Below are 72089 nucleotides of genomic sequence, written 5' to 3' on the forward strand. Positions count from 1 at the left end.
CTGGCTGGCTTTAGTTTTTATGGCATCCTTGCAACACACCTTTCTTGACCAAGACAACACAGGTTCATAGATAAATACTGGGCTAGCTGCTCTTGTGGGCCATTTTAATCCTAGCCAATTTCCCTTCCAAAGGAGAGAATCAAACCCTGTATCCTGTGTCTGTGAGGCAAACACCTTAACTATTATACCAACACCAAACCCTAGAAAATAAAACCAGTAAAAGAAATTTAAGAAATAACTTGATTAAGCTGGTGCCTTCTGAAACCATAGCGGTTATAAGTGCTTTGGGATGCATTTTAGAGATTTTCCCCAACCTTTTAATCCAATGGTGGTGTAAACAAAAATCATGAGTAAGAAAAGAATTTCAGTCTTTTTTTTTTTCTTTCAAGGAAGACCTAAATTTTGCCCAAGGCTTACTGTCCAAAGCTGACAAATTAGTAGCTCACAATAAACTAACAAGACAGTTGTTGTGAGGATACATAGTTCCTGTCTGGGAATACTGCCTGCCTGTCTAACCTTACAAAATAGAGACTCACTGGCTATGTATTCCTCTGGTGTTAGAGTGGGATGAAAGCAGAGGTTCAAGTTGCTGCAGTCATGTATTATAAGTGACTGCTGATGTACATATACATACCATGCCTCCTCACCTCTGACCCCAAAGGCATCCAGCTATATACATGCCTGATGTGTGATTGTGAGAAAAGTGAAAAAAAATAATGGTTACAGTAATGAATTCTACTTTGTTGCTCCTAGGCAGTACAGTGGTCCTACACAAGCTGTACTAGCCTTCTTTGTATGCCTCTGAGGTCTGTGAGAAAAGTAAAAGAAACAATGACCACACTGTCCTCAGCCCAAACACAAGCGATAATGACCTTCTGTGCACAGCTCTAAGGTTTGACTGTGATGAAAGTTAAAGGAACAATAACCACACACTCCCCAGCCCCCCATAATCTGCAATAACTTTCGGTAGACAGAGACACACATATCTCAGTAGGGATGTTTTTAGAATGGGCACAGTTTAGAGCAGATACCATTATTAGCTTTGTCCTAACATGGTTATATCACAGCCCTGTTCAGGTTAAAGATTGTAATCAGAAAATTCATGTTTTTTCTTCTAATTTTTTCCCCAACCAACAACGGCTTTTGTGGGGCCTTCACACTGTCAAGGATGATTAAAGGGGCCTCGCTGTATCCATTTATCCAGTCTGGGAGTGAGGGCCACTAGACTCCTAGAAGATCTACATGTCTGAATGTTCTGTGATATATTTTATACCTTACTTTTGAAATGTAATTACTTTTTAGTGGCATTTTTTTATTGATACCCAAAAGAATAACATATGCATCCTGGCATTATTTGGTGTTTGCACAGATAAAAATCTTTGCTATTTTTTCTTGCACACACACACAAGCATAAGCCATAGCAATACTAGTTATTTTTTTTATTTCAGCAAATAGCAGTATATTATGCAACACTGGTGCTGCCATACAGCAGTGGGGACAAGTTATTTTTATTTACCTCATTGAGTATAATGCATACCTGCCACTGTCCCTGATTTCAGAGACATTCCCTGATTTTGCCTAATAATTTTGCTTTGTCCTTTGTAAAAAGTTTGATTTGCTGGTAAATCATTCAGGATTACAGACAATCAATAAATCCAGACATCAGATTTTTATACTTCTCATTGTCCAAAAAATGCATGTTGATGCAAAAGGTGTTATTCTACCAATGTTTAAATGAATTAGCATTAATATTTAAAACATTTTTCTGATTTTAAGCCTTTATTCTTCTATTATTTTTGGCATTGCCCAGATTTCTTCAGCCAAGAAGTTGAGATTTGTAGTATCTGGTGTTCTGCCAGTATTTTTAAAACTCCATGAAAGAGAAAATCACCCTGTACTGAGATCAGTCACTCTGGGCTGTTGCTCCCTTTAGTGCTTACCTTGCTCAAATTCATTATCAGCTTTATCCTAATAGGGCCATATCACAGTTCTGTTCAGCTTAAAGAGCGTAATCATGAAATTAATACATTTTGTTCCACATTTTTCACAACCATCAGCAGCTTTCGGTGGGGTTCCCTCACAGTCAAGAATGATTAAGGGGGCCCCTTCAGACACAGGTATTGCAGGTACCTAAAACTGGCTATTTTGTTAGTTTTATTTGAGAATGTCAATCGGTGTGTCTACTTCAGTAGATTGAATGTACACTTACCTGAATTGCCTGTTCCGGAGATGACAACACCAAACTTTCAATAAACCAAACCTGAACATCACCATTTTTTTTTCTTATATACAGGGAACAGAGAGACTTGGCTAACATGGGGAAATGTGCCATTTTCCCCACTGTGGTGTGATCCTGAAGTTGGTATATTTAGTTAGGGGGGTTGTAGGCATAGCTGGCTTTAGGCACCAATGAACCCTGTGGTCGCTGGGGGCCCCCTGTTCCGGGGGGCCCCCAACCACAGCACGTTATCTTATCTTGATATTTTGTAATATGTGAAGGTTCAGTGTATTACAATTTCGATGTTGTCATCTCGGTAACCTGCAATTCAGGTAAGTGTAATTTCGGTCTACAGATGTAGACCTAGACCAGCAGGGTTTAACTAAGACAGGGGCACTATGTCAGTGGTAAAATATATAATGGAATTATGAAGCCTGTTACTTGATAAAACACTTATTTTAACTGGAGATATTTTTGAATTTTAAAAGAGATATCAATAAGAATTATTATTACTCACTTGAATTATTAATTATAAAGGATTGCTGTACTAGCTTTTGTTGGTTTGACAAACATATTACAAAATATCAAGATAACATAACTTGCTGTGGTTGGGGCCCCCAGCGACTGCAGGGTTCGCTGGTGCCTAAAGCCGGCTATGCCTGTGAAACCTTTTCCAGTATTTCAAAGGAAAATGTTGCAGAGAAGGAAGGGAGTATGAGAGTTGACTAGAAGAATTAAAAGTAGGTTGGAAATGAAGCAGAGACAGGATTTGGGTGATGGAAAACAGAAATAAAATCAGTAACAATTTGGGATTACAATGCAATAATTATATTTGTGAAATATGACAGAGCAAGAAAATCTGGAAATATTGGATTTTTTTCAAACTTTGTTTGATGTGTGAGGGACTCTAAAGTATATGTCCTACTTCATGTCATTAATGTTTTGAAAAATGCTTTGGGCAGGGAAGAGAGGGGAGACCGCTAAGTGTAAGTAAAGAAAACACTTTTTTTCTAAAAAGTACTGTATTTATGGTGCATGGTTTTCTTAGCATGCTATTTTTAAGTGTAAAGGGGATTGTAAGCAGGTGGTGTTCTTTTCCTCCCTCCTTCTGTTTTTCTTCTTGTACAGTTTGAGCAATGTAGGCAATGCCATGATAAAAAGGGGGATAATGGTAAAAAGGCATGACAAAGTTCAAATTAATGTGCTTTTTTTATTCTTGCATGGGGGAATGACTGATTAAGGACCTTTGTTTTAAGAGAGAGAGAGAGAGCAAGTAAATGAAAAGGAATATTGAATAATATGAGGCTTTTTTTTCTAGCAATTGCATGTATATGTACTAAGTGCAGCTGGTCTTCATGTCTCCATGGAGACAAACTGATAATGAGAAACTGGAGACAGTCTGGTGGAAGGGGATTGACTGAGGGTAAAGAAGAAAAGAAAAGAGAGATTGGCTAGGACATAATGTTCTCTGAAAACAGCCAGGGGTTCTCCTAGGTGTGACAGCTTTAAAGATAATACAAAACCACTTATACTAGAAGTAAATTTTATTCTCATTTTTTAAATGCAATGAGGGTATTAATATAAACGGGTGCTTTTTTTTCTTTTTCGCCCTTCTCTCTTTTTCTTTGTTCAGTTTTAAGAAATGTAGGTACTGCAATGGAAACAAAATGAGGAGGGGAGGACATGGGGTAGAGTGTAATAGTTTGGTTAAGAGAGTAAGATTCTGGTTAGGAGAATATGACAAAAGAAAGATCAGTGTGCTTGTATAGGGAAATGACTGGGTTAAAACCCTAGGCATTATCCAATAACACGTTTATTATAAAGCATGGAAATGAAAAAGAATTTTGAATATTGTAAGGCTTTTTTTCTGATAAACAATGTACCCTTAGCAGTTTTGTGTCTGGTTTGCATGTCACTAGAAGACAATTTGATAAAGAGAAATGGCTTGGAGAAAGTGTTTACTGAAAGCATTCAAGTGTTTTCTCAACTGGGAGAACTATAGAGACATACAAAATCAAATAGCGCTTACTAGTAGCACAGGCTATACCATGCATCTTAACATGACTAACCTTTCTTTTTGGTTAACTTTAGCCTGTCTGTGTAGCTATCAACTTAGAACTTACTTATTAAGAAGCAAAAACTTCAATATTTGAAGATATACATAGTTTTGGGTGTTATCATTAAGTTAATAGGTTTTAGGAGTTTTTTTGGGGGGGGGGTTGTTTGTTTTGTTTGAGGGCTTTCAAAAAAAAAGTTATGTAAGCTGTGGCATAGGCAAAATGGCTATGACAACAAACAGCTGTATAAAAGACCAACCTGCCGAACAGTATGTACATGTAACATAAATGTTGGAATTACACATTTAACAAAAAGGCAGTTACACATAAAAGGTGGTAATAATAACTATATAAGAAAAAAGAAGTTATGTACTCACCATACCGTTCATCCATGTTGTCGATCTTCATTCATTCTTGACAGTTGGGAATAGGTTCCAATCCTTGGAACCGGCTCAGCCATTATACAGCTCTGATCAGCCAAAAACTCTTGAGCCAAGTCCCTACCCATAATGCCCCTGTGTATATTACCTCAGATCGAGTTTGCAATTACAGCAAGATGAAGTAGGTATAATAGATGAGAGGAAGATATGTCCAAGATAAATACCCTAAATCAAGCCCAGGACAAGGGTATGTGCCTCCAGGAAATCTAATGGAGGGTGAAGGAGGGTGGGATATCAAGAATGACCAAAGATCGACAACACAGATGGAACGTTATGGTGAGTACATAATGTTTTTCTCTGATGTTGTCAATCTTCTTTTATTTTGACAGTTGGGACAGAGTCCCCAGTTACCCATACCCTGATGGCCTTACGGATGGATATTCCTGAGAACCGTAGAGTCAAAGGAAGCTCTTCCCCTGGAGACTATATCTAATTCGTAATAAGAAATGAAGGTATGAGGCATTGCCCAAATTGTGGCCGCACATATTTAATCCAGAGCAGCCTTGGAATGAAAAACAGCTGAAGTGGCAATAGATCTGGTTGAGTGAGCCCTTACAGGTGCAGGTATTTTATGATTGTTCTGTTCATAAATGAAAGTAACACAATCTCTTAGCCATTTTGATAGGGTCACCTTTGAAACAGGTTTACCTACCCTTGGTCCTGAAAAGGAGACAAACAGTTGGTCTGAAGTTCTAGAAACATTAGTCCTGTCAAGATAAAATCGGGTCGATATTAGATAATCGAACTTTCAAAAGTTCGACTGTCATATGGTCGACACCATATAATCAAACTTTTAAAAGTTTGAACATCTAATAAAAAAAAATCTACACAAATACCTTAACTGAATGTTTTAAAAAGGGGGGCAAGCCCCCCTGCACCCCCCCACACCCTCGCTCTTTAAATATACTAACTCTGAGATCGCACTACAGTGCAGAAAAGGGAAATCTTCCCATTCTGTGTTGTACGGAGATCTCCATTAAAACATTCAAACTTTGTCTGCTGGACAAACATGTTTAGAAGGCTGAGGTCTAGGATTGGCCTCCAGTCCCCCGTTGTTTTGTCACTAAAAAGAATCCTGAGTAAAACCTGAATCCTAACTGGTCTGGTGGGACTGCTTGGAGAACTCTTTTTTGCAGCAGCCTTTGTATTTCTTTGGCAGCTTGAGTCCTCTGATGCGGTGAAACATTGAAGATATTTATTCAAGAACATGGGGTTATGTTGAAGGGGGTACTGTATCTTCTGGCAATGATTTTCTGCACCCAAGAATCGGATGTTATTAGTCGCCAGGCGGACAGGTCCAGAGAAAGTCTTCCCCCGACTGCTTCCAGAGGTAAGCAATCGGGCCTCCTTTCAGGAGCGCTGGTAGGGCTGTCCAGAGAAGGAATCCTTGGACCCCTGGTTTCACAGGCCACCACTGCCTCGGGGTCAGCGTCTTCCATCTGAGATTCCCCTCTGCCTTGAGGGGAGCCAGTGCCACGTGTCTCATAGAAAGGTCCCTGGGACTTCTTGAACCACATTTACCCACTCCTTTGATTCCTGGAGAAGGATCATTGAGGGGTGGAAAAATGAATGCCCATGGCAGACAGGGTCTTAGCATCCTTTTCACAGCTGGCTAGTGTGTCCTTCACTTTAGGGCTGAACATGGAAGATCCATCAAATGGAGTCTTGATGAAAGAAGACTTGGAGCCCTTCAAGTCTTCCTTCATCAAATGGAGTGTTGACGAAGGAAGACTTGAAGGCCTCCGCGAAATCACACAAGCGCATCCAGGCATGACACCTAATGGCTGGAACCTGCTGCTCTGGACCTCCTTTCAACTAAACTGAGCTATGAGTCACATGGATGAGTTTGATATAGACTCCAGGGTGGCTAGCTGCAAGGTGACCTTATCTTGTACCTCACTGGACACAGCCCCAGCGAGAGTTTCTGATAATTCCTTAATCAGGTCTCTCGGGAGTCTAGTAAAATGTGCCATAAAGTTCAAGGACCTGAGTGCAAAGGTCGATGAAGCATAGACCCACTGTCCAAGCCTATCTATCATCCTAGACTCCCTGTTAGGAAGATGAAAAGAAAGACTCTCATCAGCTAGTTCTTTTTTGTTGGTAACCGTCACCAACATGTCATCTACCGGGTAACCTTTTGCCCAATACTGGTGGTCTTCTGATGGAGATAATATTTTGTCAGGTCTCTGGGGAATGGGCTCTATGGTATCAGGATCCTTTCAAGGCCACTATGCATTAGCTTATCAAGGTCATCAGCAGGTGGGGACACCAAGGAAGTAGATGGTCAAGCACTGAAAGCTTGAAAGTACATGGTTTCCTCCAAGGATGGGTCTTAGGACTTTCAGTCATCCCTCTGTTTCAGAATTTCTAGGATGTCTCAGAAGGAAACATCCTCAGGGGGGACCATGGGGAACCATACCCTTCATCGAAATCCGTATCCTCCATGACAGATTCTTCAGGAAAATCCAAATGCTTCCTCTTGCATGTTTTCTTTCAGGGTGGCTCCTGAGTAGGAATCTCTGGAGAGGACTCCGAAGATGAGGGACCCTGTAACTGGGCAACATGACGTTTTGGTGGTCGCTGTCCTGTAGTAGAGATTGGTGTCAACTCTGGACCAGAGGAAATGGAAATATGGCACTCCGATGTGGGTGGGGCCAGCTGACAGCTGGTGGAGGCTAAAGCCCTCTTCATGACCCAAAAGGCAGTAACCCCCTGAAGAGGACTGGGAGTCTGGAACTGAGAAGGACCGCCTAAGAACCAAGGTCACACTCCACTCTGAGGGACCACCCTCCAAGGTTGGAGCCAGGGAAGGACCCGAAACTGTCAAAGTTCCTAGAGCTGAGATCAGCACCACACCCAAACTAGGTGCTGACTCAGCAACCACGGCACTGATGGAGGGATTTTGGCCCTGTGACTCAGTTGGTTCTGCGGCAGGAACCGACGATGATGGAGCAACCTCGAGTGCTGAGGTGGACACACCTAATGGCACCACAGCTGGCACAGGGGACATCGAAGTGCTGGTCTCCAAAACTGCAGTGGAAGTCGAAGGAGGATAAGTAGGAGTCCCGTGACAAAAGGTCTCCAATCCAGGTGGGAGAGGGACCTGAGAAAGGGCAGGAATACCTCTGGCTAGCAACAGCTGATCCATCAACCTTATGATATCCAACTCTGATAGACTCCTGGAGGACTGTATTGAAAGTGCCAAGGAGACTCTGGTCTTTCAATGAATGGACTTGGTAGTTGTCCCATGTAGGGGTCTATGGTAGGGGAATATCTTGTCCTGGGTATTTCCAATATAGGCTTTGGCGTCAAGAGAGCGGGCTGTGTGTGCATCGGTGCAGATGTGAATGTCTGTTGAGCAGTAGGCGAAATCAGTGTCAAGCCAGAATGTACAGAGGCTGGCACTGACAAGGGTGTTGACGGCACCACTGAAGTTGATGGTGCTGAAGAGGCACTGGGTTGAAGGTTTGGAATCTTAGACATTGGTTCCGAAGGATGTGGAGCTGAGGATTAACATTTAGGAGCCTCTGGAACCGAGGGTGAAGTCCACCTTGACAAGGGTTCGCTAAAAGGGGATTTAAGTTAACTTTTTAGTAAGAGCTTATTCCTGCTCTCTGCTAAGGTTCTCTGACTGAACCCCTTACATAAGTTGCAGTCCAAATCCAGATGAGGTGCGTCTAAGCAGTAGATGCAAGAAAGATGCCCATCAGAATTGGTAATCTTTCTAGCACAGTCTTGGCAATGTTTGAATCCTAACATGCCTTCAGGCAGCTTATCAGAAATGGCCTGTTTTGTTTAAGCTAGTCAAAAGGCAAAAAACATGCCCAATGATACAGTTGCTCGCACGCACATACGTACACACACACACACACACACACACACACACACACACACACACACACACACACACACACACACACGAGTGAAGGGGAAGGTTGAGAAGGAGACAAGCTCAACCAACAATGGTAGATAAGATTACCTGAGGTAAAAAGAGGCAAGTACCAATGATGGTACTAAAGGAAAACTCAAAAAGGTTTAGAAGAAAAAGGGTAGAGGAGTATATAACTATATAGATATATGTATATAAAGATAGTGAGAGAAAGAGAACAGTTAAGGAGTAGCAGTTTTTAAAGTCCTCTCAATAAAAATAGAAATTAGAAAAACACTTAGCTGAGAGAAGGCTGACGCATCTTGCTGACAGAGTGGCAAATGAGATCTGAGGTAATATACCCATTATGGGTAGGGCCTTGGCTCAAGAGTTTTTGGCTTATGTGAGCTGTATAGTGGCTGAGCTGGTTCCAAGGATCGGAACTGATTCCTAACTGTCAAGAATAAAAGAAGATTGACAACATCAGATTGATGCATTCTGTAATGTCTTTCAACCTGAATGGTTTTACAGATAAATATAAAAAAGAAAGAGTAGTGAACTATATTAAAAATGTAGAGTCCAAGTAGCTATAGTACAGGAGACACACCTGGAAAGAACTGAACATGTAAATTTGATAAAGAAAGGTTTTCAAGATGGTTATTAAGCAGAATATGTGGGGCAAAGGAAAACAGGGGTACTTATATTAATAGCAAGAGAAGCTCCAATAGTGATAGAAAATGAAAAAAGGTAATGATGGAAGATACATAGTATTAAGAGGCTACTGGCTAGGGAGGAGGATTACACTGGCACACATTTAGATCCCCCCTAAAACTGCTATACTGGAGTTTAAGAAAATTATGGGAGAAATAATCAGATTTCAGCAAGGAATATTACTTATAGGTGGAGACTGGAATTTGGTTTGTAACAGTGAAGATGTGTCTGGGGGGCTTAGAAGACAAAGGAGAGTAGATTTTTGAAGAAATTTATGAAAATGTTTTGCATGGAAGAGGTGAATTCAGTACTAGGAGTTCAGACTGAATTTACATATTACTCACCGAGATACAAGAACTGGGCTAGGCTAGACAGATTTTTACATCTCACAGGAACATGTGCATTAAATTGAAATTCTTGAAACACACCGAATAGCTACTTCAGATCATCTGCCAATAATAACTAAAATAAAAATGCAAGGTAATGAAATAAAAATGAGACACTGGCACTTTCCCACCTATTGGTTGAAAAGAGAGGAATTCAAGAAATGGGATTTGGAATTAATATAGCAGCTACTAGAGAAGATGGATTTTTTTTCTGAAAACATAGCTAGGGAGTGAGATAAAATTAAAGTGGAGTTTAAAACTTGGGTAGAAATAAAAGAAAGGGAGATATGGTTAAACAGTAACAAGGATTATTTAGAGGGATTGACAAATATTAAAGTACTGCAAAATTAGGGGAATCTCTCAGAACCCCCCCTCCCTCCCAAAGGATAAGTCACAATACCAGTAGATTGCCAGGCGCCCAGTATTACTACTGCACAGGTTAAAACAGCACTGTCCAAGACCAAGAATACAGCCTCTATGGGACCTGACAATATCTATAGCTGTGTTCTACATGAACTACAGAGTGAAGTGGCACCTCACCTGTGTGCCCTGTTCAATCACAGCCTCACCTCAGGCTTTGTCCCTACTGAATTGCCCACTGCTACCGTCATCCCTCTCCACACAGAAGGAACGACTACAGACCCTGGGAACTATCGCCCCATTAGCCTGACAAGTCTGATGTGCAAAGCTATGGAACACATCATCATGGACCTAATAAACAAGGATATAGGTAATCTCCAAACTCTGGATCCTACACAGTTTGGTTTTGTGAAGGGTAGATCATGCCTGTTCAACTTGGTCAACTTTTTTGAGTCAGTCACCAGAGCTGTGGATGAAGGCAAGGTGGTTCATACAGCCTACCTTGATCTGGCCAAGGCCTTTGATACCATTCCCCATTCAGAAATCATAGAAAAACTCACTAAGCTAGGCATCAAACCCTGTATCACTAGGTGGGTTGCAAACTGGCTCACAGGTGGAACCTGCAGTGTGAAAGTAGCTGACTCCAAGTTAGACTGCCGACCAATCACTAGTGGAGTCCCACAGGGTTCAGTCCTGGGTCCTCTTCTGTTTGATATCTACTTCTCTGAAGTCCAGGCCAACACGAAGGGACTCTGGCTGACAAAGTTCACAGACAATTGCAAGTTGGGAGCTATTATTAACTCCCCAAGTGATGTTGACATCCTACAGAAAGGCCTCACTGAGACCAATGACTGGTGTCAGAACAATGGCCTTAAGCTCAATGCCAAAACATGTGTCGTCATCCCCTTTGGGAAAAACTTGGTTCCCATGAATTACATAGTTGGTAGTCCACTGAACACAGAAAGCGTTATAAGAGATCTGGGAACACAAGTTGACAGCAACCTCTCTTTTGATCACCACATTGCCACTGTGGTCAGAAAGTCCTTCTATGTGGCACATCACATTACTAAGGGTTTTGCATCCAGGAAGAAAGAGGTCATTGTCTCCCTCTACTCTTCCCCCATTAGGCCAATCATAGAGTACAATGTCCCATTTGGCATGTACCTCATTAAACACCTGCAACAACTGGAGAGGCTGCAAAAGTACCTCACAAAGAGGATCCTAGGCCTTAAACATTTGTCCTATATGGACAGACTCAAAAAAACTCCAACTATTCTCTGTCTCATATTACCTACTTAGAGGTGATCTCTTCTTGACTTACAAAGCCATGTCTGACCCAGCACTGTTAGAAATGCTACATCTAAAGAAATCCCAATCCCTCTGCACCACACGCTCTAGAGATCTCAACCTCATTACCACAATTAACAGAATATGCTGGAGGGACAGGTTTATAACCCAGAGACTGCCCCTGCTATGGAATAGACTTCCCATACATGTCAAGCAGAGCACCTCACTGGCCCTCTTCAAAAGAAATCTTGATGAGTGGATGGGAAATAGAAAATTCACCCCAGGGATCACTCCAGTGGCTTTACTCAACAGAGGCACTGGGAACTAAGGTCAGGTGGCATGATGCCAGGGTAATCCTATGGGCTAGGCTTGTAAAGGCTCCAGGGCCATTCGCCTAGTACACAACTATGAACCTATGAACAACTGCAGAATGCTAAACAGAAAATAAGGGATTACTTCGATAACATGTACAAGTTTAGAAAGACTGCTGTTAAGCAACTGTTTTTGATAATAATTCTATTGCACAAAAACTTTTAGCACAACAACTCAGGCAACAGAAAGTAGAAAGGGCTGTCACCAAGCTTAGGGAGCCTACAACAATGAAGATAACAAGAGACCCTGTAGAAGTATTACAAATATTTTGGAAATTTTATAAAAGTTTGCATAAAGCAGAGAAATATGGAAATCAAGAAAAGATACAAATAGAAATCTTTATGGAAGAATTAAATATGGCCAGGTTAGAGGTAGATGAGGCTCAATTACTAACAGTTAAGATAGGACGGCATGAGATAAAAATGGCTATGTATGACCAATCTACAGGAAAGTCCCCAGGAATAGATGGTATTCCTGTGGAAGTTTGCAATTTAGGAGGGAAAAAACTGATAAAGATCTGTAAGGTTTTGTGTAACAGTATTTTAAGAGGAGGAGAAGTACCAGCATCCTGGAAGAAGGTAATAGTAATACCTAAACTGGGTAAAGATCCATTGGATCCAGCTTTATAAAGGCCTAGTTCAATACTAAATCATGATTATAAAGTGTTTATGTCCATAATGGCTAAAAGAATGACAAAAGTGATACCAAAATTGATAGATATGCATGAGTGTGGTTTTGTGGAGAGGAGCAAACATTTGACAACATTAACAAAACATTGATGATCCACAGGGAAGTAGAATATAAGAAAATACCTTCTTGCGATACAAAATTAATGAAGCACAAACAAAGGCAATAGCAGTAAATTATGTACCAACACATAAATTGGTCCAACAATATCCATATTTACAGGGACATGATAAAATGAAGTATTTAGGAGTATGGATTAGAAATGACTCTGTTGTGGAAGCTAAGGATATGTGGGAAGAGACTAAGCAGAAGATAATACAAACATTGAGAAACTGAAGCTTTGTTATATAGATATGGATACTAAGATAAAAGTCATTAAAATGTTTTTGTCTCTTTAGTCTTATACACAGGTCAGGCATATTTTTATCAACCAGAAGAGAAGTTGTGGATAGCAATTAAAAAAAGAGTTGAATGATTTTATCTGGGAAGGGAAGACAGCAATGGTCAAGTGGGATAAGATGATTTTTCCAACAGATCAAGGCGGACTAGGATTACCCAATTTGAAGGGGATTTTAGAGCAACACAGTTAAGGCTCTTATACATAGCACAAGCAAAAAACTATAATTCAAAGTGGAAAGGTATGATGCTGATACAGGGAGAAGCTCAAAATAAGGTGAGACTGGGATTTTGGATGCAGATTTTTAAGAAGAGCAACAAAAATCATACAGAATATGATATACATAAAATAGCAGGTAGTATTCTAAGAACCAAACTAGCATAAGACTGGAGAAAAGAGATTTTGCCGATAGGGATGACTATGGTCGGGGCTACAGATAATAGACAAGAGAGGGCTGGAATTTGTTGGAGAAAACTGGCAAAGGAACCAAGGAGCAAATAACTAGAAAGAGAAAGGTAGCAGAATAGGAAGAGGCCAAGAATGTATTTGGACTGGAGGTTAGAGACTGCCTTCCCTAGCAAGGATTTATATCAGAATATAAGCAAAAAAGAAAAAAAATAGGTGGATCCTGAATGAAAGACGAGCACTGGTACAGTTTTTAATAGAATCAAAAACAGAAGCTGCTGTTAGAAAAGGAATAATTAATAAAGCATATAAAATATTGCATGATAATTATAAGAATTAATCAGAGGAGCTCAGAAAGGATTGGAGAGAGAGACTGGATAAAGCAATTCACAAAAACAATGGGAGGATATATGTATATCTCCCAAATATGCAATGAAGTCTAGAAGATTTAGGATCTTTGCCTGGAAGTGTTTACATAGGTATTTTTATACGCCAAGTAGACTCCAAATAATTTTTTCCTCAGGTGGATAGCAAATGTTGGAGGTGTGATGGGCAAGAAAGAGGTGGGTGTGAACATATTTTCTGGGAGTGTAATGAGCTGGCAGACTTTAGGGATTCTCTGCAGACTGTTCTGTCAGAGATGCTGGGTGATCAGATTTGATTGACCGAGGAGGTGATTTTTTGAGTTATGATACAGAATCAGAATTGCCTAGACATACTAAACCTTGCTGAGTCTAATTACGGTGGTTGCCAAAAAATTACTAGAAAATGGAAATCAAAGTCTAGACTAACTTTACCAGAAGTAGTGAATATAGTAACAGAAATAAAACAACTGCAACTGGGATCTTTAGAAAAGGGAGGGAGCAAACTACATAGGAAAAAAATGGGAATTGTGGGAACAATAATAGGTTTAAGTGCCAGGATTTGAATGAGCCATATAATGCTTAACTGACAATGACTGGATAAATTATAAGTGATGTATAATGTTTGCAACTACAGTTGTTTCAATGGTGTCTGTGATGTATACTGTTTGCAACTAAAATGGTGTTGTGTTTATTTTTCATTTATATAACTGTAAGATTGCCTATGACATATGTGAAAATGTAATAAAGATGTTTGTTGGCAAAAAAAGAAGCTATGTACTCACCATAACGTTCCATGTTCATCTCGTCAAACATCATTACGTGTGGGTTCGGAGCCGATCCTCGAATCTGACTCGGCCGCTTAGAAAGCCTGAAAACTTCTGATTGGCTCGTGGCTAATAGGTATCCCATGGTGCATGCGCACATTCCCCGGATCTTGTTTGCTACTAGTCTATCAGGATAAGACAGGAAAAAGGACAAAGGTCCAGAAGAATAAACTGTAATAAAGGCGCCCTTGTGTAAACCACTGTAGAAAAGAAAAAACTGTTTCCAGATCCCCCAGGAAGGGGGCTGGTGGGTGGGGTCGTAATAATGTTCAGTGAGATGGACTACATACATGGAACGTTATGGTGAGTACATAACTTCTTTATGTTATGTAGTCCTTTCTCGCCTCCATTATTATGTGTGGGACAGCGTCCCTAGCATCTTGTATGGGTGGCTCACTGGAAGATACTCCTGACTACCGTGGAACCAAACGAGGCTCTACCCCTGGAAGTTAAATCCAATTTATAATGGGAAATGAAGGTATGAGGGGTAGCCCATGTTGCTGCTGCACATACATTATCAATAGGTGTCCTGGCTTGGAAAGCAGCAGAAGTAGAGAAGGACCTGGTGGAATGCACTTCAACTTTAAAGGGTAACTCCTTTCCTTGAGAACCGTAAATAAAGGAAATACAACTAGAGATTCAGTTCAAAAGTGTAACCTTGGAAACTGGCAAGCCCATTCTCGCCTCAGCAAAGGAAATAAACAGCTGTTCTGATTTTCTAAATCATTTGGTCCAGTGGATATAGAAACGTAGTTGCCTATGCACATCCAATTGGTGGAATGTATAATCTGCTTTATTGGAGTGATTAGGGAAGAAAACTGGCAATTCAATAGTTTAAGTGAAATTGAAAAGGAATAAAGGAAGGACTGGTCCGGAGAGAGACCCTATCTTTGTGAAAAATTAAATATGGAGGTTTAACTGACAGGGCCTGTAATTCACAAACTCATCTGGCTGAAGTTATCGCTACCAGAAAAAGAGTCTTTCAAGACAGGAATTTCAACTGACAACTATGGGCTGGTTCAAAATGTGGCAGAGTAAGTTTAGAAAGGACTAGATTCAGATCCGAAGGAGGAATGGGTTCTTGCACAGGAGGTCTTAACATCATGGAACCCCTAAGAAAATATTTGCACAGTTTGTGAGACATAAGACTGGAATCATTAATCCCCGCATGAAAATTAGATATTGCTGCTAGCTGAACTCAGAGTGTAGCAGCTGCTGAACCCTGGTGGAAGAGTTCTGAAAGGAACTCTAGAACAATAGTAATGGGAGCTGTAAATGGATCAACTTCTCTGTTGTGTGCCCATATAGAAAATCTCTTCCATTTACTGTGATACAATTTTCTAGTCGAAGGCTTGTGAGATGAGGTAACAATATGAGTTACAGCTGGAGACAGATCATGAAGCCTGACTAGTGATGGAACTGGAGCAGCCATGCTGTCAGTTTGAGACTGTGGAGACTGGGGTGAAGAGAACCTGACGTGTGTCAGGAGGTTTGGCACTGGGCCCAGAGTCCATGGATAGTCCAACAGGTGAGGCCCGAGGAAAGGGAACCAAATCTGACGAGGCCAGTAAGGAGTGATGAGGATCATCTTGCTTCCCAACAACATTGCTTTCTGTATGACCTTGGGGATGAGTGGAAAAGGAGGAAAAGCATAAAGGAGTCCCGGGGGCCAATCGTGGACGAGTGCACCTCTTGGAGACTCTCCCAGAGGGGGGATGAGAGAGAAAAAGGTGCTGCATTTGGTGTTGATGGGGCTGACAAAGAGGTCGCAGCAGGGTTGTCCCCACTTGTGGAAGATCATACTGGCTATTTTCTGGTTTAAGTATCATTCATGCGGTAACAATATTGCCCTGCTTAGCTTGTCTGCTATCACGTTGGAAGTCTCTGGGATGTGTGTTGCAATGAGAAAACGTTGGGAAGAAATCGCCCAATTCCAAACTCGCAGGGCCTCTCGACCTAAGTTGTATGATCTGGTCCCCCCTTGTTTGTTTAGATACCAGACCACTAACATGTTGTCAGTCTGGATAGCTATTGTCCCTAGAGGGAGAAAGTCATGAAGTGCTTGCAACGCTAGAAGCACTACTCTCATTTCTAGGACACTGATATGCAGATGGGCCTCCTGCTCTTGCCATGTGCCTTGGACAGTCCTGCCAAGATAATGTCCCCCCACCCTATCTGAGAGGCATCCGTGGTCACAGTGGCAATGGGTTGGTGCGGTACAAAGGGAGTCCCTGTGGTAAGATGACCTGGTTGAATCCACCAGCGTAGATCCTTTTTGCAAGAATCTGTAATCAGAATCTGATGATGTAGAGGCAACTGCTGAAAAGACCACTGGGATGACAGGAGCCATTGGAGTATTCTCATATGTAGTCTTGCTAAAGGTACCAAGGTTATGGTTGACGCCATAGTTCCGAGAAGCTGCAACACCACCTTCACTTTGACTCTTCGAAGGGGAAGTATCCTGTAAATTTGTTGCACAAGATTCTGTATTCTGTCTGTAGGAAGTCTGACTGTCATAGCGACCGTGTCTATGTTTGCTCCTATAAAAGTTATAGACTGAGTGGGCAAAGTAGAGGATACTTCCCAGTTTATCAAGATTCCCAACTGGGAACAGAGCTTGACTGTGGAATCTCTCAACTGAACTAGGCGATGCCTGGTGGTGGCGGTCAGGAGCCAATCGTCCAGGTATGGAAAGACCTGGATTACCTGACATCTCAAATGAGCTGTGACTACTGCCATGCATTTGGTGAACACCCAGAGGGCTGTGGTGAGTCCAAAGGGCAGCGCCCGAAACTGGTAATGATTGACTCCCAGCTGGAAGCATAGGTAGCTCCTTGATGCTTTGTCCATCATTATGTGGTAGTAGGCATCCTGGAGATCTACTGAGCACATCCAGCTGTCTCTCCCTAACAGAGGGAGTATGGATTGTAGAGTGACCATTCGGAACTTGGACTTCTTTACATACTCGTTTAACCTGCTGAGGTCTAGAATGGGTCTCCAGTCCACTGTTCTTTTTGGAACTAAAAAGAACCTGGAGTATGTTCCGAATCCTGTCTGGTCTGCTGGGACCTTTTGGATGACTCTTTTTAATAGCAGCTTTTTTATCTCTATAGCCGCTTGATCCCTGTGATTGGGTGGTACATCTGGGATCCTTTTGGGGGGGGCGTGGTGGAAGGGAAAAGGCTATAGAGTAACCTCTGGTGATAATGTCTTGTACCCACTTGTCTCGGGTGAGATTTAGCCAGGCTTCTGGGTACAAGGACAGGTGACCCCCAACTGGCTCCAGAGATGCACAGTCGGGTTCCACATCAGGAACGCTAATAGGGACGGTCATGAAAGGAATCGCTACCTCCCTGATTTTGTGGACCTCCCCTGCCTCTAGGGTGATGTATACCATTATTTCCTCCTCCCCTGCCTCTGAAGGAGGAATCACCCTGTGTGTCCTGAAAAGGTCTCTGTGATTTCTTGAACCACATTTTACCACTCTTCTGACCTTTAGGGTAAGGTCTAGAAGGAACGGTAAAACGGACTCCCATGGTAGAGAGAGAGTCTTTCCTTCCTGTTCACACCTGGTGAGGGTATCTTTCACCTTGGGCCCAAAAAGAGAGGAACCGTCCACGGGAGCATTGGTGAATGTAGACTTGAAAGGCTCAGCAAAGTTGCATAGATGCATCCAGGAATGTCTCCTTAAGGAGACTCCTGAACCCACCACCCTACTCGCACCATCAGCTGCATACGAAATCAGCCGCATGGAGGAGTTAACAATAGATGTGAGAGTAGCCAATTGAGCCGACAATGTAGATGGGACTGCTTCAGTAGAGGTACCCTGAAGAGTATCTCCTAACTCCTTTAGGAGATCTCTCTGAAGTCTCGTAAAATCTGATAGATAGTTCAGTGATTGGAGTGTAAAAACCGCTGAAGAGAAGATATGCTTCCCGTACCTATTCATCGTGTGGGATTCCTTATTAGGTGGATGGATAGAAGAAGAAGTCTCTGCTAGCTCCTTCTTCGTGGCCACCGCCACCTCCATGGCATCAACAGGTAAACCCTTGGATAAAAATTCTTTGCCGTTAGGGGCAGAAAGAAATTTATTCGGCCTCCTTGGGACCGGTTCCACGGCATCAGCAGTCTGCCATGCTTTCTGACTCACCAGATCCAGTAATTCATCGAATGGGGGAGATACTCATGAAGCTGAGGGCTGAGACCCAAAAGCCTTCAGGTACACTGACTCCTCATCGGACAGGGTAATGGTGGGCCAGCCGCCTCTCTGCCTGAGGATCTCCAAGATCTCTGCAAAGGAGACATCTTCAGAGGATGACTTAGGGGACCCCTCCGACTCATCGAGGTCAGTGTTAGATGTGACAGACTCATCAGGGGAGTCTACATGCTTCCTCTTACATGATCTCTTCTGAGGTGGCTCCCCAGCGGGGTTCTCTGGGGAAGTCTCGGAAGATCGGGGGCCACTCAAATGGGGGTCCTGAGGCTGTCGGTCTCTACTATCCCAGGGGAGAAAGGATGCTGAGACCATAGTTGGCACTTGAGGGAGTACAGCATCGGTACTCCTACATAGTACAGATGAACTATCCAACAAGCTCCTCATCCTCATGAAGACCAATTCCTCCGGCTCCGAACGATGTACCGGCTCCGAAGAGAGCATAGGTGCCGATGGCTCCAAAGAAATCGGCTCTGAGAACAATGTAGGGTCTGAGCTCACTCGGGCCAACACACCAGGAGGAAGACTCAGCACCAAAGAGGTTCGGTTCCAAGTGTCCCCCTCGGTGCCGACTGAAGAGTTTCAGACTCTAGACACTTCGGACGGCGCTGATAGTGTCGGAGTGGAGCTCGGCTCCGAGACAACCACACGGGGTGCTGAAGCCGAGGGCACCATTATAGTCGGTACCAACAACATTGGCTCCAAAGGCCCAATCTGGGTTGGAGGAGGAAAAAGAGCAGGATCGGTAGCAGGAGTCGGCTCCGAGACTGAAATGGTCGGTGCCAATAAAAATTTTGGCAAGGCCGATGACTTAAGGAGACCGAGCACCACTCTCTCGATGTCTTCTTCAGATAAGCTCCTGGAGGATCTGGAGGACAATGTGGGAGACCTCGCTCTCTGCAATATAGGTAATTTTAGAGTAGGGGAGACTGGTGGAATGTCTGTAGACTGGCTCCAAAGAGGACTGCTAGTGATCGGCACAGAAGCATGACAAAAGAGACAAGTTTCTTGAAGATGTATGGCCCCTAAACAGTACACACAGATGCTATGTCCATCAGAGATGGACATTTTTTGCGAACATTTAGTACACTTTTTAAACCCTGACTGTTTATGCTCTTTATGTTCTTTTGACATGATGTCAGTAGGAAAAACCAACACATGCACAACAAGAGAGGAACTAGATCCTCTAACTTAAACAGATCTAGCCCTACACTCGCAACAAAAATAAAAGTGGTTTTACTAGGTTCTCTAACTTAAACAAACCTAGTGCAAAAAAGAAAAAAGGGAACAAACTAGCACCTCTAAGTTAAACGGTCTAGTCTAAAAATACACACTCACGGGAACCACACACAAAAACGGCCAAAAGGCCCAAGAATTTTCTCAAACAGTTATAAGTCAAATCCGGTTAAAGACACAAATCGGTTATCACAATAAAGCTGTCAGCAATCAGAATAACACTTCACACGAAGGAAAAAACTCCTAATAAGTAGTAATAATAAAGAACTGCATCACTTAGCCATGGCCAACCAAAAGAAGCTTCCGACTGAAGACGTGGCAAACGAGATCTGGGGAATGTGCGCATGCACCATGGGATACCTATTAGCCATGAGCCAATCAGAAGTTTTCGGGCTTTCTAAGCGGCTGAGTCAGAGCTGAGGATCAGCTCCGAACCCACACGTAATAATGGAGGTGAGATAGGACTATATAACATCAAATGGCAACAGTGAACCGTAAAACATAGCACATACCTATAAATAAATTGCAACTAAGAAACTATATACAGAGATGCCATTTGCCTAACACATAAAATAAACATTTGAACATACAAGTGTTGATCAATCAAAAGTGTTTTACAGAAGATACAGGCAGGCCCTTATAAATGAAAGTAAAAAAAAATTGCTTGCACAAGTTCTAATATATAAGTGGACACAGAATAAAAAAATAAGACTTTAATATGAAAGGTGGTTAAATTATAAGCTCCAGTATTTCAGGAATTGCGGCTTTAATTTTTGAGACCTGTCCTTCTAGGTCAATGTAATATAAAATTTAATCAAGGAAAAAAGAGGAACAAGTATACATATTTGTAACTTTGTCAAGCCTGAAGGAGGGATATGCAGCATTGCAAATCTCAAAAAATGGTGTTTTTTTCATAACCCATTTTTTGTAATTTAATTTTAAGTGAATACCAAAGTTTGTAGGAGCATTTACAGCTCCAAAAAATGTGAAAAGATTCACCTTTTGAGAATTACAAAAAGGGCAAAATGGGGGAGGTTTTGGGGTCAAACTTATTTAAGACAGTTGGAGTAAGATAAATGTTATTCAAAATCATTAGTTATGTATAATTAAGTTTTTTAAATGGGATTGAACTAGTGGATATCCGAATAGATTACATTTTTTGGCTAAGTGTGATTGATGAGTCTAAACTGGTCCAATAATTGGACAAAAGAACTTCACTTTGATATCTAATTGATATAATGCATTTATACGTATTTATAATCATTTTTTTCTTCATTGATAAGAGGTTCCAAAGAATTTTACATGAGTTTATGTCATTATCATTAATAAGAGAATTATTTAGAATCTTGGTGGTCAACTCTCTAATTTGTCTCAGAAAGGTGGAATAGCTTTTAGGAAGGTTAAGTGCTAGTCTCATTTCTGTTAAAGAATGGTTTTTGAAGGGGTAAAGGTCTAATATACATTTCTGTTTCAGAAGAGGGAAATTGTTAAGGTTGAGTAATTTACTATTGAGCTTGAGATTTGGATTAAGGTGTAATGGTTGTAGGATAGTAAAAGCATTAGATAAATTTAAGGTATTAATGAGTTTTTGATATATGTAACTTCAAGTTTTTAAGGGTCTCCTTGTTAAGAAAAGGAACAGTCTTGGCACTGAAGCCAAGACTTTTAACATAATTATAATAAAGCTCTATGCAACCTGGTGTCCAAAGCTTCATATTTGGGTTATGATCACAACTAATATAATTTGAAGTCCGGGAAGTTCAGACCCCTTGTTCTTAGGATATATACGTTTTTTACAGGCAATTCTGTCCAATTTAGGAGACAATAAGAATTTGGATAAAGAAGAATCAAGTATCTTGAAAACTGTGTTGTGTGTTATTATAGTTGAAGCATTAAATATGTATAAGAGTCTTGGTAGAATGTTTATCTTAACTATAGCTACTTTTCAGAGAAATGGCAGTTGAGTTTTATTCCATTTAAGGAGATCCTGTTGTATTGTTAGCCAAAGTTTGGTAATATTACTTTGGTAAGATAAGTTTCATTCTTGATGAAAGGATATTCCTAAATATTTCAGAGAATGACTTAACTTGGTATCCATAGGAAGGGGATAAGCGAAGAATTGGAAAGAAGGATTAATTGGGAAGATTAAGGATTTCTCTAAATTCAATTTATAGTTAGAGTATTTAGAAAAGATATCTATGGAGTTCAGTATTTTCAATATTCAATATTCAATATTTTTGACAAGTCTGAATTAGGAAGTGTATTTAAGTCATCAACAAATGCTGAGAAAGCTATCTTAGAATTGTATAAGAATGAAATCTGGTGAAAAGTTTTCTGTGTAATAAATAAAAGTAAAGGTTCAATATACAGGTTAAATAGGTAAGGGGATAGTGGACAACCTTGTCTTGTTCCGCTCTTAATTGGGATCTGGGGTGAGGTAATCTTATTGATATATAATGTCGTAAAAGCACTGGAGTACAATGTATTAATATACTGGATGAAGGTAGAAGGTATACTAAAGTGGGGTAGAACCGAAAGTAGAAATATTACGTTTAGTCTGTCAAAGGCTTTGGAGGCATCAATTACAAGGGCAAATAGACATTTGACTTTGGTTAGAAAAATGAATCATTGCTTCAAGTATGAGTGTATTATCATAGGTCTGCCTATATTGTAAAAAAACCTGACTGATAGGGGGATATAATACTAGAGATAATAGGTTTTAGTCTGTTAGCCATTATCAATGCAAACATTTTAATATCCAGGTTAATCAAAGATATAGGTATACAATTCCAGGGATTTTTATGATCAGTGTGTTCTTTATGGATAAAAATTTTCGAAGTGTTAAGGTGCCTATCTGTAATATTATCTTTTATATAAATAAATAAAACAAGTAAAATTTGTGAAACCCTCTGATGGAAAGTTTGGTAAAATTCTGCAATGAACCCATCTGGGCCCAGAGCCTTATTTAGTTTAAGTGATTTATGGCTGATATTATTTCTTGTTGGGTAATAGGAGATGAGAGGGAATTCTTGTTGAGTTTGATTGATTTTCGGGAATGTACGTTGATTTAGAAAATTCTCTATCTCTTGTCCTGTTGATGTAGGTGTTTGATCACCATAGGATTGGGAATATAAATAAGCAAATGACTGATCTATCTCTTGACTAAAACAGTATGTATTCACTTGAAATAAAATTTCTGTTACACTAGTGTATGATTTTGTTTGATTTATCAATTCTGCTAGAAACTTCGAAGGCATTTGAGACCATTGCGAGTAGTAGGCTATGGCTTTTATTTCTTGAAATGTTAGGCAGTTTGCGTTTAGTAAATATAATTATTTTCAGAGATGGGCTAGTTGTTTTTCATCTTCCTGATTATAATTAGTTTGCAGCTCCAATTCTAGCTTACTGATTGTTTAATTGAGGCTTCTTTACCACTATATATATTTTTTTATAATAAGTAGCTTTACTGATAAGGATATCTCTAATTTGAGCTTTAGTAGAGGCCCAAAGGATATCAAATGGTAGGTAAGGGTTCTGCTGTCCAGATAAAAGTACATCTAATAGATTATTAATTTCTTGTACAATATCTTCCTTTAACAATAGGTTAGGGTTTAGTGTCCATTTGTATCCCCTATTCTTAAATTTATCAATAATGAAATTGTTAATATTAAGTGTGATTTCTGAATGATCAGAAAAGAATCTAGGTTCTGTGTGAAAATGAACACCCATACTTAGGAACACCTCAGAAATCAAGAAAAAATCTGATCTTGACCACGCTTTATGGCAATGAGAGTAAAACGTGAATTTATCCTTTGGTAAATTTCCATTTTGAAAGTTATATGGATCAAATAAACTGAAATCATGTTTTAGCTCTGAAATAGCTATAGTGGCCTGGATATTGTATGACCCCCTGATGTTTGTCCTGTCAGATGTGGGATCTTGAATAGAATTCCAATCTCCTCCTATAATAAAGTAGCAATTAGGATACAGGGTTAGAACTTTATATAGGGACATAAAGAATTCTTAATTATCCCTATTATATCTTTTTTTTAATAATAAATGTAATTCTTAGAATAAAAATACTACACGGGTAGATTAAGAATAGCACACCTATCCCAGAAACCTCTATAATTTATCACTCTGCCCCGCAATATAAATAGGTAAGGTATAAAGGGTATAGAGCTATACACATAAGTGAAGTGAAAGGAGATAAATCTATAATCTAAATGAATGACCTAAAAAGAATAACCATTTCTCAGTTCTAGGGCTTAATCTGCTTTCATTAATCACCTTGAATATAAGATAATTTTGAGATACAGTTTATATTTGTTTCTAAATCTAATATTCCAAAACGTTAACCCCAACAGCAATATGCAAATCAACATATTTAACATATCTACCTAGTAGTCCTGGTAGCAAACCATAACCTCACAGATAATGACTTGTGTTGTATACTCATTCGAAAAGACTGAAGCAGTCCAGCCAAAAAGACTTGCTACTATAAAAACATTTAAACCAACATTATAGGTTATAAGGTAGTTAGAAATAGCGCCATTGTGTCACAGTACTTATTTATAAGATTAAATACAAAGCTGACATGTGGTGTCTGGATATGATTAAACTCCAGTATTTAGTTAACAAATACAATCTTTAACCTACCCTGTTAGAATGTAATAAGAACCAATATGTGTCTCGTACGTCAGACCCAGTGATACAGACAAATCTGTGTTATGAATATTAGACTGTAGCATTTTTTTTTTAAATCAGGTAATTTAGTTCACTTATATTACAGTAATCTAGCACCTTACCTCTATTTAAGGTTAGAACCGTAAAATAACTACTTAAAATACAACACTAAGGTTTCTACCCTTACAATGTAAATACATAGCCTACGGTAGAAACACCACCAATGTATTCTGCCTCAAGAACAAACAAATGATATGTCATGAAAAGAAAAAAAAGAAAAGTTGCAAAAATATTTCCAAGTAGTTGTCCAATAAAATCCCAGCCTATAGATCATTTCCAAACTGTATAAATAATAAGATATTATAATTCTGTTTAGCACAAACCACAAGTCTGGTGGCCGACTCAAAATAGACTTTTAACAGTCATGTATAACAGCAAATCTAACCTTTATCCCAAAAGGTAAACATTTTAGATAATGGGTATGACGCTTTTTCCATCTGATTGCAACTGAAGTAAAAAAGTTATGTACTCACCATAATGTTCCATCTGAGTAGTTCTACTTCATTTGTCTTCAACCTGTGGGTCCTCGGATCCATATCGGATCTGACACGGCCACATTTTCCAGCTACGGCTCCGAGCTCCATGCTCCTCCCCTTACCCATAATGCCCCCATCTCCCTTCTCCCTTCAGATCGAGTTTGCTGCCTAACAGGTAACAGACACCCAACCAAATAACACCTTATCCTCCAACACAAATATCACAAATGAACTTTAGCCCTGACAGAACCAAAGATCCCAGCAATAATTGTCTAGTACAAAGGATGTGTCATATCCCAAAAGATAAGGTTAGGGGGAAGGAGGGGGGAACGGTTGAAGACAAATGAAGTAGAACTACTCAGATGGAACATTATGTTGAGTACATAACTTCTTTATCTGAAGTAGTTTACTTCATTTGCTCTTTAACCTGTGGGGAAGAGTCCCCAGCTACCTAACTCTTGGGAGGCCCTCATGGAAGGATATTCCAGAGCACTGCAGAACCAAAGGATGCTCTACTCCTAGAGACCAAATCCAGTTTATAATGAGAAATAAAGGTGTGAGATGAAGCCCAAGTAGCAGCTAAACAAATTTCATCCAAAGAGACCCTAGACCAAAAAGCTACTGACGTAGCCATAGATTGGGTCGAATGAGCCTTCACTCTTCCTGGAAGAGACAAACCTCTATCTGAATAAGCTTTGCCAATGCATTGTGAATCCAGTGAGCAATAGTCACTTTTGAGACAGGTTTACCTAAGAAGAGCTTAGCATAGGACACAAAAACCTGATCAGACTTGCCGAAAGGCTTAGTCCTGTGCTGATAAAACCTCAACTGCCTGTGAACATCCAGTAAGTGTAATTTGTAGTCTCCTTTGTTCTGGTAGTTCAGAAAAAATACTGGTAAATTAATAATCTGATTAATATTGGTCTCTGAGGCTACCTTGGGAAGGAAGGATGAGTTAGTGCGTTGTGACAATTTATCCTTGTGAAAGATCATGTAAGCGACTTTGACAGAAAGAGCTTGAAGCTCCAACACCCTTCTAGCGGATGTAATGGCAAACAAGAAGGCAGTTTTCCAGCTTAAAAATTGTAGATCCACAGATGCCGCAGGCTCAAAGGGAGGAGAAACCAATGCATGCAACAACAAAGTGAGGTCGCATGGAGGAATGGGGTCCCTAACCGGGGGTCTGAGAAGAAAGGCACCTTTGAGAAAGGTTTTACAAAGTTTAGAAGAAGCCAACGAAGACGTCCACCCCAACATGAAAATTAGAAAAGGCGGCTAGTTGAACTTTCACCGTTGAGGAGCTAGTGCCTTGATGAAAAATGCTAGCTAGAAAATCTAAAACCAAGCCAAGCAGTGAGCTTCAGATTGTCCAGATCTGGATGAGGAATCCCCGAGGGATGTGAAAGCAGATCTGGGACCGGATCCAAGGTCCATGGTGGAACAACTATGTGATACTTGAGTAAGGGAAAGCAAACTTGTCGAGGCCAGAATGGGGCGATGAGGATCACAGTGCTCCCCAGCCTTCAGGCTTTCTGCAGAAACTTCGACATGAGGATATGCATAAAGAAGCCTGGGAGGCCAAGCATGAATCAGAATGTCTCTGGGGGCTTCACCCGGCGAGGGTTCAGAGCAAAAAACTCGCTGCATTTTGCACTGGAATGAGATGAGAAGAGATCGCAGCAAGGACGACCCCACTCTAGGAAGATCTGTTCCATTACTGAAGGCTTCAGAGACCACTCGTAAGGAATCAGGATAGATCTGCTGAGCTTGTCCGCTAAGATGTTGGACCATCCCTGGATGTGCGTTGCCACCAGAAAATGGCAGGTGGAGATCACCCATTCCCATACTCTCATGGCCTCTCGACATAACGGATAAGATCTGGTTCCCCCTGATTGTTGATATACCAGACCACTGACATGTCCATCTGAATTGCAATTGTTACCAGAGGAAGATGAGCAAGGAGGGCCTGCAACGCAAGAAGAACCACTCTCATCTCTGGAGCACTGATGTGCAGATAGGTCTCAGAAGGGGACCATGTGTTTTGGACTGTCCTTACCGAGCAATGCCCCCCCCCACACCCAAGTAGGGAGGCGTCCATGGTCACCATAGTTTGGGGTAATGGAGGTTGAAAAGGACATCTCTTGAGGAGAACTGGGGACTGAATCCACCACCAAAGGGAGTCCCTGCATGCTTTTGAAATTCTCATTGGAAAGGACAAAGGAAGATCTAACAGTAACCACTGAACTGCAAGAGTCCACTGCAGTGCCTTCATATGAAGGCATGCCATGGGGAGATTTATTGTGGCCACCATAGAACCTAAAGCTCTTAACACTTCTTCGGCTGTTGGTAAATGGGTCTGAAAAATGTGTAAGATGTGTAGCCTCAAGCTGCATATCCTGTCTGAGGTGAGGAACACCTTCGACTGTATTGTGTCCAGTCATGCTCCAATGAAATCTAGAATCTGAACCAGGTGAAAAGCAGACTTGTTCATCTTGATCGTGATGCCCAACTTGTTGGATAACTGAAAAAAGGAGTCTCTGGCCTGACATAGTAGATGCTCTGACGGGGTGGTAAATAGCCAATCGTCTGGGTACAGAAAGACCTGAATGCCATGAAGCCTCAGGTGAGCCACTACCACTGCCATTACCTTGGTCGATTGAGCACATCCAGTCTCTGTCCTGCAGATAAGGCAAAATAGATTGAATCGTGACAATCCGGAATTTTGTCTTGGGTACTGACAGGTTCAATTGGGACAGATCCAATATTGGTCTGAGGTCCCCCATCTTTTTTGGCACTAAAAAGGACCTGGAATAAACTCCAGATCTGGACTGGTCTGGAGGGACCGGTTGGATGACTCGTTTTCTCTGCAGTGAATCTACCTGCACTGCTGCTTCCTCCTGCTGCGTGGGTGGGACATCTGGAAGGGTTTTGTTGGAAGGGTGTAGATCCTTAAAGGGGGATGAAATATCCTCGGGATATTACTCGCAGCACCCACTGATCTGTAGTGATGGACTCCCATGCTAGTGGGTGAAGCGAAGGACGACCCTGACTGCCTCCAGAGATGGACAGCCGGGCAACCCCTCAGGGTTGCTGTCCGGGTTTACCAGAGAAAGGTTCTCGGGATCTGAAATTCCTACCCCTTCTGCCTCTAGGGCGGCGTCTATCTGGTTATCCCCCTCTGCCTCTGGGGGAAGGTGAGTCTTGAGCGTCCCGAGAAAATGCCTGAAATTTGCGGAACCACATCTTCTTCTGGTCTCGCTGGTTCCTGGAAAAGGACCTTTGAGATGGTGAGAAGCAAACCCTGATGGCAGAGAGTGTCTTCCTGTCCTTCTCTCTCTCTGACTGTCTTCCCAAAAAGGGAAGAACCATCAAAAGGGGCGTTGGTAAAAGACACCTTGAAGGGCTCCGAGAACTGACATAAGTGGAGCCAGGTGTGGCGCCGGATGGCAACTCCTGACCCTGCTACCCGTGCGCCTCCCTCTGTGGCATGGGAAAGCAAACACATGGACGTGTTGGATACAGCTTTTAGGGTGGCCATTCGTGCATTGAATGTCTTCCTGTCCTCTGCTGACATGGACCCTGGGGTCGACTCCATGACTTCCTTGACCAGATCTCTCTGGAGTTGAATAACGTGAGCCATGTAGTTCAGCACCCTCACGCAGAAGGTCGCCAAAGCATAGATTCACTTCCCAAAATAATCCAACGTCCTCGACTCTCGGTCAGGCAGATGGACCGTGGAACTCTCCTGCGTGAGTACATTCTTGGTGGCCACCACCATCAGCATAGCATCTACAGGGGACCCCTTGTGCCAGTGTAATTTGTCTGCAGGAGGGCTTAAGACCTTGTCCAGGCACTTGGGTATTGGCTCTATGGTGTCTGGCTCCCTCCATGCCCTAGATGTTATCAAATCCACGAGTGGATTGACAGGAGGGGACACCCAATAGGTAGATGGGCCCAAGCCAAATGCCTCCGGAAACACGGACTCATCAGAGGTTGGTTTTGGGGCAGACCACCCCCTATTTGGCGGAGGATCTCCATGAAGTCTCCAAAGGAGACATCCTCAGGGGAGTTGATCTTGAGGAATCTTCCCCTTCATCCAGGTCTGTTCCCCTTCATCCAGGTCTGTGTCTTCTGTGAGGGACTCTGGAGGAGAGTCAAAGTGCCTCCTTTTACACGTATGCTTGCAGGGGGCTCCTCAGGGGGACTCTCTGGGGAGGTTTCACAAGCGGGTTGCTCCAAGGCCAGAACATCCTGGGGCATTATGGTTACGGGCTATCCCTGAGAGGGAAAGATGGTCAGACCTGCACTCAAGACCAGGGGGGGTCTGGATGGACTCAGAAGATAAAACAGTCAGAGGTCTCAACCTTGCAAGAACCCTCTCCACCACGTTGAATGCAGAGGGGGAATGGACCTCCTGGGCTGAACTAGTGGAAGCTGCTCCCCCCTGATCTGACCGGGGAGTCAGAGCCGAGCTTCTAGGAGTTGAGACGCAGAGGGAGATGCTTCTCTCTGACAAACAAGGAGCAGAGAGCACCCCCTCGGATCCGACCCTGAGGCTACAGCTCCAAGAGCTAGGATCCAATCTGGATGGATCCGACACACTCAGGGCACTGTCTGGTGTCGAGGTACATGGTACCATCGGTGCCAGTCCCTCAAATCTGACCATCCTCAGATCCAACAGCTCCAAAACCACGAGTTGGATCAGAGAAGGAGTGATAGGTCTAACTACTGGTTGGAAGGTGCCAGCTCCTGTGGGAGAAGGCCCTAGCAAGACCCCCATCTGGATTTGAGTGCGGATATATCTCCACATCATCTGGTCCATCTCCACTTCAGATAGGCTCTGGGTACAGTGAGAGGATGCCACCGAAGTGGGCCGGGAGAGCCGGTGGGGAGAAGACCTAGGGGGCGACTGGCTAACTAGAACCTCAGGCTCAGGGGAGAAACTTGGGGACCTGAGGTGAGGTGAAACAGGCCTGGACACAGGCTTAGTGTTCGGCGGGGGCTGGCCTCTGACGAGCAGTTAGGGGAGCGCTTGCAAGGCCAGTCCTTCCTGAACTTATCCCCTTCCCCAGGCCTCTTGGTGGGAGGTTAGTCCCAGAGGCCTAGGAAGGGGAAGACAAAGAAGCAGCCACTGCTTTCTTAGAAGGGGAAGGTGGGACATCCGTCCCAGCAGTGGAGGGCAACAGGCCCTTGACAGTTTGTCCTGCCTGTCCTTAAGAGCTCCGGGGTTAAACCCAGCGCAAATAGGACAGGGAGACTGGAGGTGAGCTACCCCCAAACAAACCACTCACAAAAATGTGGCCATCCATCGGGAAAGCTTATGGCCACACTTATGTGCATCTTTTGAAACCAGACTTCGGGGCGTCTGCCATGCCTTAGCTGATACAAAGTAAACACACACACACTACCACGAGGAAAGAGAAGAGGGGAGGAAGATAGAAAAGCCTACAAGAAACAAGCTATGAAGAACCCTGTGAAAGTATAGAAAAGGTTAGGAGTGAAAAGGATAGTTAGAAAAGTATCAAAGTTAAATTTTACTCTTTAAGCTGCAACACTACTACAATGGAGCGCAGATCATGCTGCTTCCTCTCAGGTGGCAGACGAAATCTGAAGGGAGAAGGGAGACAGGGACATTATGGGTAAGGGGAGGAGCATGGAGCTCGGAGCCATAGCTAGAAAATGCGGTTGTGTCGGATCCAATATGGATCTGAGGACTTACAGGTTGAAGAGCAAATGAAGTAAGCTACTTAAGATCTATTACACTACAAATCCTTCAAAAAGGGTAGGTAAATCAAGTCTGGGTTTCTGTTTAGAATCTGTAATTACCATTAAATGTTAAGCCGAGCCATAATGTTAAACAGGTACATGACAAACCTTCGGCTGAGCATACATCGGGATGTGGACTTTCCAATAGTAATCAAACTCTTTTTTCCAAAATTGTCAATGATAATTCTGCAATAACAGATTAGAATGATAGGACCAATTGAATTAATTCAATCAATTCTGGAAGGGTGTCTCTTCATATTCTTTCCATGGCTATAATGACTCCGTTAACATTCAAGGTGTCGGCACCTCATTCTGGTCTTTAGATTATCATATAGAGGGGAATGCCTTAGCATGAATAGCAAAAATGATCATTCCCCTTTAACAGAGAGAGTGAATTCAGCCGTAGGAAGGTTAAAATGTGAGTGGAAGCAATAACTTGCCCCTGCAGCTACATTGAAAGGGTTCCGAGTCGTGAATCAAGCCTGAAGACAATCTGACTCAATTGGAAAGCCAAAAGCAACTGAAAACCAAACTGCAATCTGGCTGTTAACCTCAAACACTGAGAAAAGAAGAAAGGATCTGAATTTGAGACATCAAAATGCAGGCTCTGATGACTTCTTTCAGTGCTTAGTGGACTCATCAGCAGGTATTTCTTTGAAAGAGTTTAAGAAGGCATGTCTAGCTTCTCTGTCGAGGCTGTATATTTCCTGTTGTTATGCTGTAAAGAGAGCATTAGGATATTTCATTTGAAATTAAATTTTTTTCTGCATTAAATATGCACAGAAGGGAGAATGTTTTTGTCTTTTCTGCTTTACTTGCAAGGGTAGATCCTATGAAAATAAGATTTTACTGTCGTTCCACATTGTTTCTTTTTTTGGCTGCTGTTAGGATTTTAAAGACATCTTGATAATTTAGTACTTTGACATAAACCTGTTGAGGGTTTTGAGTATTTTGAAATGGTCAGAGCATGCAATGAGCTCTTTCAATGGTCATTTGTTTTGCTTCAGTTGGATTTTCTTAGCAGGGAGGTAAGTAATTGTTGAATCATTTCTATAAGATTAGGTTGTTGAATCTGTTTAGGGATACCTCTTATGATTATATTATTATGTCTGGGTCTGGCTTCAAGGTCAATGATTTTTTGCTGCATCTCCCGTACAAGTTTATCATCGAGTTTGATTCTTTCTGCAGTTGATCAAGTTTAATTTCATTTATTAGAACTCTTGCTTTTGTCTTTTCCATTCTGGTAGCGATTTGATTAATGATATCCCCAAAAGATTATAGCTGATTGGAGAGTTTTTGTATAGCAGCCTGAATTGGTTGTAGAGCTATTTTTAAGAGTTTGAGACTTGTGAGTTGTTCTGGTTTAGATTTGGTAGCCATTTTACTTACTTCTTGTTTCCCAGTTCTAGGTCTTTTAGTAGAAAAAAGAAGTTATGTACACACCATAACGTTCCATGTTTGTAGTCCATCTCACCCTTCATTCGTACATATGGGTTCGGAGCTGATCCTCGGCTCCGACTCGGCCTATTACAAAGCTCAAAGTCTCTTAGTTGGCTCGTGGCTAGGTAGGTATCCCATAGTGTACTAGTGAAATTCCCAGATCTTGTTTGCTGCTAAACTACAGAAAAACAGAACTGTTATCCAGAAAACAATAATGAAAGGTCTCCACCCTACCAAGGTAAGGCTATCCTGTCTCCAAATCCTTCCAGGATGGGGGTAGGTGGGTGGGTTCGTAAGAATGAAGGGCGAGATGGACTACAAACATGGAACATTATGGTGAGTACATAACTTTATGTTCTGTAGTCCTATCTCGCCTTCATTCTTGCATATGGGACAGCGTCCCTAGCACCTTATTCTTGGGTGGCTCACAGGAAAATACTCCTGAGTACCGTGGAACCAAAGGAGGCTCTACCCCTTAGGTCAGGTCCAATTTGTAATGAGTAATAAAGGTATGAGGGGTAGCCCAAGTTGCTGCCGCACAGATACTATCAATTGGAACCCTGGCTTGGAAGGCAGCAGATGTAGATTGGGATTGTGTAGAATGAGCCTTAATCTTGAACGGTAGAGTTTTCCCATTGGAGGAGTAAATTAAGGATATACAGCTCAAAATCCAGTTAGATAGGGTCACTTTAGAGACTGGCAGACCTATTCTGGATTCAGATGATACAAATAACTGGTCTGACTTTCTAAGTTCCTTAGTCCTGTGAAGGTAAAACCGTAACTGTCGGTGAACATTCAGCTGGTGAAATTTGTATTCTGCAGCGTTAGAATGATTAGGGAAAAACACAGGTAATTCTATGGTTTGGTTCAAATTAGTTTGAGATCAAACTTTAGGGATAAAGGAAGGATTTGTATGAAGGGAAACTCTGTCTTTGTGGAAAATCAAATAAGGAGGCTTAATAGACAGTGCTTGTAACTCTGATACTTGTCTAGCTGATGTGATGGCTACTAGAAACAAGGTCTTCCAGGACAGAAACTTTAATAGGCATGAATGTGCGGGTTCAAAGGGTGGTGTAGTTAGTTTGGACAGAACAAAGTTTAGATCTCAGGGGGATATTGGTTCGTGAAAGAGGGGTCTCAGCAAAGTAGTGTCTTTAAGGAAGGTTTTACACAATCGGTGGGACATCAGGTTAGATTCATGTTGTCACAAATGAGAGTTAGATATCGCTGCCAACTGGACCCTAATTGTGGCAGCAGCAGATCCCTGATGGAAAAGTTCAGACAAAAATTCTAAAACCATAGGGATGGATGCAGTGTAAGGATCCACCTTCCTTTCTTTAGCCCAGATAGAAAACCTTCTCCATTTGCTAGTGTATAGTTTTCTAGTGGAAAGTTTATACGAAGATGTAAGGATGTGGGTCACAGCAGGTGAAAAATCATGAAGCCTGACTAGGGATGGAATAGGAGCAGCCACGCTGTCAAATTGAGGGTGTGGATGCAGGGGTGAAGGGAGCCTGATGTGTGTCAAGAGGTCTGGCACTGGGTCCAGAATCCATGTATCGTCTAGTAGGTGAGGCCCGAGAAAGGGGAACCAAATCTGTCGAGGCCAGTAAGGAGTGATGAGGATCACTTTGCTTCCCAATAACTGCTTTCTGTATCACTTTGGATATTAGCGGAAAAGGGGGGAATGCATAAATGAGTCCCAAGGGCCAATCGTGAATGAGTGCATCTCTTGGTGACTCCCCCCCGGAGGGGGGATGAGGGAGAAATAGCTGCTGCATTTGGCATTGATCGGGCTGGCAAAGAGATCGCAGCAAGACTGTCCCCATTTGCGGAAGATCTGCTGTGCTACTTCCTGATTCAGAGACCACTCGTAAGGCATCAAGATTGCCCTGCTGAGCTTGTCAGCTATCACACTGGTTGTCCCCAGGATGTGCGTTGCTACTAGAAAGCATTGGGAAGATATCGCCCACTTCCAAACAAGAATAGCCTCTCGACAAAGGGGGTAAGATCTGGTTCCTCCTTGTTTGCTTAGATACCATACCACTGACATGTCTGACTGGATTGCTATTGTTCCTAGATGAAGAAAGTCGTGAAGTGTTCGCAACACTAGAAGCACTGTTCTCATCTCTAGGACACTGATATGCAGGCGAGCCTCATGATCTTGCCATGTGCCTTGGACAGTCCTGCCTAGATAATGCCCCCCCCCACACTATCTTTGAGGCATCTGTGGTCACAGTAGCAACGGGTTGGCAAGGAAGGAATGGAGTGCCTGTTGTCAGCTGATCGGGTTGAATCCACCAATGAAGGTCCTTTGTGCAAGACTCTGTTATGAGGATATGGTGAGAAAGAGGCAGTTGTTGTAAAGACCACTGGGAAGATAGAAGCCATTGGAGAATTTGCAAGTGCAATCTGGCTAGAGGGACTAAAGTTATGGTGGAGGCCATGGTCCCTAAGAGTTTCAGCACTGTCTTTGCCTTGACTTTCTGTAGAGGAAGTAGACTGAGAATTTGTTGCCTGAGGTTTTGAATTCTGCCTGCAGGTAGATGAGCTAGCATGGCAATGGTGTCTATTTCTGCACCTATAAAAGTCACAAACTGAGAGGGCGATAAGTCAGACTTTTCGCAATTTATTGTAATCCCCAGCTGAGAACAGAGCTGGATGGTTGAATCTCTGGCTTGTAGGAGTAGGCGCCTGGTGGTGTCCGTCAGGAGCCAGTCGTCCAGGTACGGAAACACTTGGAATCCATGATGATTCAGGTGAGCTGTCACTACTGCCATACATTTGAACACCCTGGGGGCTGTGGTGAGACCAAAGGGCAGAGCATGAAATTGGTAATGGCTGGCTCCCAGCAGGAAGCGTAAATGACTCCTCGATGCTCTGTCCATTTTTATATGGTAGTATGCATCTTGGACGTCTATGGAGCACATCCAGTTGTCTTTCCCTAACAGAGGGAGTAAAGACTGCAGTGTCACCATCCGGAACTTGGTCTTCTTTAAGGATTTGTTTAGTTTGCTGAGGTCCAATATGGGCCTCCAGTCCCCTGTTCGTTTCGGCATTAAAAAGAATCTGGAGTAAGTTCCGAATCCTATCTGGTCTGCGGGGACAGTTTGGATGACTCTCTTTGCAAGCAACTTTTGAACTTCTACAGTTGCTTGATACCTGTGATTGGGTGGAACATCTGGGATCTTCTTGGGAGTGTGGGGTGGAAGAGAAAAGGGTATGGAGTAACCACTGGTGATTAATCTTTGTACCCATTTGTCTTGGATGATGTTTAGCCAGGCTTCTGGATACAAAGATAGGCAACCCCTGACTGGCTCCAGAGAAGCATAGCTGGGACCCACATCAGGAGCACTGACAGGGACGGCCTCAAAATGAATCGTGGCCTCCCTGGTTTTGCAGACGTCCACTGCCTCTAGGGTGATGTCTACCATTAGCTCCTCCTCCTCTGCCTCTGAAGGAGGAGTCACCCTGTGCATCTGGAAATATCTCTGGGACTTCTTGAACCACATCTTACCACCTCTTTGACCTTTGGGATATGGTCTAGGGGGTGACTGTAAAATGTACTCCCACAGCAGAGAGAGTTTTTTACTTTAGGTCCAAACAATGAAGAACTGCCAAACGGGGCGTTGGTAAAGGTAGACTTGAAAGGCTCTGCAAAATTACATAAGCACATCCAGGAATGTCTCCTAAGGGAAACTCCTGAACCCGCTGTCCTATTCGCTCCAACTGCTGCATAGGAGATCAGCCTTATGGAGGAGTTCACAATGGAATTTAAGGTGGACAACTGAGCAGACACCTTCTCAGGGACTCCTTCAATAGATGTACCTTGAAAAGTATCTCCTAACTCCTTGAGGAGATCTATTTGAAGCCTAGTAAAATGTGTGAAGTAGTTCAGTGATCTGAGTAAAAGCTGGTGAAGAAAAGATATGCTTCCCGTAATCTATCCATTGTTCGAGACTCCTTATTCGGTGGCTGGACAGATGAAGAAGTCTCCGCTAGCTCCTTCTTAGTGGCCGCCGCCACCACCATGGCATCTACGGGCACATCCTTGGACAAAAAATCTTTCTCTTTCGGGACAGACAGAAATTTATTGGGTCTTCTGGGAACTGGCTCCATGGCATCAGAAGTCTCCCACACCTTCCAACTAACCAGGTCTAATAGTTCATCAAAAGGTGGAGACACCCAAGAGGCTGAAGGTTGAGACCTGAAAGCCATCAGGTACACTGACTCCTCATCAGAAGGGGTGACAGTGGGCCAGCCACCTCTCTGCTTCAGGATCTCTAAGATGTCCGTAAAGGAGACATCATCAGAGGACGACTTGGGGGACCCTTATGACTCCTCGAGGTCAGTGTCCGAAGTGATGGACTCATCCAGGGAGTCTACATGCTTCCTCTTACATGTCCTCTTCTGAGGGGGCTCCTCAGAAGGGTACTCTGGGGAGGTCTCAGAAGACTGGGGACCACCCAACAGGGGTTCCTGAGGCTGCGGGTCTCTGTTGTTGAGAGAGAGAGAGTAGGTGCTGAGATGCATGAGGGGGGAGAGCACCGGCACCCTTGTGTGGAGCTGATGAGCATGACAGCACACTCCTCATCATCTTGAAAGCAGATCTCTCTGGCTCCAAAGACAGCCCTGGTTCAGAGGAAACAGAGGTAGGCATCGGCTCCGAATGGATATAGGATCCGAGCTCACCCTAGCCGACACCGAGAGGGAGATTCGGAATCGATGAAGTTCGGGTCCAAGTATCCCTTTCAGGGCCGATGGGTGAGCTTCGGCTCCTAGACACCACAGATGGTGCCGAAGGTGTCAGTGCAGAACTCAGCTCCGCGACAGCCATGAGGGGTGTTGGAACCGAGGGTTCCACAAGAGGTGCTGAAAACTCTAGCTCCGAAGGCCCAACTTGGCTTGGAGGAGGAACCACAACAGGGAGAATGGACTCCGGTGGCTCCAGAACTGACTGGGTAGGAGCCAAGAGCAATTTGGGCAAAGCAGATGACTTCAGTAGTCTAAGCACTACTCTCTCCACATCTCCCCTGACAGGCTCTTGGAGGATCTGGATGACAGGGTAGGTGATCTAGATCTCTGTAAAACTGGAGATCTTAAGGTTGGGGAGACCGGCAAAGGATCTCTGGACCAGCTCCGATGCAATTTTTCAGTAGTCAGCTCCGAAGGTCTTGGGGCCGACACTGCAGTGCCAACATCAACAACCTCGATCGGCTCCGAGGACAGTGGAGCCAAGGAGGTAGAAGTCTTGTCAAGTTTGGATTGTTTCTGAGGAGGTTCCGATACACTAGTCAGCACCGGAGAATGCCTCTTGGCCGACTTGACCTTCTCTTTTTTGGATGAATGTGATTTGGATGAAGAAGAACTTGCTGTCTTCCTCAAAGGAAAGCTTGAGGAGACCTTTCAAAATTAACTTGTTCTTCTGCTCCTGGAGAACTCTGGAGCTAAAGGAATGGCAGAATAAACATGTTTCCTGCAAATGAATGGCTCTGAGACAATATACACAATTACTATGGCCATTCATAATTGACATCTTCTGAGAGCACTTTATACATTTTTTGAAACCCAAAGGTTTGTGGTCATTAGACATGTTGAACTAAGTATAACTTTAGCCTTAGCTATATAATACAGCAGGTACACCACAAGCACAACGAAGACTAGGTCCTCTAACTTAAACGGGCCTAGCCCTGTGGAAAAGGAAATATGGGAGAAGACTAGGTCCTCTAACTTAAACCAACCTAGCTAAATAGGTTGTCATAGGAAAGCCAGAAAATTTGTAGCAGGGAAAGTATAGAGGAAACAACACTGCACGCAAGATATAAATTTCTAGAAAATAGAGCCCTGATATAAACGCGGGCCCACACAGAAAAACTGCAACAAGGCTCAAAAAACTCTGCACACAATATATATATATATATATATATATATATATATATATATATATATATATATATATATATATATATATATATAAATCAAGCGAGAAAATGAGGTCCTTACTAAAAACGGACCAATGAAATATCAAGGTTAATATAAACTAGCACACAGGATACCAAAACGAGAACAACACGGGCCAATGGCCAACAAAGTTCTCAACCACTAACTAATTTAAAGAGCAAAAAACACTTTTAAACACTACAAACTCTACTAAACACGATCTAATAAGATAACTAGCTATATAATCAGTAAAGCGATAATAAAGAGAAAAAAATTTGAACTTAGCTACGGCCAAGCAAGAAGCACTTCTGAACTCGTAGATGTGGCAAATGAGCTCTGGGGATCCCATTAGTACACTATGGGATACCTACCTAGCCATGAGCCAACTAAGAGACTTTGAGCTTTGTAACAGGCCGAGTCGGAGCAGAGGATTGGCTCTGAACCCATATGTAAGAATGAAGGCGAGATAGGACTACAGAACATCGTCTTTTTCAGGTGATCAGACAGTTGAAAATAAGGTTTTAGTAGTTTGAATACCCATTTTATCAGCTTCAATTGACATTGAAAAGACTGATAAACACTGGTGAATAATAAATGTACAGTTTGCCAGATGATGACCCACTGAGGTTTTTGTAAGAAAATCCTCAGCTACAGGCAGTCCTCCTTCTGTATATAGGAGGACTTCTGGTTCATAGGTGTGTACTAGGCTAATGGCCCTGGAGCCTTTACAAGCCTAGCCCACAGAACTGCCTTGGCATTGTGCTGCCCAACGTTAGTTTCCACTGCCTCTATCAAGTAGAGCCATTGGAGTGATCCCCGGGGTGAACTTTCTATTTCCCATCCACTCATCAAGATTTCTCTTGAAGAGGGCCAGTGAGGTGCTCTGTCTGACATGTATGGGAAGTCTATTCCAGAGCATGTGCAGTCTCTGGGTTATGAACCTGTCCCTCCAGCATGTTCTGTTGATTGTGGTAATGAGGTTGAGGTCTCTGGAGTGTGTGGTACGGAGGGATTGGGATTTCTTTAGATGTAGCATTTCTAACAGAGCTGGGTCAAACAAGGCTTTGTAAGTCAAGCAGAGATAGCCTCTTAGTAAACGATATGAGACAGAGAATAGCTGGAGTTTTTTTGTCTGTCTGTGTAGGGCATGTGTTTAAGGCCTAGGATCCTCTTCGTGACACACTTTTGTGGCCTTTCCAGCTGTTGCATGTGTCTAATGAGGTACATGCCAAATGGGGCATTATACTTGATGATTGGCCTAATGAAGGAAGAGCAGAGAGAAATGATGACCTCTTTCTTCCTGGATGCAAAACCCTTGGTAATGAGATGTGCCACACAGAAGGACTTTCTGACTACAGTGACAATGTGGTAGTCGAAGGAGAGGTTGCTGCCAACCTGTGTCCGCAGACCTCTTATAATGCCTTCAGTGTTCAGTGGGCTCCCATTGATGTGGTAATTACTGGGAACTGAGTTTTTCCCAAAGGGGATGACGACGCATTTTTTGGCATTAAGCTTAAGGTCATGGTTTCAACACCAGTCCTTGATCTCAGTGAGGCCATTCTGTAGGATGTCTACATCACTTGGGGAGTTACTAATGGCTCTCAGCTTGCAGTCGTCTGCAAACTTGGTCAGCCAGAGTCCCTCCGTGTTGGCCTGGACTTCTGAGAAGTAGATGCCAAACAGGAGAGGACCCAGGACTGATCCCTGTGGGACTCCAATCGTGACTGGTCAGCAGTCTGACTTTGAGTCAGCTACTTTTACACTGTGGGTTCTATTTGTGAGCAAATTTGCAACCCACCTAGTGATATAGGGGTTGATGCCTAGTTCGGTGAGTTTATCAATAATTCCTGAGTGGGGAATGGTATCAAAGGCCTTGGCCAGATTGAGGTAGGATGTATGAACTGCCTTGCACTCATCCACAGCTCTGGTGACTGACTCAAAGAAGTCAACCAGGTTGAGCAGGCATGATCTCCCTTTCATAAAACTAAATTGCGTGGGATCTAGAGTTTGGAGATTCCCTATATCCTTATTAATTAGCTCCACAATGATGCACTCCATAGCCATACATATCAGACTTGTCAGGCTAATGGGGCGATAATTCCCAGGGTCTGTAATCACTCCCCTTTTATGGAGAGGGATGACTGTAGCAGTGCGCCATTCAGTAGGGACAAAGCCTGATGTGAGGCTGTGACTGAACACAGCACACAAATGTGGTGCCAGTTCACAATGTAGTTTATGTAGAACACATCCAGGGATATTGTCGTGTCCCATGGAATCTGTATTCTTGGCCTTGGACTATGCAGCTTTAACCTGTGCTGCAGTAATGCTGGGTGCCTGGCATGCCACCGGTATTGTGATTGGTCCTTTGGGGGGAGGGGAAAAGTTGGCACTGAATCTGTCGGCCAGTATGTTGACAATATCTGTTGGCTCAGTATAGGAGGTACCATTGTGCAATAACTCAAGAGCAAACCTGGGTATTGCCATGGAGATTCTTGATGTAACTACAGAAGACTTTGTAGTTGTTTTTAGTATCTGCCATAATTCTGCCTTCATAGCTGGTTTTGATGAGGGATCTCAACTTTTTGTTGAGGCTAATAAGGGAGTTTTTCAGTCTTGGGACTTCACTTTTTCTGCAACAGTTTCTTCTATTGTAGTTTATTAATGGCAGGGGACCACCAGATTGGCTTCCTTTTTTTTTGGTGGACAGCATCTTAGTTCTGTTAGGTATGGCTAGTTCCATGCATTTATGTAGGTGTTCATAAAGTGCATTGGAAAAGATAGTTTTGGGAGATTAAAAGTCTGCCTTGAAGCCTGACTTTATATGACTTAACCTGCAGAAGTGCCAAACTGTAACACTGTACTTCAGCTTAATGTGTATAAAATCCATATATATACTCACACACATATCCCTGCACACAAATGCATACATGCACACATATAATTGCCTATAATTTACCCACCACATAACCCCTTGGAAGAATTCCTAGGGCTTAGCAGCAGCAGAAGGCATTTAGAGAATTACAAGTTTTATAGCAAAGCTTTGAAGAAAATAAAATGGTAAAGCAAATCATACTGTACAATATACACAGTAAATGTACAAAGAGTAATTACAAAAGGTGTGGGTATGTGTGGCTTCTGCCCATACTAATCAGGAGGTTGCTACAAGCAGTATACTACAGGGACCTTTTAGACCACCATTACTGCAATGTTCATGCAATATCACTGGCGATACTCTTGCCATTGGTATCTAATGCAAACCACACAGTTCTACCCAAGATAAGTACTGTTCATAAGTATATTTTTATCTGACTTTTAAAATGCATGAAAAAAAAAACAAACACACAATAAGATTTAATCTTCTAAAGTTGTTTATTTGTATTTTCTTGGGTGAAGGACTTTATTTTTGAATCTTTAATTGACAGAACTATGCAAAAAAACAAATGACATCATTCCACCACAAGCATTCCAAGTGACTCATACAGTGCAGAAAGTATTATGAACAATCCAGTATTACTATCATGCCCCAGTCTGACATTTGTGCAATAAAACTGCATACATGTTAATTAAAAACAGAACAATCCTCTGTGTATGCTACACAGATAATTTAATTGACAATAAAGCTACAATGCAACTTTTTTGAAGTTCCTCGACTGATTTAAAAAAAATGTATCTACAACACTACATGCATTCTGAAGGTGTTCTAAATATTAAGAAAGGTACAGTTCAGGTCCATTTTCTTCATCTAAACCATGCTACTCTTTTTTACATTTGGTATGCAACATATATAAATATTAACTTAATTAAAATGTTAACTAAAATTATATGTACAGTAATTATTACAGCCTGATAATGTAGCCATGCTGTTCTTTTCTCATGGATTACAGTGACACACATTCACTCTACCTGAGTATGTATTATAAAGGCAATGGCTGGGATTCACAGACAAGTGCTGTGCATTTGCACAGCACTAACATTACAGGACACATATGGGTGAAATGCTACAAAGATCCAGTGGCCAGGCAGCAGGGCTTGCATACTGAGCAAAGGACTGCATCAGAAAACAAAGATGCTTCAACAACTGAACGTACAGCACTAAGTTGCCATATGGCAACAACAGCATGCATGGCAGAAATGACAATGCTACAGCTTAAGCAAACTCGTGAGGCTGTGTTGAAACATGACCATGCTGCTGTTACTCCTAGTATGGTTCCCATCAATTACACCAGCAAGTTCAGTGTTCAAAATGAGTATGTGCTACCACACAGCACTGCTGTTTTAGCCATTTCTGAATTAATATGCCTTTTTGGTTTTCTTCATCTGCATAATCATCTGGCACATTGTGCAAAAAGTTAAGGCTGTAAACTGTAGTTCCTGTGGTACATGGTTTGACTCCATCAGCTCTCATTTACCTTCTGTGTGACCTTAAGTAAGTCACTTAACCAGACATTGCTCCCAGGTCAACCCAAAAAGGGAATGTGGGTTCAGTGGGCCAACCGGTTAAAAAATGGGTACTATTGTTATGCAGCTCATTTGCATGGGACTCCTCACTTGCACATTAATATGCAGTTATGACCAAGGCCTGCATACTGTGCTGTTTTGACCACTGCACAATGGTGGTATTTTTGCCTTAAAATCACTTATGTGCATGGCCACCACCCACATTAATTTGCACTGTACAATGTGGAATCTATGAATCCCAGCCAATAGCTCTTTTCTAATTACTACAACAGTGTTCTGGGATAAAAAATAACCTACACGTCTTGAAAAGACAAAAATTCATTTATGGTGTTCTCTGACTTTCATAAAGGGGGAAATCAACAATGACACAGTATGCTTTCAAAATCCCTCACATCAATAAGATGTGATAAAGATCTTTATTATATATGTTTGACTAGGTAGTTTAACACTTTATCACCCTGTTGGCCTGTGGTATTGTATAAGACCTGAAGCTTTTAATGGAAGCCTATCTTACAAGCATACCTCTCAACCTGCAGATACTGAAAGCTCTTGACAAGTAGGAACTTTCAGCCAAAAATCAGGGCAACTTCTAGTAGGATTGTGGGATACTACTCAGAAATAGAAGTTTAAAAACTAAATATGGAATATGTAAGCATATTATCAAAGACAGACTAAACTCTGTAGCATGGGAATTACACTGCAAAGTTCTACCTCACTAAGTCATTTATTTATGGTTCTGAAAAAGGTAGATACAACAAATGGGTCCTCTTTCTTTAAATTACTGATGCCACTAGTATGCTGGACATGTAGCTTAGTTTCATATACACTAAACAACTTCAAAATCTTGTGCAGAGGTGGGGGAAAGGGCTCAGTAAATCAAGCCTGTAAACAGGAATGCACCTCCAAAAACAGTTATATTATGTGAAGGGGCAAGTTAAGCCTGGATATAGGTGTATGCCTTAAAAGTAGATACACTTGATAGGTCCACTTACATTTCAAGAGGACTGCACAAAGTGAACTCTGATGAGGCTACCTGAGCAGATATGCACTGTGGTGTGCTTATTTTTTCCTAAATGCAGAATGTTATAGAAGAGAAAGAGTAATGCTCATGTCCAAAGTTCTTAAGTAAAGGACTGTCTTTTGTTTTTCCTAAAAGATGTAATTCCGCTAGCATATTAACATGACCTTAAGCAGTTTGGAGGGAAATTAATCTTTGATTCTTACATGATCTTGTTGTTGATTTGCCGCCATCCATAATGGAAAAGAAGTTCCCCCAACCCCCCCCCCCCATTTCAACTTTAGCTGCTTCTGTATTCAAATGTCAGGTACAAATTACAACACTGTAGTGCATGTAGCATCAGGATTACTCTCCAAAATCGGGGAAAAAGGCAAACCTGTAAAGGGCTACTTATTGATTGAGATACAACCATAAAAGTGCTTTCAGAGATATGCAACAATTGTGACACAACCCCTAAGCGCCGTTATGGTCGGATCTCATGCAAGGGACACTACTTCTCTCTCGACTGTCCCTAAATATCTTACTTTTGTGAAACATTACAGTCTATAAGTACTGTATTTAACTAAATTAGAACAAAATTTAAAAATTGTCCTGACTTTTCTCCTCGGTCACCTTCTCCCGCAAGAATTCTTAAATTAAGTATGTACATGCAGTCTGTGTGACAGCTCAGAGCATCCATTAAGAGCTTTACCGGCTTTGAACATTTGGTAAAACAATTCACATTTTTTTCTGTAATTGGTAGGACATGGAGTAGATAAAACATCATGTACTGTACAGAATTATGATCGTGTCTCACTGATCCTATTTATTTTATGTTCTTGACATGGATGATAAGATTTACCTTTCAAGCTTTGGTCTCGAGGTAAATTTCTTGGCATCTATGTCTCAAAGAAATAATAACATTGAAGACCCGATCATAATCCTCTACATTACCTAAGCCATTCAAATGTCAGTGTTAATACCAGATAAACATTACATTTTAAAGCAGCTACAAAGCACTGATGTCAGGTTCATGGAAGCTAATAAAAGGGAGTTTTGTGATTATGGACACTGACATTATACGAACAAAATACCTGCTCTACCATGTAACACTTCCATTTACAGTGAGGTTTCTCTTGGTGACATTCTTGCTGCTTACAAACAAGTAGAAAAGGTTTTGTTGAATCTGTTTTCAATAATTTTATTGACTTTAAACTCACTTATTTTTGAAGTGCCACATTTTAGGTTAAACATAATGACTGGCATTCTTAAGATCCATAAAAAATATTTAGATTCCTCCTGTTTCAAGACAGGTTACAAAACAGAGCCAATGGCCTTGCACACTGACAATAAGTTAAACAAGTTAGTGCAGCTTGGTGCTTCTTATATGAGATTAGCATTTCCAGAAAAGAAAAAAAAATCCAGGATTTAATAACGCCTACAATGTGTGTGCACCGTTCTGAGTGAACAGACATAACTAACACATCTTCCTCCTAATTTTAGTTTTTCTACTAATATTATTGCAGCTTTAAATATTACAGGGATTCATAAAGGTTACCACAAAGTAAAGACTACATGTACACTTGGTGCAATCTTTCTGAGTGACTAGAAAGCGCAACAAATGTGATAAGAATGTTCTTGAATGTATATCGTTTACACTTGGTGAAGTCTTTATTGAATCTGGTTCTTAGTTTTAAATTCATGTTATACAAGGTTCTGTTGACACTTAAAAAAAACACCAAGATGCTTTCATTTTACATGTAGAATTGACAAATATTTTAGTTTCTGTTGACACTGTTCTTTTTTTAGAGCAGCATTCCTTAAGATGAAGTCTTAAGAAATGTTCACTCATTTAATCTCATCAGCAGTAACATTTGTTGTTATATTTTGCTAGACCTGATTTTAACAAATAATTTCTATTATCACTAGAAAAGCGAAGTTGCAGTGGGAGGAGCTGTAGCTCTGTCATTTACCAATCAAGTTAATAGCATTATTAAATATGGTACTGTTGACAGAAAGACACAGTATATTCCCATTCTGAACACAGGTCTACTGCAGCACTCTGGAAGTTTTACCTTTATTTTCACCTCTAGATTTTAGTCATACATTTTGCACCTTGTTCCCTATGGATTCTTCTTAAATTAGAAAAACCCTGAAGAACTAGAAATTTTAAAAGGAAACCTTGAACCTATAAAAGTAATTGGGGGAAAGCCTTTATTCTCTAGTAATATTTCATTACAGGAAAATGATGATAAAATGTCAAAGCCTTCCCCCAGCAAACCTACTGCAACATGTAGATGTTTTTTTCTTGTTGCAAATTCATTCTTCAATGTCTATATTTAGAATGACCTCACTTGGATAGACCTACTGGTATGCCACAATACTTTAATTGTAACTTCACCTGTATTATTTACATTGTACTGTGCCATAGCTGCGACATCTACGATGTAGGGAACAATCAACTAATGCCTTTGCAGCATGTTTATGAGCTCTTCTAAGCAAGTCATAACAATAAAATCATTCTGTGCATTTTATAACCCCAGTCTAAGGTGTGCTAGTTTCAAGATGTCTGCATTTTTTAATGTGGACAATTTCAAACTTGAGATATCAAACATATTTTAGAAATGAGGCCTGTACTGGCAGTTCAAGTCAAATGCAGGATACCTCTCAGCTTTTAATGATCAGCAACAGCATTCTGACGTCAAGACCTCTGAACTACATGCGATTTTTAGCTTGGAGTCATATAAAATTTTACATGCTTTATGTGTTATGGGTTCTCTAGCTTGACTTCTTTTATCAGAAATAGCAGAAAAGTGATAAAAAAGCTTATGTAGACAGTATTCCACTACCTGACTGAACCCATACTATTAAGGCTGTTTGTACTAGACAGAGAACCATCACTAGTAGTGTCCTACAAGGCTGTGCTATTCCCCTCCTCTGGTATATAATTCCCTGATATGAATGCTGATGCCAAGGAACTATGGCTAACAAAGTTTGCTTGATAAATGTAAACTGGGGGGTGATTATCAAATTCTGTTCTGATACTTAAATTCTCAAGTAAGGAATGGACCAAGCAAATAGTTGATGTCTTAATCATGGGTTTACCCTCAATGCCAAGTAATGTTGCACAGTTTTGTTTGTAAATGTATCACCTATCACCTCTGTCCCGCAGCACAGAGATAACACTGCACTTAAGTTGGACAAAGTCATCAGGGACATGGATACTTATGTTGAAAAACTGACTTGACAAACATCTTGATCATGGATGAAACATCTTTCTACCTTGCATAACTTATCATTTTTGGTATATCCTCAAGGTTCAAAGAAATTATAGCTCCATTTTAGTTCTCCCTTATTAGCCCCATTATTGAATATCTCTTCTGCACATACCTAAACCTACTTGACAGACCTCAACAATTCTTCAGCAAAAAAAAAAAAAGAGCTCAATTCTCAGTACCCTCAACTACTTTAAAAGAATAAAAGTCCTATAATTTGCTCAGTGTAGTAGAAATCCTGAGAGGTGATCTCTGTTTAGCCTTCCATGTTTTGAGTGACTCAGCAATCTTTGAATCATTCACATAAATATAACCACTGGTAAGGCATGGACCTATTTTAAAGACCTAAACCTAGATAGCCACATTGATAACAAGAGATGTTGCAGCAGGCACCTAGCCTCCCTATTTCTGGAACAGGCAGCCCTTGTATGAAAAGTGCAGTATTTTGCTGGTGACCTTTAAAACCAGTCTGGATGATTAGATAGACCGACTTCACATTTTTACCTAGGATATGTGAGGGAAGTCTGCTTAATAGGGTAATTGTTAAGTCTCCTACCAGTAGCAGGTCATGTGAATGAGCTTCTTTACGGTATCTTTAGCACTAGGTTAGTAAGAACATGTGAAGGAAAAATATATTTTACTTCTTATTCCCCTTGCTGTCCTGCTTGTGCAAGTACTGAATTACTGACTGACTGTTTAAATAAAGCAGTGGTCATTCTGGAAAAGTAGAACTTTTACAGCCTAAAGGACATACATTTCTTTTAGCTTTAAAAAGCTGAAGTGTACATCCAATTTTTGTGTGTCTCAAGAAACTCTAGCTGATGAATCAAATCAGATGAACTCCACAGCCTTCCGACGAGAAACCTGTTATGACCTGTCTTGGATTTAGCTGAGGAAAAGTGCAACATCCAAGGGACAATAAGCAAATATCTGAACCAGGCAGCAAATCTTAAAAGTTTGTGGTGACTCTACAACTACTGGCAATGGACAGTCTACTACCTAATCCTCTGGTATAGATAAACGGTTATAACTGTAAAGAAGCATGCACCCTTCTGTCCAAGTTAACAAATCCTAAATGCCATTCACAAATGTAAGTTGCGGGGGAACTAATTTAGGCAGGAAGATCAGTCAGTTCAAAAACTTGTATCCACTTCAGGAGAGACCTGCAACTCTTCAAATATGAAAGATCTCACATGAGCAGGATGGCCTACATTGCTTTAAAAACAACTTTTTCAGCTCTTAGAAACTAAAAACAAAATGAAAGATAAGACATCCAGGGAAAGAAAGAGATCTGAGAAAGGGTTGCCAGCAATCAACTGACCAGAAATGCAACCAGTAACAGTGCCAGACGTTGTGAAAGACCTTTAATGCACAAGGAAAATTAAAAGTCAATACTCTATAACTGAAGCATCGAGTCCCCTCAGCAAAACATAGGTACTAACAAACAAGTAAGCAACTTTCATTTAAGAAGGTGCTGATGTTCACAGGAACATAGGAGGTTACTAGGCTAATGACCCTAGGGCCCTTACAAACCTAGCCAAATTTTACCATTATTTCAACAATCAGCACCTATTGCCCCTGTCCAAGAGGGACACAGGTGGAACCCCTGGGGTGAATTTACAGTTACCCATCCAATCGTCCAGACTGCGTTTGAAGAGGGCCAATGAGGTGCTCTGCTTGACATGAAGTAACAGTCCATTTCAAAGGTGTTGTAACCTCTGGGAGACAAATCTGTCCCTCCAGCAGGTTCTATTAATGTCACATACCAGGTTAAAGCCTTTAGAGTGAGTAACCAGTGTACCATTTGACTTATGGATATGCAGCATTTTTTAATAAAGCAGGGTCAAAGACTGCCTTATTTGCAAAGTGGAGCTAGCCTCTGAGTAGTCTGTATGAAACAGAATAAAGTGACAGTGATTTCAGAAGATCTTCATAGGCCAGATGCTGAAGACCTTGAATTTTCCTCAGGAAAATTTGTGGTCTCTCCATTTGCTGCAGGTGCTTGGAAAGGTACATACCAAAAGCGACACTGTACTCAATTACTGGCCTGATGAGGGAAGAGTACAGGGAGGTTATAAACTTATTTTTTTCTGGAGGCATTCCCCTTACTTATGAGATGAGAAATATAGAATGCCCTTCGAACCAGTGTGGAGACATGGTGATCAAAGGTAAGGTTGTTGTCAAACTGTGTACCCAGGTCTCTCACCACTGAGTGGGTACATAGGGTGTTGTTATTATTGTTGTAGTTAGCAGGAACATTGCTTCTGAAAGGGATGAGACTTTTTTTTGCTTTGAGTTTAAGACCATGACCAATCATTTGTTTGTGTAAGACCCTTTTCGAGGATATTGACATTGTTAGGTGATTCTATTATCAGTCCCAGTTTGCAGACATCAGCAAACTTTGTCAGCCACAGACCTTTAGCTTTAGCTTGTACTTTGGAGAAACAGTTTCCAAACAGTAAGTCCCAGGACTGATCCCTGTGGAACTCCACTAGTTACAGGTCTGCTGTTGGAAGCGGATTCCCCAATTTTGACTATATGGGTTCTATCAGTGAGCCAGTTAGTGACCCATCTAACGATATAAGGGTTGATGCCTAGCTGCATGAGTTTATCAATGATGCCTGAGTGGGGGCTAGTCTAGGTAGGCTGTATGGACATATTTCCCCTCATCCAGGGCCTTGGTGACGGTCTCAAAAAAGTCCACCAGGTTTAACAGGCATGATCTCCCTTTGACGAATCCAAATTGAGTAGGGTCAAGTGCTTGGAGATTACCTACATCTTTGTTGATAAGGTCCATGATGATTCGCTCCATGGCCTTGCACATAAGGCTAGTCAGGCTAATAGGTCTATAGTTAACAGGGTCTGTGGAAGCACCACCTTTGTGCAAGGGGATAATGGTGGCCTTTTCCCCCATTCAGATGGGACAAAGCCGGTACTTAGACTATGAATGAAAAGAGTACCCAATGGTGTTGCTAATTACTGTTTGAGCCCATGTAGGACACAGCCTGGGATGTTATCAGGTCCCATAGATTCTGTGTTTCTGACCTTAGAGAGGGCATTTATGACTTGCTCTTTAGAGATACAAGGTAGAGGACAGATGGTAGGAATGTCATGGGGCAAGTGTGGTGGGGACAGGGGATAAAGTTTTCACATAACCTGTCGGCTAACAGGTTAGTTATGTCCACAGGCTCAGTATATGTGGTATCATTGACTACCAGTTCGGCACACATCTGGGCTTTTCCTTTTAGGTTACAGGTGTAACTAAAGAACACTTTATGGTTGCCCTTAGTTGAGGAAGCTAATCTGGATTCATAGTTTGCTTTGGAGGACTTCACAAGAAGTCTTACTTGTTTAAGCTAAGGAGGCAGTGTTTCCACTTTAGGGCTTGCTCCCTCTTACTCTTAGACAGCAATTTCTTTCTCTTTTTATAAAGCCTGTTGATGGCAGTTGTCCACCAGGCAGGTTTGCTGTTCCTTGAGGAGCTTGTTTGGTCCTAACAGGTATGGCCGAGTCAATGAAGTTATACAGGTGTTTGTATAAAGCATTAGTGTACAACTTGGCAGCTATTTATATCATCCTCATAAGAAGTTAAAATCTGCTTTGGAGAAGTTTTTTTTAGTTTAGTTGCTACTGGGGGGGATCAGGTGTGATAGTTACTTTGAATGAGACTGATTTGTGGTCAGATCTCAACAGGGAAGACATCACAGTGGAGGTGCTACAGTGGTACCCCATATTGGTATTCACCAGATCCAGGATGTTGGCACCTCTTGTGGCGGTGTCAACCAGCTGGTCTAGGGCATTGGAGTTAATGAAGTCAGGAAAACCTTTGGGCAAGTGAGTTTGTGTACAAGTAATTTACCCAGTCAATGGATGGGTAGTTAAAGTCTCCCAAAACCATGGTGTACATATGTATCCTAATAGACTCAAGTACATTCAAATAGACAGAGTGGGTGTCCTGATTCATGGAGGGTGTCCTGTAGCTGGTAAAGACCTGAATAGGTGTCCTAACAACAGTTATCTGAATTATCTCCAGGGAATCATGCTGTTTAACCAATCTGCAGGTGTATTTATCTTTAATGAATATTGATATACCACCTCCTTTAGTTTGTGGTCTGAATGTGTGGAAGGAGGTGCAGCCCGATATGGCTAGGGTGCTCTTCACAGCCTTGAAAAAGGTCTCCGTGAAACATAAACATAACCACTAAAAGTGCCAGACTTTGTGAAAGACATGTTAGAAGCACATTTTGTAGTACAAGCAGTAAATGAAGACAGAATATCTCACATGTTACAGCACACACACACACACACATACAAAAAAGGAATGTGATAACCAGGATATGCTGAGCCCTTCCTTAGCATTAACTGTAAAAGTATCAGGCTTGTAATGCTAAGTTTCTCACACAGATGTCACACTTCTTGGAAACTGGTGCAGCTCAGTCTTGCTGACACCATTACAAACCATACATCTCATTTCTACACAAGATAGCAGCGCAAAGCAGCACTTGAAGTCACAGAAGACTGTATAGATTAATAAATATATATTTTGCAGAAGCAATTGTTAACAGTGTCTGCATTAGATGGATCTGTGGAGCTGACATGGAGGAAGCCTACCTAGCATTTTTAGCTAACTTTTGAAAAGCACTCATATCTATCTATCTATCTATATATATATATATATATATATATATATATATATATATATATATATATATATAGGCACAATTTCCACCACATGAAGACATTCATACAATTAATCACTGGTAGGACTACAACCAATGGCCTTGGAAGACGTTCAAGAACTGACATAAGACATAGATGTTTTACTCTGTTCGGCTAGCATAGATCTGCAAATTGTGGAGGGTGCACTACGAAGAAAAAGAAACAGATACTAATATTTGATGTGGTGAGCCTTCAGCCAGAACTATCAACATCCCCTTGGACAGTATACGAGAATAGTCACCATGTACAACTTCTTGTCAGTCTGCTCCAACCAATGGAAGCCAAACAAGGTCAAGCAACTGAGAATGAAAATTTCTAGTGGTTGATACAGCAGTGCAGGACAACAGCACAGACCACTGGGGGAAGAGAAGACTGTGAAGAGAAACAAGGCCTTGGGGTCATAGATGTGTATTTCTAATAAACCCTTTTCACAACTTTATTTTGAAAAGATTAGAATAGGTGGTGAATGGCTAAAGCTTCATCTGGGAATGTAATTTTATTCAACTATTAGTAACGAGAGCATTTTTTTATACTGCAAAATGTCCAAGGCAAAATAAGCAAAGATGGCACTGCTTCAGTGCTCTGATAACAAGCCACTTTCACAGGAGTGGGAGTATTAAGCCTATTTCTTTTTTTATTTTAAAATTAAATATAGACACTTTTCTGCAAGAAAAAGATCTGCGCAGTGTCAGATACAGGAAAGAAAGGTATGTTTAAAAACACTGATATTTGAGAGCATCTCTGAAAAGGGGGTTCTACATTTTCTTTTCTGGACACAAAACACAGCCATTGCGCCCCCCCCCCCCCCGAAGTAGACCTATTCAGATATTTGTAAAAAAGTAGAGCTGTTTAAGTAAAACTTACCATTATGGAAGATGTTTGAATGATCACTGCTGCAGTAGCCTTAGCTATATGGATTATATCCTGCCAAGGACATAACAGACGGTCAGCTTCCAAAGCTTCAAGGCACCCTCCACACATCCAAACTGTCAGGCAGGTTGAGCTGAGTTGACTAAAGAGACAAGTTTGGCTGTGAAGCCTTTCACAGCTGAGAGAGAAGGGCTAAACCCTAAAAAGATAATGCTAAGTAAAAAAAATGACCACATCCTGCCATAAAAAAACACCAAAAAAATAAAAAACAAGGGGGTGGAGGAAAGGAAGCAATGATCATTCAAACATCTTCTGTTACAGTAAGTTTTACCTATAAAACTGCATTATATTCATCATATTGATCACTGCTGCAGCAGCCTTAGCTATATGGGTAGATTAACTTACCTAACTATATTTTAGAGATGGAAGGAGAAGTGTCCAGGGCCCCTGGGGAATGCTCTGAGCAAAGTTTGATCTGGACCTAGAGAAGGAATCAAGTCGATAGTGCTTTGCAGAATTATGTAGAGAGGACCAAGTGGCTGCTTCTAGAATCCAACCATTTCAAACAGCCACAGATGAAGCCAAGACCCTGGTAAAGAGGGCTTTGATTCTGCCTGGAATAGTTGTGTTACACTCAGCATACTATAACTATTATGCTTGGAATAGTTGTGTTATGGTGAGTACAGCAAAAGGTAATAGCCTTGGACAATCATCTGGAAATAGCCTGTTTTGACACAGGTTTTCCTCTCTCCTTACCTTCACAAGAAATGCACAACTAATAAGAAGATCTGAAAGATTTAGTTCTGTCAAGATAGTACCCAAGTTGTCTGTGGATGTCCAAGGTATGGAGTATTCTTTCTCCTTCATTTTTAGGTTTAGGAGAAAAACGAAAGGAGATGGATAGTTTGGCTTAAAGAAAACCTGGATACCACTTTAGGCATAAAAAGACTAGTTTTCAAGAAAGTATTTCCATGTTAAGTACCTCAAGTCAGTCATATTAGCTGGTTCAAATGGAGCAAGTGTTAGCTTCTCTAACAGAAAATTAAGATCTCAAGGAGGGACCACTGGTTTTCTTGGAGGCCTCTTATGTAAAACCCCTTTCAAGAACACTTTGACATGAGACTGCACTATAGGGGAACAACCATGGGAAACATGCTGAAATGGTCTAAAATTAACCTTGACAGAGGAATAAGGAAAGTCATAGGACAGTAACACAAATATTGTAGAATCAGAGAACAATTAGCCCTGAATGTGTGTTGTTTAAGTTGCTGGTACCAAAAAGAAAACCTCTTCCATTTACTAAAATATGACTTTCTATTAGCAAGCATTCTTGCCTCCAGTAGTACCTGCTGCATGTCCTCAGTAAACTGGTGCCTAAAAGGAATTAAGATCTTATCATCCAGGCAGTCACAATTGAAGTTGAGTGATGCTGGGGTGCCTCAAGCATCCCTGTTTTTGTGTGAGCAGGTCCAGTCTGTGAGGAAGCTTGTGGCAATTGCCCCTGGCCAAAAGACGAGAGAAGTATGGTTGGATTGGGTCAGAAGAGAGTCACTACAATGATCTTGGGGAATTCCTTCTGAATATTCAGAAGTACCCAGGCTATTAGTGGAAAGGCAAACAGGAACATTCCGGTACAAGGAAAAGAAAATACATCTGTCTTCTGGGCTTTCTTGCATGGAGTCCTGGCACAGAATCTTGCCAGTTGACTGTTCAGAGAGGAAGCAAAGAGGTCTACTTGAGGAACTCCCCACAGATGAATCAAACCTTGGAAGACCCCTGATCTAGTTTCCATTTGTGAAAGTCTGCCTTTGTCCTGCTCAGCTTGTCTGCCACATAGTTTTGCTCTGACAGAATGTAGGATGCCTGTACAATGACACTGTGCTGTAAAACCATAGCCCAATCTATGGCTGCTCTGCAAAGGGGGTACAAAATGGTTTCCCCTTGCTTACTGATGTAACACGACTGTGGTATTCTCTGCAATCACTTAAAGAGATCCTGGAGACCAAAGAGTGTTCAGAGAGTTCAGTGCATTGATCAGGGCAAGCATCTTCTTGATATTCATGTGCTAGGATCTGTCCTTATTATCCTACAACCCCTGCACTTTCATCCCTTCTGAAGCTGCTCCCAAAGCAAAGTCCGAAGTGTCTGTGGTGACTAACTGCTATGAAGCAGTAAGGGAGAAGGGGAAACTTGGATTTAAGGGTATCTGTTGTCTCCACCAAGACTTCTCTTCTGACAAAATCCAGCACTTGGATTTGAAAAGATAAAGGGTGTTTATACTGGGAACAAAGAGATTTCAGATACCACTGTATCGTTCTCATGTGGAGTCTTGCCAGGGGAATCATGAGAATCACAGATGCCATGAGACTCCAAATCTGAGTGGAAAACTTTTGAGATATATCTAGATAAAGAGCTACATTTTTTACTGTGGAAGAAAAGCTTTCTCTATTTGACATTCCAGGAGCACAATCCTGTGTGAAGGAGTCAATAAAAACTTTTGATTGTTCTCTTTGAGTCCCAGCTTGTATAAGAGATATTTCAGCCAAGAGAGACAGATTCCTGATACTTTGAAAGAGAGTCTGGAAAGATAAGCAAGTTATGTGAATACACTGTAGCCTGCAATGAGCTATAACTGGAGCTAGACACTTTGTGAACACTCTTGGTGCAGTAGATAGTCCAGAGTAAGACAGATAACTGATAATGTGATCCAGATACACAAAACCTTAAAAAACTTCTGAAATTTGGATGGATAGGGATGTGATGATAATCCAGCACTGGTCACCAAGAATTTTCTTTCTTTTGCACTAGGAACACCCTTGAATAAAAACCTTTCCCTACCTAGGATGGAGGAAATGGTTCTATCACTCAGCTTGTGATGAAGAACCAGTGGAAATAAGAGTCTGATCTGGAGGATGTGGAATGACTCCCATGGAAAAAAGGAATCTGTAACCCTGATGAATGACTTTCAGAGCTCATTTGTCTGAAACAGTTACCACAGAGAAAAATGATGATTCATACTTTTCCAGAAAAAAGGAGGCCAGGGTGGGGTTCACAAGGTCTTTTGGCTTGTCCTTAGTTCTGGGAGGTTCAAGTTTTCTTTCTGGAACCTCCTTGCCATTTCTTCTTAAACATCTGTTTACTTGTACTTTGTTGAGGCTGTTTATTCTGTTTTTTGCCAAAATTGGATGAGGAGATAGAAAATCCCTTAGAACATTTGGAAAAGGAGGGTTGAAAAATCTTAAAAGATTCCCTGGATCAGCTTGTCCCTTTCATTACACTTTTTGATCCCCTCTGCAGCAGAGGGGCCAAACAACAAATCTCTATACAAGGGAGTATTTAAAAACTCATTTTTAACAAATTCTAGGAGGTTCTGAGAATGCAGCCTTGCAAACCACTTCAAGACAAGACAGTACCAGTGGTCATAGCCATGGAAGAACTACCAAAAGAGTCATACAAGCACTGTAAACAATGAGTATGGCTACTGCGTTTCATACTTGCATTGATACTATCTTTCTAAAAGCTCTTTTCAGAATCACTAGGTTAAATGGTATTTTTTAATAACGATATCTTATAGTCAGAGGATCTCGGTGGTAGCAATGGGTGTCAACTTATGCCTTCAGTCTGAAAGTTAATATGTGTATATGTTTAAAGGCAGAGGTACTTAGCAGCAGTTTGTACATAGCTATTACAGGAAGCCATGTGACTCACTTCCAAAGACAGTAATAATCCTGAATTGGTGAAAGCCAAATAAGATTACATATTTGTTTAGAGTGCTTTTGTGTATTGTAGGAAGAATTGTCACCACAAATGGAACATATTCCAAACTCGCTATTAGGTTGATCCCAAATGCATGTCAGCCATTCCTGCATGCTGGTCAGAACCATATCCATATGATATAGACAACACAGACTTAAATCCAAACAAATGTAAAGATTCTTGCAGTGGGATACCTATTTGAGGGGGATGTCATTAGGGTCACTGTTAAATAGGCCATCTAGATGTTAATTTAGCCATACTGACTGTCAAGTCCACTCTCACTTATCTACCAACATAATTTATGAAACTTGGTTTGTGGCAGCTACTGGATCAAATTCTGCAATCTACTCGCTTTAATGAGAGTATGACCATATGCATATAATGTGAGCTGGGTTGGGATCATTGAATCCCATGATGCTGCCAAGAGGTCTTTCAAGAAGGATAGTCATCCCTGGGAGCTGCTACTGATGCTCATAGAGGTAGGCTTGAAAGGGTATGGACCTCCACCTTTATGTGTTGGAGTCACTGATATAGGCTTGCTGAGTAATAAGGTGTAGTCTCAGCAACATTTCCTTCCTGGGTCCTATGTCTGCATCACTTCCAGACCCATACACTGCTTAGCCCATCACCTTTCTGAGCCCTGTCTTCCACTGGGACATCAGAAAAATGGCCTGCTTCCAATTAAACATCATTCTTGCCAAACCTGTCATGTTATTCATCCCCACCCCTGTGCCAATGTTGGATGAATGAGAACACAGCAGAAAGCTAACATCACAAGTTTACTTATGGCTAAGGGAAGGACTGTGTTTTTTTACGAGATAAAAATAATAATTTTCCATTTTCAGAAGTTAGCCCAAGAGCAAAAATGGTATCTTATGGAAATGCCATATGACCTAAATTGTTTTCCTCTCCAATAGTTCTTCCTAACTCTATCAAAGGGTCTAGATTTCTGAGACTGTCAATAAAAGGACGAGATATGAGGAAAACTGTCTTCCTGAATAAGTGACTCTTCTTGCACCTATCAGCAAAGGAAGATCATGAGGTACTGAATGAAGTGACTAACAACAATTGTGCAAATTCTCCTTGAGCCTTTTATTGTCCAACTAAAATATCTCATCCAAATAAGACGCCATGAAAACCTGAAAGAGCCCTTCATAAAGTACAGCTTCCTAGGTAAATTAGAATGATGTAGATGTCCAAATAAATCACTGCTGCAGTAGTCATTACAGATGGGGACTTATCTGCCATAATATCCTGTATGTCCAGCCAGTCTACAAATCTCAGATGGTTACCTCACTTGCCATATGTTCGCTCTTAGCATGAGAAGACATGATACTATAAGATAGATGCACCAAAATGCAAGAGCCTTCTAGCCCCTGAAATGGGAGGCTGAAACCTATAGATCCACGTCTAGTCCAGCAAATGAGAAAAAACTAGGTACAGAAAGTTAAATAAGACATAAGGGGCACCCTGCCCCATCCAATGCGGAGATCTTTCAGGAGGGTGGAGGGAAGGTATCTGCACTGTAATTGCGATCTAGTCAAACATCTACTGTTGTGGTATGTTATCCATACAACTGCACTATGTTCTTCATAAAATCACTGCTGCAGATTTCATTATAAATCAGGACAACTGCCAAAGCTCAAGAAGAGAGGCTGGATGGAGCTGAAACAAAGTCCAAAATTCCATGTAGTACAGCCTAGTGAAACCAGTCCTGGCTTTAGAAAAAAGTATACAGCTTGTAATGTTTGGTAAATATGTGAACAAAGGACTGAGTAGCTACTTTCAAAACAGATCTCTGGAGTCTACACCCCTCCAAAAAGCTCAAGTGGCAACTGCCCTAGGAGAACAAGGGTTAATATTCTTGAAAGGATTTTGCCATGGTTAGAATAACAAAACTGAATGAAAAAGGAAACGTGTTTGGTAGTAGATTACTTAGAAACTTGCTGTACATTTTTCTTACCACAAACAAGTTGATCAAGATCAGTTTTCCTTAAGCCTTTATTTTTTTCTGAAAAATAATTATCTTTCCCTTATTTTCTGAATTAGGTTAAAATGCAGGGAACTTGACAGTTTGACTAAAAGTGAGCACAGAAATTACTTTAGGCATAAAGGAAGGGTTGGTTTTAAAACTCATTCTGTTTTTGTGGGGGGGGGGGGAGGATGAGTAGCTATAAGGGCCTGCAATTCAGAAAACTGTCCATCTAAAGTTAACCCCACCAACAATAGTCTTCCAAGTCAGAAATTTAAGGATGAGAGGGTTACAGGTTCAAGTGGGGTGTCAAATTAGAGTTTCCAAAACAAAACTGAAATCACAAATTAGAGACATCTTTTTTTCTTGGTGGTCTAATATGCAACCCCCCACCCCTTTAAAAATTGTTTAACTTGAAAAAGAGAAAACAATGTGGGATCAGAAATCCAGTGGCAAACAGGCTGAAATGGCTGTAAAATGTACCTTAAAGGAAGTGTAGTACACCAGGCCAGAGCTGAACATCTCTCACAGGTATTGAAGAACCATGGGAGCTCCACTTGGGATGGGCCCTGTCCTCTATTTTGGCAACAAAGAAAAAAACTTTTCTGCTTGAATAAGTAAGATTTTCTAGTAGCAGGTTTCCTTGCCTCCTTTAAAACCAGATGCACATCCTCAGAAAAAGATGCCTAAAAGGAAATCAAAAACCTATCATCCAAACAGTTAAACGGAGATTGTGGATATTTGGATGAATCAGAGATCCTTTGTCCTGTGTCAGTAAGTCCGTTCTGCCAAAAGGCAAAAAAGTAAGGTAATAGTGTAATCCCGAAACAAAGGCTTTGTGATTTTTGTGAACTGGAATATGCAGATAAGCATATTTCAGGTCTAGATTGAACAAAACGGCTCGCGGGGAAAAAAGAGGGAATTGTTTTTGAAGAGACAATATTTGGAATTTTTGGAAGCTGCATAAAAGTATTTAGAATGGATAGCTCCAGGTACCTTCTTTCCTGGGTGTTAGAAGACATCTTCAGTCATTTTTCCTTAATGAACTGTGAGCAATGGCCCTACGACACCTGAAGCAGTAGGTCTGAAATGTTTGTGGAAATCATGTGAGGTTGATCTCTTGGGGGTCTGAGGAAATCCTAAGGGAGTAAGGACAAATACCCACTGGCATGTTCTATAACATTTTGTAGCCAATAGTCTGTGGTTAAAGTATGCCATGAAGGAAGGCAAAGAGAAAGGCTCCCTGCAATTTTGACAGCAAGACTAAGGTGAGGAGGTAAAAAAGGAGGGAGTAAATACCTGGTAAGGACAGTCAGAAGTTTTTCTTCGAGTGTTGCAGCCCTGGAATCTGTTAAGTTTTCTTTTGGAGCCTCCTTGCTACTTCCTTTTAAACCATTCTTTTACCAGAGTTCTGTTGTCTAGATTTTAAAGATTTACAAAATAAGGGTTCAGGACTGGATAGATAGCTCCTGTGAAACTTGAGAACTGGAGATGATAAAAGCTGTTTTAACTCCCTTTGTGAGTTTTCGTTTTTCTTCTGGCTTTTTGAAAATTTCAGCAAAAGCATAATTTACTAAGTTCTTGCCTAGAAAGACATTTAACAATTGAGGTTTTACATCCACAGGGAAGGACTATAATCTTAATCAAGTGTGTGCCTTCGCACACCAGTACCAGTTGCTGCTGCTCTAGAGACAGTACCTACAGCATCACAGCCACATTCTAGTGTGTTTATATACGCAACAGGCAGAATTCAGCATGTCCATGAGATTGTACTGCACATCAGAATGAGAAAGATTTGCCAAAGTTTGCATCATATTACTCGGGATAGATAAAAAAAAAACGTGGTCATGTGGGTTTGGCAATTAGCTCTAAAAGTTAAGACTGCAAGACTTGCATATCTTTTTGTCATACCTATCAAGATGTTTGCTGTCATTACCACTGGAAATTGGATTAGGTGAGAGAAGGATTGTACTTCTTTTGCCAGGATCCGAAGACATTAAAGCTGGGTCAGCAGTGGAAGTTTTATAAAGGCACTTATAGAAATCAGGAAATCTATAAACCTGCCTGGCTGCTTAGGGACTGGAGGTAGGGATTCCAGAGACAAAGATGCAACAGAAAAAGGCAATCTGAAACCCCCAAAATTGGAGGGATAGCAACAGGCTTAGAAGCTTTCAAAAAACACTCATGGTATTCCTCTTTTCCCTCCTACTTAAAAAAGTCATTCATTTAGGCAAATGTAACCAAAGGAAATATCACCATTAGGACAATCAGAGGATAGAGTGTTATCCACCACAGGTTTGAATCCTGTGGAAGAAAGAATTTGAGAGCCATAATCTAACCCTTCATAGCCAGTCTTTCAAATCTTTTCTTCAGTGGAAAAGGGAACTCTTTTCTTCTTTAAATGAGGAGAAGGGGAGGAAGAGGTCATAGGCAGAGAAGATCGAAAGGTTTGAATTTGAATTGCTTTAAAAAGATCTTGAGCAAAATTGAACCAGTCTTCTTTATTAGCTTTCTGACTGGAAGGGGTAGAAGAGGAAATGTGAATGTTTGCTAGGTGTGTCCAGTCATATGGTCTTTAGAAGGGAAGCCATAGGCCTGACCTCCATAAGGGAACTATGGAAATCTTCCCCAAGAGTTGGTGGATACCTCTCTGTCCCTCAGATAAAATTATTCTAGATTGTCCCTTTCTGACTGTCTTAGCCAAATGTTACATTTTTTTGGATGGGCAAATATACTGAGAGTGGCCTTCTTGGGCGATGCTTTAGTGAGGTCAAATGAAACAGACTGCATCTACAAAGTCACACTACTATTATTAGCAAATGGCATCAGGTGCAATCAGGAGTGCCACAGCACAGTGACACTGATCCTGCTATGTGGCTCACTGCATCTGCAGTGTCAGCCACCACCACTGCCATGACTCAGCTTACCATGGAAGACATGGCTACCTCAGCTTTAAGGCTCTTCTCCTAAGTGTCAGGCATAGACTCAATACAATCTACAGCCTTGTCCAGCAAATGGCATCAGGTACAATCATGAGTGCCACAACACAGTGACACTGATCCTGTTACATGGCTCACTGCCATGACTCAGTTTACCATGGAGGGCACGGCTACCTCAACTTTAAAGCTCTTCTTCTCAATGTCAGGCATATACTTAATACATAATAGAAACACAAAATACTGAAAATAAATAAAGTAAAACACCACTGGAGCAGAATAAAGCTGAAGTATTCCCTTTAATACATGGATCTCGTACTTCGGCTGTTTGCCTTCAACGGACAACTAATCCAACATACGGCCATCTTAAATGCATTTCAAAAACCCTAAACCATTTGTAAATTACAATTAATTACATTCAATTAATTTCAATTAACATCATCCCAAAATTACCAGCTTAAAAATATTTTCTATATAATATTTTAAATTGTTTAATTTATTACTTAAACAAGCTATCACAACTGCAAACTGAATAAACCAGAATGTACAGTCAAGCCAACATGATTTAATACCTTCATTTTGCACTTAATACACTAAATTTACTTCCAAATTAAGAACCCTGGGTGAAAGTGTCCTATAATTTAAAATGACCTTGCTTTTCAAATCTAACAACTTCCTAACTATATCACCCCCCCTCTTAACTAAATGCTGAGCAAGAACAGAATAGAACAAACCTGACATATTACCACCATTTGTTTTTGTATGATTTTGTAATAAAAATGCAGTTTTGATAGCTTAAGTAATAAATTAAACAATTTAAAATATTATATAGCAAATATTTTTTAAGCTGGTAATTTTGAGATGATGTTAATTGAAATGAATATATACTCAATACAATCTGCAGACTTGTCCAGCATGTTACACTAAACACTGCTACATGTACATATGGCATTTCAGGACTCCATTAGAGCTGCCATGGACTTTAAGCATATATTTCAGTACTACCACAACTACAATCTGGTCATGTAGAGATTCTCCACTGATAAGGTAAAACTTTAATGCTCTGAGCAAATTTATTTATTTAACATTTGATTAACAAAGTCAATTTTCAATGAAGGCCCAGGGAGAAATGGTCTGGACGTATGTCTTTGTAACGTAGGAGGAAACCAGAGCACCCAGAGGAAACCCACACGAATGCAGGGAGGACATACAGAAAGGACCCCGCCAAGAATCGAACCGGAGAACCTCTTGCTTTGAGGCGACAATGCAACCGCTGCACCACTGCATCGTTCCCTCAGTGGGCAAGGCTGACAGGAAGGGGTAATCTCAGCAGTGTCCAGACTGGGGGAGAGTTTATGGGGATCAAGACATACAGACATACATACATACATTTATCATTCACATACATATACACACTTACTCAGATGCAAACACAAGTTTAAATTTGCCATATGGCAAAAATCTCCAACATGGTGGGCCAAACCTAAGAAAGACTGGGTTGATATTATGCTCTTTAAGAAACAAGAGTGGGCAGCAAACACTCTTTACATGAATCATATCACAGTGAAGTGAATCTTCTTACTGCATCTATAATCCTGTCAATGAAAAACTGGGCGCAACTACTTTACCAACTTTTGAGGGACTGGGTCTCACAGCACCCATTAGTGGAATGTTACATGAAACAAACCTTTATTAAGCATTATTGCTTACACATGTAATTTCCTTTTTTTAAAGTGCGTGTGTATAAGATCGGTCTTTTCTGTTTGGCACTAATTCAAATAAAGCAAAAATCAGCTAGTAGGACAGATCAATTTGACATATTATATCTGTGATCAAGTATTGTGACCAAGTTTGGCTGTGTTTTAGAAATATTCTTTTTATATCATTTGTCAAAACACTTAGAGGTAGAGCTCCTCTACATGCCCATTTGCCTAAAATCTTTGCTTGGGTAGAAATGCAAGGCAAATTTCTTCAAAGAAGCATTTCATGCTTGATTATCTTAGTCTTAGGTGGATTACTTGCTTCAGAGGGTTAGCCATTAATGCCTTTACAACATGTCAGGGAGGTGCAGTATGATCATCAGGCTTTGATTACATGCTGCTGATTTTTTCTGCATGCTTTGTTCCAGTGGGTCTTCCAAACAACAAGCCTACCTCTATCAGCCAGAGGCACTTGTTTCCCACACTGGGTATTCCCCAGTAAGGGGGAGGGCTGGCATGGAGAGGCTGTCATGTAGGCAGCCTCAGTAGGGATCTGTGCCTTTGCCATCATCTTAGCAATGACGGCATATTTCATATGGTTCTAACACCTCCACTAGGTGGGAGCCAATGGAGTCTGTATCACTGAGGGAGCTTCTATGCCCTTCCCATGTTAACGCACACTCTACGTAACAGAGATGTGAACTACTGCATTTGCATCCTGGTTGCCAAATGCCCACTCCTGGCTATCCTCTGAATACTGTCCCTCCACTGATGGAATGTGGTACTGACTGGTCCCAATCCACTTCTTCTCTTTAGGATACGCACACCCATCCTCCCCACACCAGCTCCAGCAGGCACTTGAGCCACTAATCAAACTCCAGTTGCTTGGGCCACAGGCCTTTATGCCGATGGAGTTGGCTTACTGAAGCTGATTTTCTGTCTAGAATGGGCTTGTAAAGGTCGCCACTCTACGTTTAAATCTATATTTTGTGTTCTTTATTTGCCACATCTGTATATTTGTAATTAGCTGACTTTTCCAAGTAAAAAAAAGGATACTTGTCCAAATAGCCTTGTCTGTATCAAACAATGCAGTTTTAGTACGCAATAGTTTTAATATGCTGCAAAAGATACCAGGTTTTGCTGATTACGGATGCGGTCACTCTGTAGTTGGAATCCATGCATGCTTAGTTACTTACACATAACGTGGAACAAAAATGCAATGGATTGGAGTACTGTCCAAAATTTGTTAACTGAGTTTTAGCCTTATGTCTGCTGGTTGCCATACAGGCTCCAGCTCTCCTAAAACTGAAAAAAAATTGAGGAATTTGAAAATAGATGTAAATAAATGAACAAGTGACATTCCTCTAATGAGAATATATGAAATGATTAATAACTAGGACTGCACTGTTAATACTGATGTTTAAAACTGCATATCCTAAAACAAGAAGGGAGGTCATGAATCTCATTTAAAATGCAACACAGTCATGCACACACAAATTATTATACATAGACATACAGGTGACTGATATGGGATAATTTATTCTGTTTAAGACAAGTCTGTGGATCAAGTGATTTAAGAGAAAGAGTCCCCCTCCTCCTAACAAACTGAAAGCAATGAAATAACAAACTGTGTTACCTTGCAAAGACATAAGCACTGAAACAACAGGATTTACAGGGAAATGTTCAAATTCTGACATACATTAAACAGCGTGCAATCCTGTATATAATATTCAATTAATCTAAATCAAGCTGAAAACAAAAGGAAGGAAAGGGGCAGTTTGGAAACTGTATTAGAATTTACATTTAAATTATAAATGGATGTAAGCAATACAAACATGACTAAGAACAAAAATGATGGATGCCCACAGACTTCGAGAGGGAAAAATAATATGTAATGTTTTAGTGCCAAGCTGTATTTGTGCATGTGTATGTGTGCGTGTCTATGTTTATCTTTCTCTCGCTCTCTCTCCATATATAGACACACACATACACATCTGTATAAACAACCACCCACACCTCTATTTACATATTTCATGCCTCATACATGCACACAAGACACAAACACAAACGTGTGTATGTACACATGAATAAACAGAAATACAAATGTATAAAACAGTAAACAGAAAGTGCTGTAAAAATGTCTGAGGAAGCAACATGCTGGGTATGACTATATTTAGTGAAAATGTCCTACAGTATTTATATTGCTTAAAAAAGTAAAACCACAAAATCTCTTCAGATCAAATACTATTACTGAACTGCAAATGCCTGTGAGATTATGGTGATTGCCTTTGAACCTAAGCCTAGGAAATGGTTACAGAAAATGGATCCTGCCAAATACGGAAAATAAAAGTAAAATGTATTAAATACTGTCTTGATCTATAAAAAGTAACTGAAATTGCACTGAATTTTTTTTTTTATGTTGAATTCCAGCACCACCCCTGACACTCCCTATATAGGAGGCTGCACTCTGGTGGCACTGCTACTATTATGATTATGTCGATATACATGTGGAAGGAAAGTCCCTCTTGAAATGACCCATCTGGAACAGTGAGAGTCTTTGGTGATCTGGACAAAAAATCTGATTCACACAGCTAGATATTGAAAAGGGCAGGAAAGAAAAACACCTAAGGACAAGAATGTATAAATATAATCAAGCAGATTGGTAACTAACGACAATGACCATAGAATTTTTTTTTTTAAATACTGTGTTTACTTAGCAGGGCTGTGTATAGAGAATTTTGGAAAGACATCACTGGGGACTTGCACGCTTTGGCATTCTTATGATAAAATGAAATGTACTTGTTCTCATGAGTGGAGAAGTACAACAAAAAATATACAGGATAATGTCAACAAAATTATAAATTCCATTTACAGTCATTGGTTTAAGGTATTACACAGTGAAGACACTACCTTTGCTGAGTCTGCCTTGTACTTTTTGCCAAATAGTTTATCTGTGCACAGTTTTTACCATTTGTTATTCAAGTTCAAGAAGGTTGTGGATCATTAACAAAAAAGTGTAGTATGAAAAATTCAAAAAACAAAACAAAACAAAAAAACAATAACCCTATCCATCCACTAAACAGGTTTTACTTGTATGGTATTAACTCTTAAGTTTTTGAAACGTCTTGGCTAGCAGGTCCTTATTATTCTTTGAGCATTTTACCAAAACAAGAGACCACCATCTAAGCAGGCGACCTACTTGGTATAACTCCTCTAAAGCTACCCTGCAAATACATTAGTATGTTTCAAACAAAGCTTACCCCAACTTTTCCTCAGCTGTTTTACTTCACAGTTCAGGAGTTTATAAAGAGACCAAGAAGGTAATTGGGACACACCAAGAACGGACCTCTCACAAATCAACTGATATGATGTTTGTTTTATTTGATATCAGATACCCTCTTCTTTAGGACTATGAATATGAAGAACCACCATGCAGTGTAAAGACTGCCAAGAAGGGAGGTGCAAATGGATGAACAAAAGATGAAGGCTAAGAATGCTGAGCTTCCATCTGAACTGTTGTTCTTCATTTGTCTTCAACCTGTGGGTATAGGCACGGACATCGGTGCCAAGCCGGCCATATCCAAGCTACAGTGCCAAAACTGAGCTCCTTCCCTACCCATAATGCCCCCCTCTCCCTCACTACCTCAGATCAAATTTGCTTGAAAGCTAAGCAGCTGCTCAAATAATACAGAGACATCACTACTGCCACACACCCCACCCCAAAAAGAGATCAGGAGATCAAAGAGAAAGGGTGGGAGGCTCCCTCTGCCAGATCAACTGACTAAGGAAGGGGGAAGGAGGGAGGGAAGATTGAAGACAAATGAAGAGCAACAACTCAGACAGAAGGTTATGGTGAGTACATAATTTCTTTATCTGAAATAGTTGTCTTCATTTGGTCTTCAACCTGTGGGACAGAGTCCCCAGCTGCTTGAACCCTGGGAGGCCCTACAGAAGGATATTCTGGAGCAAGGCGGAACAAAGGATGCTCTGTTCCGGGATAACAAATCCCATTTGTAGTGGGATATGAAGGTGTGAGACCTAGCTCACATAGCCAAAGCTCATATTTCATCCACCGGTACTCTGGATGCAAAGGCTGATGAAATAGAGACCACTCTGGTAGAATGTGCTTTCACTAAGGCAGGAAGAGAAACACCATACTGGTCATAAATATATGTGACACACTTAGCAATTCAGTTGGCAAGTGTTACTCTGGAGATAGGAGATCCCAACTTGGCTTTAGAATACGAGACAAACAATTGATTGGACTTTCTGGTTCCCCTATAAAGGACCAATCACAATACTGGAGAAATGCCAGGCACCCAGCATTACTGCAGCCCAGGTTAAACCTGCATTGTTTACTTTACAATATTACGTAGCTTAACTAACACAGGTTTTAAACTGACAGTGCTGTTTAAACCAGGATGAGTGTCAGCAGCTAATCTCAATATCCATTCAAATTCTTTGAGCTCAAGGCGGTTGTTGACATCACCACCTCTTTCATTTGGACATAGAGCATCAATCACTCTAAACTTAAATGTATGTGTTTCACCACAAGTTTTAATATGTTTACATAGTGCATTATTGTCACAATTTCTCCTAATTTCAGAATTATGGTCTATAACACGTTCCTTAAGCTTACGTATTGTTTTTCCCACGTAAAATGAACTGCATGAGATGCAGGTAGCCAAACAAACCACAAAAGTGGTGTTACAAGTAGCTGTAATTTTAAAATTAAATACTTGTCCATTGGCAGGGTGAGTGAAGATATCACTACCATTCCCTAAGATATAAGCACAGGCAACACAGTTAAAACATGGAAAAGTACCAGTTTTAGCAGCCAATTGTGTATAACAGGGTCTATAAAAATCTTTATAACAGAGTAAACTTTTAATCGTCCTCATATTTTTATATGTAAAATGTGGCTTGGTGCCCAATATAGTTTTTAGTTCATCCAATGCCATCAGAATGGGCCAGTTCCTGTTAATAATTTGTCTAATTGAACTTGACCTACCATTAAAAGTTGTGACGTACCTTATTTCATGTTGAGTAATGGTGTTATTACACTGACTATCTGTGAGGCTTGACCTATCTTCCAAAAGTTGGTATAAGTGATGTCTGCCTAGCTTCCATTACATCAGATTTAAGCTTGAATAATAAATTCATATCATATCCACTAGAAAAAAAGTCCTCTACCATATTATCAAGTTGTGAAACAAATGTAGTATTATCAGTAGTTAGTCTACTTGCTCTAATAAATTGAGATTTTGCTACACCTTTAAAGACATGTGGCGTGCATACTACTGTGATGCGTATATCTTCCATTACTAACATCCTTTCTATAAATACTAGTGTTTAATATGCCATCATTCAATTGCAGTTTGACATCTAAAAAACATATACTGCTGTCAGACACATCCATTTTAAATTTCAAAAAATTAGTACTAGAATTTAAATAATCAATGAAAATATTCAAATCATCCAAAGTACCGTCTACAAATCGCTGATAGAAACTAATGTTACTAAGAAATAGATTTTGTGCATTAAACAAATAATTGCATTCCCATTGGTAAAGCACTAAATTAGCGTAAGTATTTGCTACGGATGTGCCCATAGCTACGCCTGTTAACTGAAGAAATAAGGTATTATTAAACATAAACACATTGTTCCTCAGAACTACATCCATAAGGCAACAGATATTGCTAATGAGCCTATGGTCAGGACTAGGTTGAGAAAACAAAAATTCTCTAAGTAGTTCTATTCCCACATCATTGGGGATAACTGTGAAAAGGGACATGATATCAAGCGTCACTAAATAATATTTCTTGGTATTTAAATCAGGTTTTACATTATTATACCATACCCGTAGCTTTGACAATAAATCACAAGTATCCTTTAGAATAGAACTACATTTAGGTAAATAAACTTCTAATTGCCTATGCAAATAAACTGATATGGGTTCAGTAACCCAACCACCTCCAGAGACAATCGGTCTCATGGGTGGATTTTCCAGGGATTTATGAATCTTAGGGATCCCATATAAATGTGGAATCAGAGGACAAGGTACTGTAAAATAGTTAAAAAGATCAATATCTATGTCATTATTAAGCTGCAGCTCATACACAACCATGTTCACATAACTTATACAGTTTACAACAGTGTAATGACATTATTATAAAACAAGCTGATAAAGGTGGCAAGGCTGTCTTAATGAATCGTGATAATTATTTTTCAGCTGTTTCTCTGCTTTTAAATGATGATACTGCCTTTAAAGTTATCACTAGAACTGATGTAAAAAATTGTATAAGTTATGTGAACATGGTTGTGTATGAGCTGCAGCTTAATAATGACATAGATATTGATCTTTTTAACTATTTTACAGTACCTTGTCCTCTGATTCCACATTTATATGGGATCCCTAAGATTCATAAATCCCTGGAAAATCCACCCATGAGACCGATTGTCTCTGGAGGTGGTTGGGTTACTGAACCCATATCAGTTTATTTGCATAGGCAATTAGAAGTTTATTTACCTAAATGTAGTTCTATTCTAAAGGATACTTGTGATTTATTGTCAAAGCTACGGGTATGGTATAATAATGTAAAAACTGATTTAAATACCAAGAAATATTATTTAGTGACGCTTGATATCATGTCCCTTTTCACAGTTATCCCCAATGATGTGGGAATAGAACTACTTAGAGAATTTTTGTCTTCTCAACCTAGTCCTGACCATAGGCTCATTAGCAATATCTGTTGCCTTATGGATGTAGTTCTGAGGAACAATGTGTTTATGTTTAATAATTCCTTATTTCCTCAGTTAACAGGCGTAGCTATGGGCACATCCGTAGCAAATACTTACGCTAATTTAGTGCTTTACCAATGGGAATGCAATTATTTGTTTAATGCACAAAATCTATTTCTTAGTAACATTAGTTTCTATCAGCGATTTGTAGACGATTGTCTACTAATATGGAATGGTACTTTGGATGATTTGAATATTTTCATTGATTATTTAAATTCTAGTACTAATTTTTTGAAATTTAAAATGGATGTGTCTGACAGCAGTATATGTTTTTTAGATGTCAAACTGCAATTGAATGATGGCATATTAAACACTAGTATTTATAGAAAGGATGTTAGTAATGGAAGATATCGCATCACAGTAGTATGCACGCCACATGTCTTTAAAGGTGTAGCAAAATCTCAATTTATTAGAGCAAGTAGACTAACTACTGATAATACTACATTTGTTTCACAACTTGATAATATGGTAGAGGACTTTTTCTAGTGGATATGATATGAATTTATTATTCAAGCTTAAATCTGATGTAATGGAAGCTAGGCAGACATCACTTATACCAACTTTTTGGAAGATAGGTCAAGCCTCACAGATAGTCAGTGTAATAACACCATTACTCAACATGAAATAAGGTGCCACAACTTTTAATGGTAGGTCAAGTTCAATTAGACAAATTATTAACAGGAACTGGTCCATTCTGATGGCATTGGATGAACTAAAACTATATTGGGCACCAAGCCACATTTTACATATAAAAATATGAGGACGATTAAAAGTTTACTCTGTTATAAAGATTTTTATAGACCCTGTTATACACAATTGGCTGCTAAAACTGGTACTTTTCCATGTTTTAACTGTGTTGCCTGTGCTTATATCTTAGGGAATGGTAGTGATATCATCACTCACCCTGCCAATGGACAAGTATTTAATTTTAAAATTACAGCTACTTGTAACACCACTTTTGTGGTTTATTTGGCTACCTGCATCTCATGCAGTTCATTTTATGGGAAAACAATACGTAAGCTTAAGGAACGTGTTATAGACCATAATTCTGAAATTAGGAGAAATTGTGACAATAATGCACTATGTAAACATATTAAAACTTGTGGTGAAACACATACATTTAAGTTTAGAGTGATTGATGCTCTATGTCCAAATGAAAGAGGTGGTGATGTCAACAACCGCCTTGAGCTCAAAGAATTTGAATGGATATTGAGATTAGCTGCTGACACACATCCTGGTTTAAACAGCACTGTCAGTTTAAAACCTGTGTTAGTTAAGCTACGTAATATTGTAAAGTAAATATTTTATACTGTGTATCTACACATCTTTTAATATATTTATATGTATATGTCTTTAATTTTTAATTTGTTTTCTGTCACATGATTTCATTTGGCTGCTGGTCATGTGATTTTAGACCTGTATTTAAGCTTCTAGAGTTTAGTGTTTGAATGTATTAGTATTGAAGAAGGGTTACGCCCGAAAGCTCTGCTTTTTATTAAACTGGTTTTCTCTGCAAGTTTTCTCTTTTGAGTTCGTGTTTTGCAGCTGGTTTTACTTGTAAACCTGCATTGTCTAAGGCCAAGAATATAGCTTCCATGGGGCCCACTAATATCCCTGGATGTGTTCTACATGAACTAAAAAGTGAACTGGCACCACATCTGTGTGCCCTGTTCAATCACAATCTCACCTCAGGCTTTGTCCCTACCGAGTGGCACAGTACTACAGTTATTCCCCTCTCCATAAAGGGGGGAGCGACTACAGACCCTGGAATTATTGCCCCATTAGCCTGATGAGTCTGATATGTAAGGCTATGGAGCGCATCATCATGGACCTAATTAACAAGGATATAGGGACTCTCCAAACTCTAGATCTCATGCAATTTGGTTTTGTGAAAGGTAGATCATGCCTGCTCAACATTGGCTGACTTCTTTGAGTCAGTCAACAGAGCTGTGGATGAGGGCAAGGCAGTTCATACAGCCTACCTCGATCTGGCCAAGGCCTTTGATACCATTCTCCACTCAGGAATTACTGACAAACTCACCAAACTAGGCATTAACCCCTATATCACTAGGTGGGTTGCAAACTGGCCCATAGATACACACAGTGTGAAAGTAGCGGACTCCAAGTCAGACTGCCGACAAGTCACGAGTGGAGTCCCACAAGGATCGGTCCTGGGTCCTCTCCTGTTTGGCATCTACTTCTCTGAAGTCCAGGCCAACACAGAGGGACTCTGGCTGACCAAGTTTGCAGATGACTGCAAGCTGGGAGCCATTATTAACTTCCCAAGTGATGTAGACATCCTATAGAAAGGCTTCACTGACACCAAGGACTGGTGTCGAAATAATGCATGGTCAGTCCCTTTGGGAAAAACTCAGTTCCCACTAACTACAACATTGATGAGAGCCCACTGA

The sequence above is a fragment of the Protopterus annectens genome, chromosome 10.part0 (assembly GCF_019279795.1).
Source record: "Protopterus annectens isolate FY-2018-M chromosome 10.part0, PAN1.0, whole genome shotgun sequence".
NCBI lineage: Eukaryota > Metazoa > Chordata > Ceratodontiformes > Protopteridae > Protopterus > Protopterus annectens.